The 69994-nt window shown below is 40.1% G+C and overlaps 7 protein-coding genes, 1 long non-coding RNA gene, 1 other non-coding gene and 1 pseudogene across 12 annotated transcripts; 2 read left to right on the top strand and 8 right to left on the bottom strand.

Moving 5' to 3' along the window:
• Positions 1 to 4204: 4204 nt before the first annotated feature.
• On the bottom strand, positions 4205 to 5690 carry LOC122032071. 2 transcript variants are annotated; one of them, XM_042591323.1, is made up of 2 exons: positions 5106 to 5690; positions 4205 to 4366 (listed from the first exon to the last, which is right to left on the bottom strand). In XM_042591323.1, exons 1-2 carry the CDS (start codon positions 5651 to 5653, stop codon positions 4315 to 4317), a joined length of 600 nt encoding a protein of 199 aa, XP_042447257.1. In that variant the 5' UTR covers positions 5654 to 5690; the 3' UTR covers positions 4205 to 4314. The 2 variants fall into 2 exon arrangements, with proteins under 2 accessions (XP_042447257.1, XP_042447258.1); XM_042591324.1 differs by having other exon boundaries at positions 5167 to 5690.
• A 25049-nt stretch (positions 5691 to 30739) lies between these two features.
• Positions 30740 to 33934, bottom strand: LOC122031584 (G-type lectin S-receptor-like serine/threonine-protein kinase At4g27290). The gene is made up of 9 exons (XM_042590682.1): positions 32848 to 33934; positions 32658 to 32768; positions 32497 to 32577; positions 32330 to 32434; positions 32130 to 32248; positions 31834 to 32044; positions 31486 to 31726; positions 31268 to 31418; positions 30740 to 31177 (listed from the first exon to the last, which is right to left on the bottom strand). Exons 1-9 carry the CDS (start codon positions 33932 to 33934, stop codon positions 30902 to 30904), a joined length of 2382 nt encoding a protein of 793 aa, XP_042446616.1. The 3' UTR covers positions 30740 to 30901.
• On the top strand, positions 33876 to 34594 carry LOC122031760. Its single transcript, XR_006125853.1, has 2 exons — positions 33876 to 33942; positions 34316 to 34594. It is a non-coding gene; the product is annotated as an uncharacterized LOC122031760 (long non-coding RNA).
• A 5728-nt stretch (positions 34595 to 40322) lies between these two features.
• LOC122031758 (G-type lectin S-receptor-like serine/threonine-protein kinase At4g27290) lies at positions 40323 to 47831 on the bottom strand. 3 transcript variants are annotated; one of them, XM_042590889.1, is made up of 11 exons: positions 47645 to 47831; positions 43780 to 43994; positions 42474 to 43637; positions 42270 to 42386; positions 42108 to 42188; positions 41913 to 42017; positions 41712 to 41830; positions 41431 to 41641; positions 41077 to 41317; positions 40859 to 41009; positions 40323 to 40774 (listed from the first exon to the last, which is right to left on the bottom strand). In XM_042590889.1, the coding sequence occupies exons 3-11, from the start codon at positions 42796 to 42798 to the stop codon at positions 40499 to 40501; spliced, it is 1626 nt and encodes a 541-aa protein (XP_042446823.1). In that variant the 5' UTR covers positions 42799 to 43637; positions 43780 to 43994; positions 47645 to 47831; the 3' UTR covers positions 40323 to 40498. The 3 variants fall into 3 exon arrangements, with proteins under 3 accessions (XP_042446823.1, XP_042446822.1, XP_042446824.1); XM_042590888.1 differs by having other exon boundaries at positions 43780 to 47831; XM_042590890.1 differs by having other exon boundaries at positions 40653 to 40774; positions 40859 to 40956; positions 43780 to 47831.
• Positions 42865 to 43855, bottom strand: LOC122031583 (putative inactive G-type lectin S-receptor-like serine/threonine-protein kinase SRK). Its single transcript, XM_042590681.1, has 2 exons — positions 43780 to 43855; positions 42865 to 43637 (listed from the first exon to the last, which is right to left on the bottom strand). The coding sequence occupies exons 1-2, from the start codon at positions 43853 to 43855 to the stop codon at positions 42865 to 42867; spliced, it is 849 nt and encodes a 282-aa protein (XP_042446615.1).
• Positions 47832 to 50001: 2170 nt separating the features above from the next.
• LOC122031759 lies at positions 50002 to 51058 on the bottom strand (annotated as a pseudogene).
• A 1418-nt stretch (positions 51059 to 52476) lies between these two features.
• Positions 52477 to 52558, top strand: TRNAS-AGA. The gene has a single exon. It is a non-coding gene; the product is annotated as a tRNA-Ser (tRNA).
• Positions 52559 to 53218: 660 nt separating this feature from the next.
• Positions 53219 to 54445, bottom strand: LOC122032755. Its single transcript, XM_042592069.1, has 2 exons — positions 53798 to 54445; positions 53219 to 53707 (listed from the first exon to the last, which is right to left on the bottom strand). The coding sequence occupies exons 1-2, from the start codon at positions 54359 to 54361 to the stop codon at positions 53477 to 53479; spliced, it is 795 nt and encodes a 264-aa protein (XP_042448003.1). The 5' UTR covers positions 54362 to 54445; the 3' UTR covers positions 53219 to 53476.
• A 3174-nt stretch (positions 54446 to 57619) lies between these two features.
• Positions 57620 to 60324, bottom strand: LOC122031582 (zinc finger MYM-type protein 1-like). The gene is made up of 2 exons (XM_042590679.1): positions 57974 to 60324; positions 57620 to 57716 (listed from the first exon to the last, which is right to left on the bottom strand). Exons 1-2 carry the CDS (start codon positions 60322 to 60324, stop codon positions 57620 to 57622), a joined length of 2448 nt encoding a protein of 815 aa, XP_042446613.1.
• Positions 60325 to 62194: 1870 nt separating this feature from the next.
• LOC122031581 (cyclin-D6-1-like) lies at positions 62195 to 64211 on the bottom strand. Its single transcript, XM_042590678.1, has 6 exons — positions 63299 to 64211; positions 63117 to 63203; positions 62925 to 63020; positions 62625 to 62826; positions 62422 to 62552; positions 62195 to 62329 (listed from the first exon to the last, which is right to left on the bottom strand). The coding sequence occupies exons 1-6, from the start codon at positions 63458 to 63460 to the stop codon at positions 62195 to 62197; spliced, it is 813 nt and encodes a 270-aa protein (XP_042446612.1). The 5' UTR covers positions 63461 to 64211.
• Between the last annotated feature and the right edge of the window lie 5783 nt (positions 64212 to 69994).

The following is a 69994-nucleotide window of genomic DNA, read 5'->3' as shown; positions in this document are numbered from 1 at the left end:
TCTTTTGTAGACCAGGCGAAGACGTCCCGATTACGAATCAAGCATTGAATTAGCTCTTCCTTGAGAGGAGAAGGAAGGTCGCTTGCCAAGCGGGTCACACTCTCAGGACGTTCAACATACAGTTGCACCTCTTCCCAAGGGATGAGCTCTTCAGCTATAGGCAGTGGCTCTTCTTGAACAACATGGACACCTCCATCTTGCATCCTTTGATTTTTCTGAGCTTCCACTCGGACCATGTCAATATAGCACCGGCGAGAAACCCTCTATTCCCCTTTAACTTCCCCGACCTGCTCGCCCACGGGGAATTTGATTTTCTGATGGAAGGTCAAAATAGCAGCCCTAAATTCATGCAGGGCGAGCCTTCCCAAAATGACATTATAGGAAGAAGGGGAATCTACTACTATGAAAGTGCTCCTCCGTGTGCGCACCAATGGCTCGGTGCCCAGAGATATGGCCAGCTTAATCTGGCCCATCGGTTTCACTTCATTGCCTGTAAATCCATATAGAGATGTGGCCACCGGCTGGAGTTCAGTAGCATCAATCTGCATCTCCTCGAATGCAGTCCTGAACAGAATATTGACCGAGCTTCCGGTGTCTACGAAAACCCGAGCCACTCGACTATTGGCGATGATCGCCTTGATGATGAGGGCATCATCATGAGGTAACTCCAGGCCTTCCAGATCTGCTGGCCTGAAGCTAATAACAGGCCCGGCAGCTTGCTCTTGACTGCATCCAAAGACATGAACCTCCAAGCGATGCACATGAGACTTGCGTGCCCTCCCTGAATCTCCGTCAGTTGGCCCTTCAGAGATCATACCGATCTCTCGGACGACAGCATTGCCTCTATTCTCGGCCTCCCATGATCCCTCTGGCTCTTTCCCTTGGCCAAGTTGATGAGTGTTGGGTCCTGCTAGGTTGGGGCGGGGTTGCCCGGCCTGCCCAGCTGCGGTTCGTTGCTCCTCCATCCTTTTGAGCACGTGAGGGGCTAGTTCAGGCGGTGGTAAGCCTAGCTCGGCAGCCCGCTTGGAATCTCGAGCGAACTGGAAACAATGATTAGTATCGTGAGTACGAGACCGATGATAAGTGCAATACCGATTGTTCCACGGTCCTGGGCGGGGAGCATGCACAGCTGCGACTCGAGGAGCGAGTCTGATTTCCGGCCCGGGATGGAAAGCAGGTCTGGCTTCCCGGGTGCGCGGCAGAGGTTGAGGAGGTGGTTGAGGTATTCTTCTTTCCTGCTTGTTGGTAGAGGGGGGTGGTCTTTCAGCTTTCCTCCTAGCTGCTTGCGCTTCTTCCACTTTGATGTAGGAGGCAGCTTTTTCCACCATCTCATCAAAATTCCGAGCGGGATTCTTGATGAGATCCCTGAAGAATTCTCCTTCTCCTAGTCCATGAGAGAAGACACTCATTAGAATCTCTGAAGTGGCGGTGGGAACATCCTGTGCCACTTGATTAAAGCGGTTGATGTAACTTCTTAAGGGCTCGGTCGACCCTTGCTTTAGAGCGAAAAGACAGTGATCTGTCTTTTGATATTTTTTTGCTACTAGGAAAATGACGCAGGAAGGTCGTCTTGAAGTCCAGAAAACAGGTGATGGACCCTTGAGGTAGCCCATCAAACCACTTCAACGCCGAGCCAACTAGAGTATTGAGGAAAACTCTACATTTGACAGCATCATTGTATTGATGCAGCAGGGCTGCATTTTTAAATTTTCGTAGGTGCTCTTCCGGGTCTTTGCTCCCATCATACTCTCCGATCGACGGAGCTCTATAGCCTTTAGGCAATCTTTCATTCAAGATCCTGGTCGAGAAAGGTACTTTCTCGTCCGGATCTTCTGGGAATACCTCTGGTACGATAAGGGTCTTCCCCTTCTTTGAGTCTCGTGAAAGGAACACTCAGCCATGGAGGCCTGAGGTTGTTCCTTCTTGAGGCTTTGACCCTGGGGCTCTGGCTGGTAATACCCCACGCCAGGCTCACGATAAGGAACCTGAGGAAATACCTCAGGCTGTTTTCTCTTAGAACCCCGATCCGAAACAGGAAGGGGCTCCTTAGAAGCTTCTGCAGGAACTTGGCGTGGTCGAGAGACAGTCGCTTGCTTCTCGGAGGCTGCTCGCCTCTTGGCCTCCTTAAAGAGCTCGTACTCTCCAGCAGTCATGGTGACATTGATGCGACCAGACTCCTCCATCGTCACGTTCCGGAACAGGTTGTTGTGTTCCCACAGACGATGCCAAATTTGATCTCGTCCGGAAGCTGAGTCGGATGAAGGTGGGCCTTGGTGTACTGGAAGTTGACGGAAAGTCGCTGCTACGTTTGATCTACCTGGTATCCCCCTGAAAAGGTTTGCACAAGCGGCTGACAAAGAAAGATGATCAGGACGGTGACGTTGTTGCTCTGCACACACTCAGACGAGCCCACGAGTCGTTAGAGACCAGAAACTAGGGGAAAAGTCCCCGGGTTAGGCCCTCCGACGCTCAAGTCAAGTACTTTTTCCCCAGAAATCACAGAGAAAGCACGAAAAGTAAAGACTAGTGAGAAATGACGAGTGAGCGTACCTGCATAAGGGATAAGACATCCCTTTTTATACTGTAACCGAAGTTTCTGGGTCTGACGGGTGTCAGGGAATGTCGGCTGTCAGGCTGTCTGCGGTAATCAACACGTGACTCTTCTTAATAGGCTGGCGGCAAAACCAAAGGCGTATTGAGCCCCGAGTGTTAGCATATTCCTAGACACCTTGATTATTCTCTGACAAGTGGTTACGATTCCTTGGCCTGTTTGTCCTGTAGTGTCTGAACGACGAGTCTACATTCCGAGATCTGTACCCGCTCTGCTTTTATGAACTATTATCCTTGACTTGTATGTCCCGATCTGTGTGTTAAGCTTGTATTCCGACCCGCCTTTGTCATCTGCGATCCACGGTCTGTACATCCCGATCAGCCAGCTAGATCTATGTTCCGACCTGTTTACTGTTTATTGCTATCCATGGCTTGTACGTCCCGACCTGCACGCTGGGTCTGTGTCCAGACCTGTTTACTGTTTACTACTATCCATGGCTTGTACGTCCCGACCTGCACGCTAGGTTTGTATCCAGACCTGTTTACTGTTCGCTGTTATCCATGACTTGTACTTTATGACCTGCACGCTGGGTCTGTGTCCAGACTTGTTTACTGTTTACTGTTTACTACTATCCATGACTTGTACGTCCCGACCTGCATGCTAGGTCTGTATCCAGACTCGTTTACTGTTCACTGCTATCCATCGCTTGTACGTCCCGACCTGCACGCTGGGTCTGTGTCCAGACCTGTTTACTATTTACTACTATCCATGACTTGTACGTTCCGACCTACAAGCTAGGTCTGTATCAGACCCGTTTACTGTTCACTGCTATCCATGGCTTGTACGTCCCGACCTGCACGCTGGGTCTGTGTCCAGACCTGTTTACTGTTTACTACTATCCATGGCTGGCACTTTCCGACCTGCACGCTGGGTCTGTGTCCAGACCTGTTCAATGTTTACTATTATCCATGGCTTGTACGTCCCGACCTGCACGCTAGTTCTGTATCCAAACCTGTTTACTGTTCACTGCTATCCATGGCTGGCACTTCCCGACCTGCACGCTGGGTCTGTGTCCAGACCTGTTTACTGTTTACTACTATCCCTGGCTTGTACGCCCCGACCTGCACGCTAGGTCTATATCCAGACCCGTTTACTGTTTACTGCTATCCATGGCTGGCACTTCCCGACCTGCACGCTGGGTTTGTTCGTTGGGTTTATTTTACGCTATGAGCCTTCTTTCCTTTACCTCTAATTGACTTGTAGGCTCAGTCCTCAGTTATGTCTGGCCCGCTGGCCCGGTTATTGTCTACTATCAGGGCTGGTCCTTGTCCTGCTTATAATCCCCTCCTTTAACCGTCCCGTCAGCTGAGACTTTGACTATGACCACGTAAGCTCGACTTCTGACCTCCCTGATCTCCATGTCAGCTTGACTCTTGACCGGCCACGGAGATTTGACTTCTGACCTTCCTGATCTCCATGTCAGCTTGACTCTTGACCGACCACGGAGACTTGACTTCTAACCTTTCTAACCTCCAGGTCAACTTGAATTCTGACCCTCTTGTGATCTTGACTCATAACTATATCATCTTACCGACCCCACAAAATATGCACCGTATCACTATCCATTATCAAACAGTAAAGCAGACAGTCCAATTGCATTAAAGAGTATTTATTTCCACTTTCCATGAGTTACATTACAGGATGATATGATTAAGAAGATATGATTAAGGAAGACGAGGAGATTTTGGAGCTTTCTCTTCTATTTACCACTTAATTATTATCTCTCCTGCCAAAAGCCTTTCCTGCCAAGCAACTCTGAAAAAATAAAAAAAAAAAAAGTTAGAACGTGCAGAGTAAGTTACATCATGAAGATGAAATGTGGATACTGTAACTGCACGGAAATAGGACAACTTGTTAGAATGTGAAGCTTGAGTTACTTAATGAATGAAATGCGCAGGTAGTGATTGATAGACATGAGACAAAAAGAATGCTATCAGTCACCAGCATACCACGAGAAAGGACCCATACTGAGAAAAGGGGAACACCAGTGCAGAAAAGAAGGAAACAAGATGAAAAGCTAAGTGGTATGCAAGATTCATAGATTAAAAAAAAAAAGAAGATAAAGAATGAAAAGGTCACAGAGCCAATGAGATGAAATTGAATGTAATCATGCAAACGGCATGCCATTGTCATCATCAAATATATAAGCTATTTAGTTCAGTTGCATGAATTTCTTCCTCAACATAAAATTAGTTTTATTATATTTATTACTGATGTCTCCAATTTTCGCTCCCACAATTCAACTCCTGAAACAGCAATTTTAGCAAATATTTTGAGTGGCATAAGATCAAAATGAGAAGAAAAAAATAATGATTTTATTGATTTGCCTAGACTTCTGAGAGGTGAAATCGGGATTTGATCAAAAACCCCGTGAACAGCAAACGAAAAGCAAGTTTTTTTAAACGGAAAATGGAGGTCTGACTTCGATCAAGCAACGGGAACTTTCTAATCGAGAGGCAAAAAGAACGAAGAAGGAATCAATCAAATTCGAAACCTCCCCATCCAGAAGCGAAACGTCCACCAAGATCTCATCTTTTTTAGGCTAATCCACTCACCTCGCCCGCCCGCCGCTTCTTCCAGTCCGGGGAGGCAGTCCGGCGGGTCCTCGAACGCGGCGACAGGAAGCCGCTTGCGGGCGAGGCCAATGTCTATCACGATGACGCCGGAGGACGGATCCTTCACCACGATCCCCTTGACGGGGAGCCACAGGAAGAGCTCCTCCTGCGAGAACCCGACCACCCCCCGGAGCGCGCCGTAGCTGAGATTGCCGCGCACCTCGCGGTCGAAGAACGCCAGCCCGTCCTCGTACCGGGCGTAGCAAGTTCCGTCGATCCGGACCTCGAGGAGGCCGGAGACGGAGTCGTAGGCGAAGGACTCGACGGCCTTGGGAAGGAGCCCGCCGGGGAGGCCGTGGTCCCGGAGTAGGTCGCCGATCGAGGCGGAGACGCCGGCGGCAGAGGAGGAAGAGGAGAAGAAGGGGAAAAGAAGGATGAAGAAGGGAAAACAAGGCACGAGGGAGGAGAAAGGTGAGAGCTTCGCCATGGATTTGGGTTCATGGTAGGGGTTTAATTTGAGACGAAGATAGATATACGAAGAAAGGAAGGGAAAACAGGGAGGAGATGAGCTGGCATTGTATCATTGACAAAAACTACGGTGGAGCCCACTCACTGTGCGGTGAAGCAAACGCAAACTAATCGTTATGATGATAGAACGGGAAGAAAGAACCACAAATTATATAAATATTTTTTAAATATATTTGTCTATTAATCAATTATATGATTTTTTTTTAATTTAGCTAATTTAGTGCAAATGATATAACATTATAAATAACCTTGAAACTCTAACCTTAACTCGAAATTAAGAACATTGAGTTTATTTATTACATTTTCCACCTTCAAAAGAAAATTGGATACCGACAGGAATTACTGCTATAGTAATAAAATCAAACCTAATTTGAGGTTTACAAAGTAAAGGAATAAAAGACAAGTACCAATTGGCATTTGGTATCATTTAGCATGAATCTATTAGTAATTTACGTACAAGGTTTGTACTTATGAAAAAAAATAAAAGAAATGCTAAATGGTTATATGAAACATTATATGATTTATATAATGAAATACAAGAGGAAAGAAAACGAACGCCACTTCAGAGTGGCAATCACAAAGGAAGAAGAAAACAAATGCAGGTAATGCTATGGTACGTTGCTTGTTGCTTCCTTATTGAGATTTGCATTTAATGGTACAAAAAAGGCGGAATCCGCCGCCCCGACGGCCCCCTATGCCTGCCCCATGGTGATGTAGGAGGAGGGTTAATCAGGGTGCATGCTGGGTTGACAAGTGGCTGGGGGTTCGAGGCTTTAAGCCGACAGACGGAGATATTATCCCACATTGCAACCGTCGACACTCGAACCTGCTACTTCATGGTACAACTTCCCAGCCACTTACCAACAGATCCAGCCCCTGGGGGCAAGAGAGATTTGCATTTAAGATCATACTTCAGGAAGATTTTCTTTTATTTTTTTATTTTTATTTTCAAATCAATTCAAGTGTACCTCATTGGCTTTAATTAATTGATTTGTTGTTTGAGTAATGTTCTCTCTCTCAACACTTTTAATATGAATAATCCTATCTGAAAATGATGAAGATGACTAACTAAATATGTGACTCCTCGATTGACTGTGTGAAAACTCCGTTCCCCTTTGCAACATAAAGAACGTCGGTGTTGGGACAAGGAAAGGGTCTACGACGTTGGCCCTCTGACGTTCAAGTCAATTACCGGAATAGTAGAAAAGACGGCAAAGAACTATAGCAACAACAAAAGCTCGAGCACAGATAACACATACTTCTCCCGGTACATGGACCCTCCTATTATATAGTGCTCTGGTAGCAGACGTGCATGCTTCTCAAGACATGTGCAAAATTTTCCAACTGACCTATGAAAAGACATGTCAGGAAAGTGTCTCTAACATCATTCTTTAACAAGGCTCGCAAATCCCTGATATGACAATAGAAGCTTCCGTCGTATAATTTTGCCATTGACCCCGCTCTGTTGTCAACGGCACTAACTCCCAGAGGGATATGATGAGCTACTCCACTGTTGGGCCAAGTGGGGGAGCTGCTCGGCCAGTATTCCCCATCTTGTTGCTCAAGGATGTTCTTCTCTATGGTCGCTCAGGCTTAGTACATCGTTCCTCGCTTGGCTAGACAGGCGATCCGATCAGACTAGCCTTTGTTTAGTCACTGTTATGAGCATTTGATGTCCTCTATATGGTCGTCCTGGCTGGATGAGCGATTTGCTCAGATAAGCCTTTGTGCCAATCAAGATCCTTCATGCCTGGTTGGCACGTTGCCACTCGCTCGGCTGAATTTGCTCAGCCAGCTCTTTCCTTCTTTTGGCCGCCTTGACTTTGACATTCACGTCGGCTGCTGTCTTTGCCTTTGACCCACGCTTGGTGGGTTCCCTTTATCGCCGCATTACAAGTCTTCCCCTCAAATCTAGTTGAAGAAGACTGTAAGTCCGATTGACTAGATGAGCAGTGTCTTTGGTGACCTTCACAACCGATCATACATTCTAGGTTTTAGAGACGCCGCTCGGCTATCACTTGCTGACATGGATTTAGAGTCGTCGCTCGACTATGGTGCCTATGAAGTTGCATTCTGGGTTTAGAGTCGCCGCTCGACTATGGTGAATGTTGAAATTACTTTCTGCTATGGGTTTAAAGCTGTCGCTCGGTTGTCACTTACTGACCTGTGTTTAGAGTCGTCGCTTGGCTATGAGACAGAATGATTATTCTCCGTGAGTCATTTTATGACAATGTTTCCACTCGGTCACTTCTTAGTTAGAGATTTTTGCCGATTGGGATGCTTGACGATGACACTTAGCGATTTTTCAACTTCCCGCCGCTTCCTTTGCCAAGTGAGTGCTTCATAATGGTCGTTGACATCATCCTAATTTCTTGAAGACTATGCAAATCTCTTGCTATTAATGCCGAGCACACTATCCATATCCTTTAATTAAGTCTCATTAATGCTTCCCTGTCGTCACCCGTCATGTGTCCTGCTTTCTGTCACCACACGTTTGATGTGACAAGCGGATATCCGCGGTTGATGTGACAGATACCATTTCAAATTCAACGGTTAGATCTCGACCTTGTTTTACGTAGCCCTCTATTGGAAGGCTCTGAATAGCCATCCTCTGGGTTTATATACCCTTATTCGCTGTCTTTCTTTTACGTTAATGTGTCTTCTTCCTCGCGCACACTCTTCTCCATCGCTCTTCACCGATTTTCTTCTCCGTCGCTCTTTGCCGGCTAAACTTCTTCGTAAGCTTTCTCCCCCTCTGTTCATCCGCTCCTTGATTTTCGTCGACCTTCCCGCTTCTACTTTTTATTGTTTCTCCATGGTCACCTTTTCTCCCCCTACGCCTCCTATCGTCGGCTTATGGTATACATAAACCAAGTCGATTTTAACGGCGACAAGATAACGCAGATGTAAATGTCCTACAACATTCCCAGTGACCACCAAATAATTATTCCCACCACATATGCTACCGGATGACTGCCTCACTTTTTTTAAAGACTAATTTTTGGCTTGTCTATGCTTCCTGATCCACCCCTTCTTTTCTGCTGTCTATAGATACTTTCATATGTTGAACCGCTAATGGCCGGCAAGAGGGCGTGAATTGCCTATCAACAAAAAATAACACCCTTCCCATTCTTTCAACTCTAATTAAAAGCAACAATAATAGTAAATTAAATTAACAACTAAAAAGATAAGACACAAGATTTACTTGGTTATAACATAGGTGGTTGTTAATCCAAGGACAATGAAAAAACTTTAAAAGATCTCCTTCGGTGAAGGCGGAGAAACCTCTTACACTCGTTAATTGCTCAGACAGTTGCTAGGAAATGGATACTGGAGTTGATGTTTATTTACTAGGTCCAGGGGTCTTTTTAAGGCCCCTGAAAAATCTTATCCGGAGCTGGAAGGCGCCTCCAATAGGCTGGAAGGCGCCTCAGGTGACGACAAAGGATAAAGCTTTATCCTTTGGCAACGACAATATTTACCTGGTCGGAGGCGCCTCCATGGTCGGTTGAAGGTGCCTTCCTACTAAAAGACGCAAAGGCACCTTTAACTCCTTTAAGAGCACCTCCAGCAGCTTCGCAGCTCCCTTTTGGCTCTCTTGCTGCTCTGATCGCTTGGTGTTAGTATTAGCCCTAGTACCAATTATGAGATGATTGTAAAGGACACATTTTGTATCATATATCACTATTAATAAAAGGCAAAGGTTTTGGTTATTATGTTTATTTCAGTTCAGTGTCAATTGAATAAGTATAATAATGTCCTTGGGTAGTAGGTTCTTATCTACAGTATATCAATTGGTTGAATTGATAGTGAGATATTGTAGAGAACACTACTCTTAGCTATTCCTAGTCAAGCATTAATATACAAGGACAATATTAATGCGTTGAGACTAGCATGTAGGTCAGCAGATGACTTGATCTCACAAGTCATGGATATGAGATATCAGGTTGACACATGGGTATATATTAGAGAATATATACTAAATGACCCGCCATGAGAATATTTCATGGATCATCTTATGAGTGTCATAAATATTCTCATATGACTATTGGTATGAATAGTCCTTAGACTTGAAGTCACTACGATTTCCTACATAAGGAGTTGTATACTTTGGTATCGTCAAACGTCACCCGTAACAGGATAGACTATAAAGTCGATCACTGTGTATGCAATGAATTATGCGGAAGGATGTGAGTGATGTAGATGAGATATATCCCTTCCATATGACGGAAGCGATATCTATGGGCCTCTTGATTAGTAGGATACAAGAAAGCATGACCATGCGTAAATAAATCAATATGAGATATTGAGTTCATTTGTTTAAGTGTGTCTACTTGGAGATCAAGAAACACAAAGATTGATAAGAGGATGACACAGTCTATGTCTCATTGATCAATTTAGATATCAAGGATAGAGAGACCAAGTCATATATGATGATAGCCACGAACAGGTTAGGTCGGATCTCGACTTTCTCATCACTTGGGTAGCAATGATGTCTTGTTAGATGTCACTCATTGTTTATGTATCGTAAATGTTGATTTGGGTACATTGCCAACGTTATGAGAGCTTATAGGGTCACACACAAAGAACAAGTTGATATGGAGATGAGTTCATGTGATGAATCAATGGATTAAGTGTAATCCAAATTTGACTCATTGAGTTAGACTCAAAGGGATCCAATTGTTGGATTAAATCGAGTTGCTTGAGAATCAATGGGTTGGACTCATTGGGTGAACTTGAGTTCACCAAGGAAGTTGAATGGTCAAAATTGAACCATTGGATTGAATGATTGATTTTGAGCCATTAGATTAGAAGATGAAAGGGTGGAGACTCTTGGTATACCATGGGATAGTTATAAATATCATTTGGATGATAATTTTGAGTAGATGAACAAGTGGTGAGACCCTTGGCATTCTTCTTCTTCCTCCTTCCCCTCTTGGCCGAAATCACTATTGTGGTTGCTAGCACAACCTTGTGATTTCTTCTCCATCTTGCTTTGTTTGTGAGACAAGCAAAGTCAAGGCTTGTTCGTGTGGATACCATAGAGGCGTGGACGCTTGAACGCGCTGAGATATGGATCCAGAGAAAAAGTTTGCTGTCGGGATTGCGAAGGGCACACAACAAACGTATAATCCTATCATGTAGCTTAGTATAGTTTTCAGAAAAATGTTTCTTCCCTTCGCATGGATCTGCTGGATAAGAGGATCTAGTAATTTTTCCACTGCGTTTCCGCGTCTTTGGCGCGCTAGATCCCAACACTTGGGTGATTTTGGCCAACCGAAATAGGGCTCACTCGAACCCATTTTCAGGCCTTCTCCTCGAGCAGACTTCCTCCCCAGCTTATCGTCCCTCGGGCCGCCGCACGTGTCCTTCTCGTCCGCCGATGTACTCTTCCGAAGCACCTCGTCCCTCGAATGCACTGAGCCCGTCGACTCTCTTCCCGTGCCATCCTTCTTGCTAGCTACATCTTCTGCTCGACTTCCTATGCTCCTAAGCTTCTGCACACTTAGACACAGAAATCAAATACTAACAGGACCTAACCTGACTTGGTTGATTGCATCAAAACTACCACGGGGTTCCAATAATCTCCCTCTTTTTGATGTGATCAACCCCAAGTTAAGTTAGGGTAAACTACAAAAAGAAATAGTTTTAATTTTTGTAAAAAAAAATCTAAGTAAAATAATTTTTCTACGTAAAAGATTTTTTTTTAAAAGTTTTGCATGTACCCTTCCCCTAGACTTGTGTTGGTTGGTCCTAGGAAGATCGTACCGGTTCCACTGTACAAAAATTTTGTACAAGTGTCGAACCTTTCCTAACAACGTATTGTGTTCTTTAGAAATTAAATTCAGAATCACAAACGGAACTTAACATTATTGATTCCAAATTTAACTTATCTGTTCTTAATGGTTTAGACTTAGATCGCAAGCGGAATTTAACACTATTGATCCAAGTCCGACCTATGTTACAAAGTTGATTAAATATTTATTTCTAAAATCAGCTCACAGGTCAAACATGGCGAGGCACTAGGCCTTCTTGGGTATAGGATCATCCACCACTATCTCGACAAAGCCTTTTATAGAAATTCAATATTTAATTTCCTAAAATAACATTAGGTTTAACCAAAAAGAACAATCGAATCACAAATTCGAAAAACAAAAAAAATACAAACTCGAATCACAAATTCAAAAATCTAGAATCATATGCCTCTTGTGTTTGGAATTCATACAAAGAAAAACTAGTATTATGAGGAAAACAATTACTAGTTATACATTTCTTTGTAAGCAAATAACCTCTTGATCTTCTACCGCATTACTCTTCTAATCTCAAACGTTGTGTGGGCAACGATCTTCTGAGACGAGAATCACCAAGCTCCTTCTTCTCCAAGCTAGATTCGGCCACCACCAATTCTCCAAGAGATGTAGAGGTCCGACCACCACCACCAAGCTCCAAGGGATGCTAAAAACAAAGTCTCCTTTCTCTTCTTCTTCTCCTAGCTAGAACCGGCCACCAAGGACTCCTCTTGTGTTGATGCCACCGGCCACAAAGGAGGATGAGAAAAAGAGAAGAGCTAGAAGCAATAGGGTAGGCCACCACCAAGGAAGAGAGAGAGGGAAATAGAATAGAGTTGTTAGCCATGAAGACACCCCTACCCTCTCTTTTATAATCCTTGGTCTTGGCAAATAAGGAAATTTAAATAAAAACTTCCTTAATTCCTTTTTCCATGAAAAGGAAATTTTAATTGATTAAAAATCAATTTCCTTTTCTTTATCTACATGGCCGGCCACCTACAAGCTCTAAACAAGGAAAGTTTTAATACAAAAATTAAAACTTCCTAATTTGTTTCCGAAAATTTTTAATAAAAATTTCTCTAATAATTTATCCCTTCATGGTTGGTTATAAAAGGAAATTTCTTTAAATTAAAATCACTCTTTTAAAACATGTGGATGATTTCCAAAAAAGAAAGTTATCTCTAAAATTAAGATCTCCTTTCAATCTACAAATAAGGAAAGATATCTAATCTTTTCTTAATCTTTTGTAAAACTTATAAAAGGAAATATTTAATTTTAAAACTCTCTTTTTAAATCATGAACATGGTTACAAAAAAGGAAAGTTTTATCAAAATTAAAATATTCCTATCAATCTATAAATAAGGAAAGATATCGAATCTTTTCTTAATCTTTTGTAGAAAGCTATAAAAGGAAAAATTTAAATTTTAAACTTTCTTTTAAAACCATGGAATCCACATAAGAAAAATTTTAAAATAAAAATCCTTTCATTTTGTTTAGGGTCGGCCACACCATGCTTGGGCTCCAAGCATTGGCCGGCCCCTCTATTTGGCTCATCATTTTTTCTTTGGCCGGCCCAAGCTTGGGTTCCAAGCTTGTTTGGCCGGCCCCATTAGGATGGGTAAGAAGGTGGATAAGGATGGGTATAATACTTTATAAATAAGAGGCTACGATAGAGACCAAGAGGAGGAATTAGTTTTGGTCTCCCGATGAAATTAAGCTTCCCGTGTTCGCCCCGAACACTCAACTTAATTTCATCAATAATAATTCATACCACTAAAGAATTATTATTGAATTACCGCACTGGTGTTAGCCTTTTTGCATGTCACGTGGCACCCCAAATTGATTAAAATTGAAACTCATTAAAATAAAAATAAATGTTGTAGTAACGAGCCCCAAGTTGTATTTTTCCAAGGGCAACTAGTAAGTAAATGTGTGTTGATTCTATAATTCGATTCAAATTATGCTATTACATCATCAAGGAGAATTCAATATCAATTTAACTTCAATTAAATTCAAATTCAATGCATCAGTGAAGCAAGGTAAACAATCAACAAAATCTTCAATGAACAACTAGAATCCAACTTGACAATTAAACTCAAAAACTCAAACAAAACAAGCATTCAACATTCAAGCACGATCTCAGCCACAACTCATCCAATGACTAGATCAAAGGTTTACTAATTTCTTGAATTGAAACAAATACTAACTTACATGAACCGAAATAAAGATTTCAAAACAAACACTAGATTGCAAACTAATTAGTTAGCTACAATTAGTTAGCTACATAAGATTCATATTACAAACTAAGTTAGTAGCTTAGTGTGGTTGATATTGCAGAAATCTAAAGAAAATCAGAATTGCAAGTCAGAAATCAGATCTGGGTTTTGTAGCAAAGGAATTCATAGAAGGAACTACAGTAAACTAAAACAAGAAGAAATGATAAAGGAAATTAATCAGATCTGATGATCTGAGCTAGTTTGAGTACAATTCAGAGACAAAAACAAGAAAAGTAAAACCCTAGCATTCCACAATCCCAAACTGAGCTCCAACTCCTCCTCTCTGCCGAAATACAGATCTGCCTCAGGGAACACCCTTGTGGCAATCACCAGCAACCCACTAAATCCCCAGCACATTCAGGAGAATTCAAAAGCCATAGAGAACGCCCTAGTTAGCTCAGATTCACCTGAAACCACTAGCCGCCGAAGAAACAGAGCACATCTTGCCATTCCGGAGACGCGAAGTGAAAATAAAGATGGATCACCCTCTGAAGAACCAGGGAACACCCTCAAATCCTCCAGTGAGTATGACAGCAGCTCAGATCGGGGAACGCCCACAAATCCTAGCCGGAATGAAGCTCGCGGACAACAAGACTACGATCGGGGAACGCCCACTGCATCGCGCTCTGGCCCTGGAATTGCTGGTGGTCGGATCGTAGCTTCGTCGCCGGCGACGAAGGAGATTGAATTCTGGATCTGGAAGTCTGGAATGGGAGGCTGCGGCGTCGCGGAGAAGAAGGATGAACAGTGGCACAGAATCGCGAGATCGCCGAGCTCCCCACACTGTAGCTTCTCACGAAGCTTTTAAATCCTCCTCAGATTAAATCGGACGGTCCAAATTAACTCAGGCTTGATCAACGGTTGTGATGTCTTCAAATCTGGATCAAAAGTTTCGGATCTTGATAAATGGCTCAGATCTGCTCCTCATTAGGTCGGATGGACTAGATGCTTGACAGATGGCTCAGATCTCTCTAATCTTCAATGGACGGTCCAAATCGATCTAAAGCTTGATTGTCTCGTTTATCCCTAGATTTGAGCCCAAATGTGGCCTGATCTGATCGGATCCATGACCCTTTTGATGCCTATAAAATAATAAACAAATATTTGCATCAAATACCATGAAAATAGGCTAATTTGTAATTAAGTCCAAGATCACATATAATTATGAAATACAATGTAAAATGTGAGATTAGGCTATGAAAAGACCATTAAAGATATGCATTAGGAATCAAAATAATGTAGCAAAATCATGATTATCACGCACCAATCTCAAATTACGTTTTGGGCTCCTTCTTATTATAAGTGTGTTAATCTCCCTGTGTTTAAGATGTCGAATGTCCACTAATTAAATGAGTTACTGACAACTCACTTTAATTAATTTCTTAGTCCAAGAGTAGTACCACTCAACCTTATCGTCGTGTCGGACTAAGTCCACCTACAGGGTTTAATATGACAATCCTTATGAGCTCCTCTTAGGGACATTATCAACCAAGATTACTAGGACACAGTTTCCTTCTATAATCAACAACACACACTATAAGTAATATCATTTCCTAACTTATCGGGCATATTGATTTATTGAGCTAAATCTCACCCTTTGATAAGTTAAAAAATAAATACTAAATATATGTGTTTGTTATTATATTAGGATTAAGAGCATACACTTCCATAATAACTAAAGTCTTGTTCTTTTATTAAGTCAATATAAAAAGAACTTACCTTAAATGATCCTGCTCAATACACTCAGAGTGTACTAGTGTAATTTATCAGTCAAGATAAACTAATACCTAATTACACTATGACTATTCCAATGGTTTGTTCCTTTCCATCTCAGTCATGAGCTACTATTTATAATTTATAAGGAATTGATAACATGATCTTCTGTGTATGACACCACATACCATGTTATCTACAATATAAATTAATTGAACAACTACACTTAGTTTATAAATGTAGATATTGACCAATGTGATTCTTATTTCTAAATAAATGTTTATACAAAAATCTAGGCTTTTAGTATACATTCCAACAGGTAATCCTATTTGGCAGAATGCTATGGACAAGGAATTAATTGCTCTGTATCATACTCATACTTGGGATTTGGTTCCTCTGTCACTAGGAAAACACGTCATTGGTTCTCATTGGGTTTATAAGATCAAAACTAAATCTAATGGTTCTGCCGACCGATACAAAACTTGTCTTGTTGTCAAAGGTTACTCTCAGGAGTATGACATGAATTATGAGTAGACTTTTGCCCCTATTGCTAAAATGACCACTGTTCATTTGTTAATTGTCATTGCCTCTGTTCGCAAATGGAAAATATCTCAAATAGATGTCAAAAATATTTTCTTGAATGGTGATCTTCAAGAAGAAGTGTATATGGTGCCTCCTCCTGGAGTTGTTCACCAATCTAATGAAGTTTGCATGCTTCGCAAAGCTCTCTATAGATTCAAACAAGCACCATGTGCTTGGTTTGGGAAGTTCTCCATGGTGATTACCTCGCTTGACTTTCGTCCCAGTAATCATGATTAAGCCTTATTTGTCAAGAGTACGCGTGCAGGCCATATACTTTTGTCTTTATATGTGGATGACATGATAATTACTAGCAATGATTTTGATGGAATTAAGTCTTTAAAGTTTGAATTAGCTCGTTGTTTGGCTATGAAATACATGGATTTACTTCACTATTTTCTGGGGATCGAAATCGCCTCTTCACCTAAAGGTTATCTTTTATCTCAATCGAAGTACATAGTTGATCTATTTGAGCGTGCACGTCTCACTGACAACAGGGTAGTTGATACTCCCCTTGAGACTAATGATAGGTACTCTCCATTAGATGACTCTCCTTTGCCAAATCCTAACCTCTACCGTACAGTTGTGGGAAACTTGGTTTATCTCACTGTGACTCATCCTGATATTGCATATGTTGTACATGTGGTTAGTCAGTTTGTCACTGCACCGACCACAGTTCATTGGGCTGCTGTTCTTCGTATTCTTCGGTATCTTCGGACTTCGGGGAACTCAATTTCAGAGTCTCTTATTCCCTTCTACTTCCTCGTTAGAACTCTGTGCATACTCTGATAATAATTGAGTGGATGACCTTACAGATCGTAAGTCGACCACTGGAGAATTATTATTGAACTACCGCACCAATCCCAAATTACATTTTGGGCTCCTTCTTATTATGATTGTGTTAGTCTCCCTGTGTTTAAGATGTCGGATGCCCACTAATTAATTGAGTTACTGACAACTCATTTTAATTAATATCTCAGTCCAAGAGTAGTACCACTCAACCTTATCGTCATGTCGGACTAAGTCCACCTGCAAGGTTTAACATGACAATCCTTATGAGCTCCTCTTAGGGACATTATCAACCTAGATTACTAGGACACAATTTTCTTCTATAATCAACAACACACACTATAAGTAATATCATTTCCCAACTTATAGGGCCTTTTTATTTATCGAGCTAAATCTCACCCTTTGACAAGTCAAAGAAATAAATATTAAATATATGTGCTTGTTATTATATTAGGATTAAGAGCACACACTTCCATAATAACTAAGGTCTTGTTCTTTTATTAAGTCAGTATAAAAAGAACTTACCTTAAATGGTTCTACTCAATACACTTAGAGTGTACTAGTGTAATTTATTAGTCAAGATAAACTAATACCTAATTACACTACAACTATTCCAACGGTTTGCTCCTTTCCATCTTAGTCGTGAGCAACTGTTTATAATTTATAAAGAACTAATAACATGATCTTCTGTGAGTGACACCACTCACCATATTATCTACAATATAAATTAATTGAATAACTACACTTAGCAAATAAATGTAGACATATAACCAATATGATTCTTTTATTTCAAAATAGATGTTTACAAAAAGCTAGGCTTTTAGTATACACTCTAACAACTTGTTCTTCACTTCTCCCCCTTTTGATCACATTAAAAAAAAAAAGATTAGTAAAAAGTATAAGGAAAAAATTTCATAAAAAATACTAAGGTGTAAGCCCAAAACTTTGAGTCAAACCAAAACACTTTGAAAAAATTTTCTAACTATTAAAATATAAGTGATGGAATAAAAAAATTCTAAATAATTTCTATAGAATTTTTGACAAACATTGAAAGCATTAGTTAATTTAAATGCTTAACAATTATTCAATTAAATATTAATTTTATTAATTATCTTCCAGGCTATAGCGAAGTACTAGGTCTTCTTGGTTATTGGAGCAACAACCGCTTTCTAGACAAAGTCTCTTAAAGAAATTAAACATTTAATTTTTTCTCTGAAAGCTCAAAAAAATAATTCAATCCAAATACGATTTTGGAACCCAATATAGGTTCCTTCCTACTGGGTTAATTAAAAATTTGGGGGGTATATAACTTCTGAGAATTTTTCTAAGTTGACCCCTATGAAATCATAAATACCGATTTAACCTACTGATAGGTCTAACATTTGAATGATTATAGGTATTTGTGCATGCAAAATTATGTTTGAATAATTCTACTTTTTCTTTTAATTTTTTATTTTCTAACTTTAAACTATCAAATAATTCTAATGGGCGTGCCTTGGCTAATTGTCTTTTCAAATCAGTATTTTCATTTTCTAATTTGCATAAATTTTTAGAAAGTATTTTGATAAATTAGAAAGATTGTTCGGGTGAAAGAGCATGTACCTCACTTATCTCATGAACTGATGCTCCCCCTTCATCGGAGCTTTTCCCTGATGATCCTCCCCTTTCATTGATGCTGATTTCTGAGCTACTTTCGTCTTCTTCTTGGTGGTTGACCAATAAGGCTAATTCAGAGAAAGCTTCGATCTCGAACTCAGAGGATGATGATTCATCCCATGTGACCTTCAAATTCTTGTGCTTGGATCTTGTTGGTCTATGCCCCTTATCCTTGTCCTTTTTTCTTTAGTTCTGGGCAGTCATTTTTAATGTGTCCTCTCCCTTGGCAGTTGTAGCTTCAGACCTTTCTCTTGCTCCGAAAGTGCTTCTTTGCCCATGACTTATTAAATTTATTAGATTTAATGAATTTACTAAATTTTCTTACCATTAGAGCCATTTCGTCTTCCTTAAATGACGCTTCGAAGTTTGGAGCATCCATTCTTATCTTCAGGGTAATGTTCTGACTAGGCTCCCTTTTCGTCTCTGCACATCTAGATTCGTGAAGTTCAAATGTGGGAAAATTTTTTTCTAATGAACTGACTTCGAGGTCTTTAGATATATAAAATGAGTCAACTATAGAGGTCCACTTAGGTGTCTTAGGAAATACGTTTAAAACATACCTTAATGAATCTTGGTTCGTTACCTTTTTTTTCCGAGATTCGTGACTCTAGTGATGAGTTCTTTGATCTTCAAGTGCATATGTGCAACTGTTTCACTTTCTTCCATCCGGAGGTTCGTCAGTTGGTTCCGGAGTGGGTCCTGTCTTGCGAGCTTTTCTTCAGAAGTTCCTTCGTGCAGCTCCAAAAATTTCTCCCAAAGTTCCTTTGCTGATTCGTAATCTCCGATCTGATTTACTTCCTGGGGTGGAAGTACGCTGAGTAGATAGAACTCGACTCATCCATTTGCTACGAAATCTGCTTGCTTCTTCTTGATCCATTGGTGCTCTTCTTTTTCATTTCCTTGGGGGTCTTTGGGAGCTACAAAATCATATTTAATTATTAATAAAATTTTAAAATCAGTTTTGAAAAATATCTCCATGCATTTCTTCCATGACGCAAATTCTCCCTCAAACTTCGGTTAGAAGATTGTCGGTCCGACCATCGTTTCGATGTTTCAGTCGACGGTTAGTTCTTCTGAGGCGGTTGGACTCTGATATCACTTGTTGGACTGCTGGTGACCAGCAAGAGGGGGTGAATTGCCTATCAACAAAAAATAACACCCTTCCCGTTCTTTCAACTCTAATTAAAAGCAACAATAATAGTCAATTAAATTAACAACTAAAAAGACAAGGTACAAGATTTACTTGGTTACAACGTAGGTGATTGTTAATTTAAGGACAATGAAAAATCTCTAAAAGATCTCCTTCGATAAAGGTGGAGAAGCCTCTTACACTTATTAATTGCTCAGATAGTTGCTAGGAAATGAATACTAGAGTTGATGTTTATTTCCTAGGTCCAGGGGTCTTTTTATAGCCCCTGTAAAATCTTATTCGGGGCTGGAAGGTACCTCCATCGAGATGCCAAAGGATAAAACCTAGTCGAAGGTGCCTTTAAGTTGTTGAAAGCGCCTTCCATGGTGGGTTGAAGGCGTCTTTCCACTAAAAGGCGCGGAGGCACCTTTAACTCCTTTGAGGGTGCCTCTAGCAGCTCCGCAGCTCCCTTTTGGCTTTTTTGTTGCTCCGATCGCTCGGGTGATTTCGGCCAACCGAAATAGGGCTCACCCAAACCCATTTTCTAGCCTTCTCCTTGAGCAGACGTCCTCCCTGGCATCTTGTCCCTCGGACCACCGCGTGCGTCCTTCTTGTCCGCCGGTGTACTCTTCCGCATCACCTCGTCCCTCGGATGCACCGAGCCCATCGACTCTCTTCCCGTACCATCCTTCTCGCTAGCTATGTCTTCCTCTCAACTTCCTGTGCTTCTAAGCTCCTGCACACTTAGACACAGAGATCAAATACTAATAGAACCTAACCTGACTAGTGAAGGATTCTTTTTAGGTAATGAGAATCTAATATGTCTAGGTCTATCATGCATAGGTACCTTAGGGTTATTTCTAACATTTACCCTACTCCTATCATGATATCTAAAACCAAAATTATGCATGGGAAAATGATGATACTCATTATTTCTAATATGCATGGGAGAATAAGAATTTGAATTGTAATTCAAGTTAGGATATATCACCCTTACCCTTGAAGCTCCCCCTCGACTTGAGCTCTTCTTCTTTTCCCATTTCTTTAAATGCTCCAACTTCTTGAGCTCTCTTTTCTTTGGACATTTTGTGTGGTATTGCCCTATTTCACCACACGTGAAGTATTTAATTGTTAGAGTAGGTACCTATAAAGCCAACTGTGGGCTAAGACTTTATTGACTCTTGTAATTAATAACTTTTATTTTAATATAATTTAATTCAGTTTGATATTTACTTTATCTTTATACCCATGTTATATGCATAGATAAAGTCCTTGAATATACTATAGTGAGATGTGGTGGTACATATAATGATCATCATGAAATACATCAATATTCACTGTATATTCTAAATTTATTCCTATTTAATTGAGTTGCCTAATAAATAAGGATAAAAGATTGCTTAAGCTAGAGACTGGCATATGTGATATAGTGTATCATATTTCATTGGTAAGGACATAGAGATGTTCAAACATACAGATAGATGATTATATGATGAGTTCATCGAACATCCCTCACACAAACTTTCCAAGTGGTTATTATTTATCGAGTGGATAAGTCTTTGATTGTGGTTGTACACTAATAGTCTTTATGACCCGGGACAACACTGAGACTCTATATATTGGGGTTGCACTTTGACTCATTTATCAACTCTATTAGGGTCACCAGGTGGTGAGATTGGGTGTAGTAACGAAACATAAAAGAGTCAGTGTATTATAGTCGGGGATTCACCACACATCCACAGGTGTGGATATTGTTGGTTAGTCCTAGGAAGATCGTACCGGTTCCACTGTACAAAAAATTTGTACAAGTGTCGAACCTTTCCTAAATAACCTATTGTGTTCTTTAGAAGTTAAATTAGGAATCGAAAATGGAACTTAACATTATTGATTCCAAATTTAATTTATCTGTTCTTAATGGTTTAGACTTAGATCGCAAGTAGAACTTAACATTATTGATCCAAGTCCAACCTATGTTACAAAGTTAATTAAATATTTATTTCTAAAATCGGCTCCCAGGTCAAACATGGCGAGGCACTAGGCCTTCTTGGGTATGGGATCATCCACCACTGCCTCAACAAAGTCTTTAATAGAAATTCAATATTTAATTTCCTAAAATAATATTAGGTTTAACCAAAAAGAACAATCGAATCACAAATTCGAAAAATAAAACAAAAAACATAAATTCAAAACAAATTCGAAACTCTAGAATCATATGCCTCTTGTATTTGGTATTTCCAAAAATAACTATACAAAGAAAACTAGTATGATGCGGAAAATAATTACTAGTTATACCTTTCTTTGTAAGCAAAAACAATCTCTTGATCTTCTACCGTATTCCTCTTCTAATCTCGGACGTTGTGTGGGCAACGATCTTCCGAGATGAGAATCCACCTAAGCCACCTTCTTCTCCATGTAAGATTCGGCCACCACAATTCTCCAAGAGAAGTAGAGGTCCGACCACCACCACCAAGCTCCAATGGATGCTAGAAATAAAACCTCCTTTCTCTCCTTCTTCTCCTTGCTAGAACCGGTCATCAACAAGAGCTCCAAGAGAAGATGAAACTGGCCACTAAAGAAGAAGAGAAGAGGAGAGGGAAAACCTCTAAGACCGGCCACACCAAGGAGAAAAAGAGGGAGGGAAAAATAGAATAGAGTTAGCACCCATGAAGGCACCTCTACCCCCCTCTTTTATAATCCTTGGTCTTGGCAAATAAGGAAAATTTAAATAAAAACTTCCTTATTACTTTGTCATGAAAAGGAAAATTTAATTAATTAAAATTAAAATCCTTTTCACAATTGTAATGGCCGGCCACCTCTAATTCTCCATCAAGGAAAGTTTTTATTCACAAGAATTAAAACTTCCTATTTGTTTTCGGAAATTTATAAAAAATTTCTCCAATAATTTTTCCCTTCATGGTGGATTATAAAAAGGAAATTTTATAAATTAAAATCTTTCTTTTAAACATGTGGATGATTTCCAAAAAGGAAAGTTATCTCTAAAAATTAAACTCTCCTTTAAATCTACAAATAAGGAAAGATATCAAATCTTTTCTTAATCTTTTATAGAAACTTATAAAAGGGAATATTTAATTTTTAAACTCTCTTTTAAATCATGAACATGGTTTAAAAAAGGAAAGTTTTCTTAAAATTAAAATCCACCTTTCAATCTACAAATAAGGAAAGATTTCAAATTTTTTCTTAATCTTTTGTAGAAAGCTATAAAGGAAAGATTTAAATTTTAAACTCTCTCTTAAAACCATGATATCCACATAAGAAATAATTTTAATAAAAATCTCTTTTTATTTTCTATGTGGACGGCCACACCTAGCTTGGACTCCAAGCTAGGGTCGACCACTAATCTTGGCTCTATCCTTAAGTCTTGGGCGGCCCTAGCTTGGGTTCCAAGCTAGCTTGGCCGGCCCTAGCTTGGGTTCCAAGCTAGCTTGGCCGGCCCTAGCTTGGGTTCCAAGCTAGCTTGGCCGGCCCCCTTGGGTTGGGTAAGAAGTGGGTACGTGGTGGGTATAAATCTCTATATACAAAATGCTACGATAGGGACCGAGAGGAGGAATTGGTTTTGGTCTCCCGATGAAATTAAGCTTCCCGTGTTCGCCCCGAATACACAACTTAACTTCATCAATAATAATTCATACCACAAAAGAATTATTATTGAACTACCGCACCAATCCCAAATTACATTTTGAGCTTCTTCTTATTATGAGTGTGTTAATCTCCCTGTGTTTAAGATGTTGAATGTCCACTAATTAAATGAGTTACTGACAACTCACTTAATTAATATCTTAGTCCAAGAGTAGTACCACTCAACCTCATCGTAATGTCGGACTAAGTCCACCTGTAGGGTTTAACATGACAATCCATATGAGCTCCTCTTGGGAACATTCTCAACTTAGATTAGTAGGACACAGTTTCCTTCTATAATCAACAACACACACTATAAGTAATATCATTTCCCAACTTATCGAGCTTATTGATTTATCGAGCTAAATCTCACCCATTGATAAGTTAAAGAAATAAATACTAAATATATATGTTTGTTATTATATTAGGATTAAGAGCACACACTTCCATAATAACTAAGGTCTAGTTCTTTTATCAAGTCAGTATAAAAAGAACTTACCTAAAATGGTCCTACTCAATACACTTAGAGTGTACTAGTGTAATTTATTAGTCAAGATAAACTAATACCTAATTACACTACGACTATTCCAATGATTTGTTCTTTTCCATCTTAGTCGTGAGCAACTATTTATAATTTATAAAGAACTGATAACATGATATTCTATGTGTGACACCACACACCTTGTTATCTCCAATATAAATTAATTGAACAACTACACTTAACAAATAAATATAGGTATTTGACTATTGTGATTCTTTATTTCTAAATAAATGTTTATACAAAAGTTAGGTTTTTAGTATACACTCTAACAGATATCCTATGTAATATATTATTTTATAATGAATAAAGTCTCTGATAAGAGCTGTAAGATATACTTCAAGAAAGGAGTTTCTTAATTACACATGCGATATCACTATAATATATATCACATGGTTGTCGAATCAATATACAATCCTTGATGTACCAATGGCTGTAGATTTAACCAAGATATATGAGATCAAGGGATCGGACTGTATATTAACCATAATCGACTGGTTTTGCAGGCACTATTTAGTGATACCTAGGGAATTATGAGGAGGTGCAGCTAGACACTGTTACCATGATTTGTTGGGTGTTAATCAGAATTAGTTCTGACGTCCTACAATTAAGGAGTTAATCATAGGATGAAGCTATTAAAGGTATGCCCAAATAAAGGATAAGTATAATACTGACTCACAAAGAGTTGTGAATCCATGGCTAGTTGTATCCCTGAACCATAGAGGGTCACACAAGTATTGGTTTCCTTATTTCCCGTTGAGAAAGTCAAATTCAAGTTGAATTTGTTGAATAAAGTTTGATATGATCAAATGTTAGATTGATTTCCAATCAATAGAAATAAGGAGAGTGGAAGAGTTCCACACAAAGTCTATAAATTAAATTTATATTATTGTAATAGCAAGCAAATATGTTTGCCGTATTAATGATATTGGATCGTTGATATGATTACAATGGACTCGTATTATTGGATTCTAGAAAAAATTTAAAAACCCAATAGATAGAGATGGTAGAAATATTGGACTTTAAAAGTTTAAGCTTAAAATGAAATGCAATTATAATTAAATTGCATCATGGAGAAAATAAATTTAAAAAAAATCAACGTAACATGAAATGGAAAAGAGAAATTAATTTTTTTTTTCTTAACCTGCACATTTTGGAAATAATGGAGCACATTTTCTCCACTAATCCACTTTCCCCACTCACTCCACTTTTTTTTTTTCTTTTCTTCTTGCTCTTTGAAACAATTAGAGGAGAAAGCTCTCTTCTGAAGCTCTTGATGAAAACTACAGCTTCATTTTTGGAGAAAGGATATTTTGACAACAACATTTTGAGAGCTTCCTAAATTTCAGACAGCAAGCTTCTTCTTCCTTTATTTTTAGTTTTAGCAGCCATATCCTCTAATCTATTTGTAGAATTGTGGCAGCACCTTCTAAAGAAAGAAGATAGAGAACCTCTCCCTCTCTTCCATCAAAAAGTCCTATCTCCTTGTTGTTACTTCTCCTCTTCGAGAAGTATTATTGCCGCCCACCTTCTTGCAGAATTTTGGAAGCGTAGCCCCTTGTTGAGGGCTATTAGACAAGCCCTTGTGAAGGGGTAATTGGGCAGCCCCTTCCTTATCTTTGAGGAAGGCGTTTCGACCGTCTTGACGAAAAATGACACTTGATCTCTAATGCGGTCAAGTGTTGGAAAGAGGACTCCGATCATGGACCGGATTAGACAAAGGAAGTACGAACTCGTGACAACAACGAGGAGCTATATATTTTGCTACAACCAGAATAGTTGGAGTCATCCCCAAACACAGATTGTTTGGAAGGTATGTTTATGTTTATACTTTGATTCATATGTTTATTAATGCATGTGTTAATAGTTTTATTTAGGTTATGCTTAAATGATCTAATATGTTTATTTTATATAGTTTAGTATGTCTAAATAAAATGATTAAATGAGCATTAGATGAATCAATCACATGATAATTTATCTTTGTTATGCTTTTAGGATTTTACTTATACGGTTAGATTGTAATGCATGTTTAGATAAAGATCATGCTTATGTTTGTTTTAAAAATCAAATGAGCACTCCTTTGATTTAATTGTTAAATCATAAATAAAATTTTAAATTTCTGTTGTGTATAGGAGTGTAGAAACACGATCACCAAATTTCGAATTCGGTTCCAACACTAATCTGCTTCTTCTCCTTGGCTCCTTTCCTACAACTCAAATTAGATTATAAAGGAATTGAATTGAGTTTAGAAGTTACCTTCTTCTTACCCAACGGACACCTACTCTTATAGTATCACTTCTCATTGCACCCGAAGTAAGTGATGTGATCCTTTGACTTGACTTCGGTTGAGATGCTCACTAGATTGACTTCCAAGACTTCTTTTTCTTCTTCACTTGTCTTGGACTCTTCTTCAACCTTTAAGGATGTCTCCTCATCCACACTTGTGGATGACATTTCCTCATCCTCCTCGAAAGTTGAACACACGTCACCTCTCGGTTGCTCCTCCTCTACTTGAGTCACTTCATCCTTTTCTTCAAAATTTTCTTCCTCTTGTGTAGGCAAAGGTTCTTCCCATGGAACCTTCTTTATCTTGCTCCACAAATCGTGGGCATTCTCATATTCACCTACATGATTCATCACGTCATTAGGCAAAATATCAATTAAAGTCAAAATTACCTTTGAATTTGCCTTTGACCGTGAGACTTGCTCCTCCGTCCAATAACGTGGTCGGAGTCTCTTCCCTTTCTTGTCTCTTGAGACTTCGAACGGCTCCTTGACCACCATCATGGTGGCCCAATCCATATCGAAGAAGACCTCCATCTTCATCATCCAATAGATGATGTACCATAAGCCTCCTCATTCAAACTTCGGAGTTGCTATCAAGTTGACCATCTTCTTGAAAGTTGCTCTTCTCGGCGGTTAGTCCGACGAAGTGTGACCTTGCTCTGATACCACTTGTTGGCGATTAATGGCAGCTAGAAGGTGGTTGAATAGACGGTGCCCCCAAATTGTTCGTTTCCTACAATGTTAGCTTGCGCAGCAGAAATACAAAATACAATAAGCTAAACTACGAAGATTACAAGAACAAGAAAGCAAACCGCTAACACGTTTCCTTTAATGTGGTTTGGAGATTAGGGCTCCTACTCCACAGCTGTCCATAAGGTGGATGATCCCTCAATCCTTCGGTGGATTAGCTCCCAGAAAACCTTCGGTTAACTCAAGTCTCCTTGTGGGTGGAGAAACCTCACCACAGCTCTTACCAAGACCTCTTGGAACACAAAGAACACTTGAGAACTTGTTGATTACTAATTAGAGTTAACCACCACTAATTTCGTCTTCCTTAATCAAGCCTTCAAGACTTGGTTATATAGGCCCCGAGTTAGAAAACCCCACCTACCAGTAGACTGGTGAAAATACTATTCGACTTTCCTCTATGGAATTTCGACCGTTACAACTCAACGACTTGATACGAGTCGACTAGTAAAAGTACCAATTGACTACTCCACACTAGCCAAGCGAACAAAAATATTATGTTCACTCTCAGCCAATTGCCCAATTGAATGTACCGATTAATTGATGAAAATATCAGTCGACTGGTACCCCGAGTAAAGTCTCTCAGCACTCGGACTCTCACCCTTATGACTCACTTGACTCTTCTTTGCAGCTTTGACTTCTTGCCTTCAAGCTTACTTCCTCTGGCTCTCGTCCCTTGGATGCATCCAAGCCTGCGACTCGTCCCAATGCCATCATTTGCGTATGCCTTGAAGTCGCTTCACTCGGTCCTTGTTCTTGCTGCATTGTCCACGACCCCTCAGATACTCCATCCTTCACTAGACCCGAAGCCATCAAGCTGAATCATATGTGTATCCTGTAAACTTACACACTCACATATACAAATCAAATACAAGGGTGAACGTAAATTAAACCCTTTGCCCAAACATCAAAACATATGGTTGCACGAACCATTGGGATTGCTCCAACAGTATCAGCATGTCCAACTACTACTTCGTTAGTGTCATAGTCGTGAGTCGTCCAGCATCCTCCATCTCCACATCTCGGATTCAAGTTAAGTTCTCACAGACGGCGTCAATATGATCTTGTCCAAAAATGGTGAAGACAGTTAGCTGGGGATGTGACTCCTTGGTTGACTGTATGAAGACTCTGCTCTGCAACACAAAGAATGTCAGTCTCAGACCAGGGAAGGGGTCCTCGGCGGTGACCCTTCGGTGCTCAAGTCAGTCATCGGAATAGTTGAAAAGACGACAAAGAACTGTAGCAACAGCAAAAGCTCTAGCACAAATAACGCATACCTCTCCCGGTGTATGAAACCCCCTTTATATAGTACTCTGGTGGCAAATATGCACGCTTCTCAAGGCATATGCATGTTTTCCTAACCGTTCTATGAAAAAGCACGTCAAGAAAGTCAAAAATATCTCTGACATCATTCTTTAACAAGACATGCAAATTCCTGACATGATAGTAGAAGCTTTCGTCGTACGATTTTACCTGTTGACCACGCCTTATTATCAGCGGTACTAACTCCCAGAGGGATATGATGAGCTGTCCCAGTATTGGGCCGAGCGGGAGAGCCGCTTGGCCAGTATTCCTCATTCTATTGCTCAAGGTTGTTCTTCTCCATGGTTGCTCGTGCTCAGTAGGTCATTCCTCACCATGCCAGATAGGCTATCCGGTTGAACTAGCCTTCATTTAGTCACAGTTATGAGCATCTGATGTCTTCTATATGGTCGTCCCGGCCGGATGAGCGATCTACTTAGATGAGCCTCCGTACCGATTGGGATCCTTCATGCCCGGTTGGCATGTTGCCATCCGCTCGACCGACTTTGCTTAGCCAGCTCTTTTCTTCCTTTGGCTATCTTAATTTTGACCTCCACGTCAACTATTGTCCTCGCCTTTGACCTATGCATGATGAGCTCCTTTTATCACCGCATCAATGGACATCACAATACTAAATAATTCTTAATGAGGCAGCAAAAAATAGTCTGCACATGATTTGTAAGCCCAAAAATAGCTAAGCGTGCTCTCGATTTAAACCTCTTTAATAATTGCACTATTGCTTAAAGAATTGCATTGATTATAATTAAGAACCAACCAGATGACCCCAATGGACCGGGAAAAAGAAAATTAAATTTGTTTTAAACAAACAAAAAAATTACTGGTGATGCTTAGAATAGATATGAATGATTTGATAGGCACAATCCATGTTTTAAAGAGAAAAAAAAAACATTCTAATTTGTGTTCCAAAGAAGCTAAAAGTTAATTAATTAGTTGAGTTGGAAAGACAGAGACTAGATGAGCCTTTTGGACCTTTAGAGTAAAATGGGGTGTAATGGAGAAAGGCTAGATAAATTCAATTATAAAAAGATTAGGATAATGTGGTGCAAACAAGATATGGCATGCAGGATGGCAACGTAAATGCAAATCTTATCCTTAATCATTGCTTTTCTTTTTGCAGTTTTGAGAGTAAGATCTCGACCGTGAAGGATTAGTAAAGGATAAGAATTTGGTGATCAAGTGGGCTCATGATCAGGAATGAACCATGGAGACTCTCCGTAGAAAGGATATGAAGTGGGTTTGAGGTCTGATCGGATAATTATATGGTGTCCTATCAAAAATGATTCAAAGTAAAAAAGATCGATTGACATGGAAAATAAAGTTAAGTAGGGTATTCTAATCCGTCGAGCGGACTATGCAGTGCTAAATGGATTGGGTATGGCCGAACGGATTGGTTACGGTTGAGCAGATGGTGATGGCTTCGTGGGCAAGTAAGCCGGGCTTTGTCCTAGCCGAGTAAAGTGACCCTCCGATAACAAAGAGAAATAAACAGCAGTTGGTCTCACCAACTCGGCTTTGCGTCCAGTCAAAGTGGGATAGCCGTGGACAATTAGGAAGTCAGAAAAGAGACAAGTTGGCAGGCCCTGAGGACACTGCCGCGCTGAGGCGCCTAGCTGAGTGGACCCCGATTGGCTGTGCATGATCCCATCAAGTATCTTGTCATATCCTTTTGGGAGTTTGTGCCGCTGACAGCAAGGCATGTCCAGCAGGCAATCGTACATTAGAAGCTTTCAGCCTGTCACATTAGAAGATTACATGACTGGTTAAGGAATCATATCAGAGACATTTTTTTACATGTCTCTTATTAGAACACTTAGGAAGATGTGTCTACGTCTTCAGATGGGTGCATGAGCACCATGTTGACACTATAAAAGGGAGTTCCTAACTACAAGGAAAGATATCTACAATTTCGCTTTTTACATCTATTTCCTACAGTTCTCCATTTCTTTAGATCATCGGACATTGATTTAAACGTTGGAGGGTCAACGCCGGGAACCCCTTCTCGACCAGGCACTGACGTGTTTGTCTTGCAAAGTTACGTGCAGTCTTTGTCGCATCAATTACATAACCACATTTTTAACTTGCCATCTTCACGGATTTTGGACACGATCAAGGTCAAGGTTTGATTGAGTACACAAATTATGATAAAGTGTGGTCAAGTTTTTTTTGTCACAATAAGTTTTGAAAATTCTTTAAAAATATAGATGTTTTTTAAATACGCAGTAAATTTATATTTATCACAATATTAGACTAAAAGATTATTGTATGATTGGTAATTAGGTAAATATGTAGTAAAAAGGCGATTCGTTCGCTCCCAGAGCCCCCATCAACCCGTCCCTTGGCCAACACGGAGGAGGTAAATCACGGGTGACTACTAGTCATTAGTGTAAATGGCCAAGACATGGAGGAGGTTATGCTCAGTCACGCCGAGTTTCGATGGTAATTAGGTAAACATGCTCAAAATATATATATATATATATATATATATATATATATATATATATATATATATATATATATATATATAAAAGTTCCAGTAATATTTATCGAATACGTTGTCAAGAACCATTCAAACAATATAATTACATTTCATGCTAATAATTCAACTCTGATTTACTGTAAGATGGCCAACAAACATACAGAATATAAATTCTAGCATATCATGTTCAGATAATTTATAAACATCTTCCAACTAATGATGTCTAAATAATTAACTATTTTAAATGCGATTACTAAGTCATAACACATTTCATCGACCTGTCAATGTGCTACTCATTTCTTTAGTTGCTAAGCCACTTTCACAGGCGATTGATTTTATTAATGGCTGCTTAAGCGGAGTAAGAAGTTGGTCCTCACTAGCCAACATCATTACAACTTCAGTCATTGTGGGTCTGTCTTCGCTATTTTCTTGCACACACAAAAGAGCCATCCGGATGCAACGTAGGATTTCAATGATAGGATACGAGCAATCTAGTGCATCATCAAGAAGCTCAAGGGATCTACCTTCCTTCCATAGTGTATATGCCTTTGACATAGGAATCAAACATTTAGACTAATGAACATTGCTTAATATAATCTAAGGAAGAAAAAAATTATGTTTTGAAGTTATGCTTACCTGTACTAAAAGGTTTGAGCTCATATCTGTTTGATTGAACACCATGTTCCTCTTGCCACTCAAGATTTCTAATACTAAGACACCAAAGCTGAATACGTCTGATTTAAATGAAAAAAGTCCATGTGCTAGGTACTCTGGCGCCATATATCCACTGTGTTTATGAACTTGAAAATTAGTGATTCTTGTTAGATTATGACATGAATAAATTGTAAACTTACAATGTTCCAACTGGTCTTGTGGTTGCATTCATAGGAGCTCCATCACCTTCGAATATTCTTGCAGTACCAAAATCAGAAATCTTTGGAGTCATATCTTTGTCTAGGAGAATATTGCTCGGCTTGAGATCTCTATGAATGATTCTTAAGATAGAGTCTTGATGTAGGTATAAAAGTCCCCGGGCAATGCCATTTATAATCTCAAGCCGCATTTGCCAACTTAGCAATGCGCCTTTAGTTTTATCTGCATGTGCAAGTGTCATGAATAATTTGCTATATGATCAGAATAATAAATTCCTAGCAATTATGAAGCCAACAAAGTTAACTGATGTTGTTGGATAATAAACTCACCATAAATGAAACTATCTAAGCTCTTATTCTCCATGTATTCTAAGATGATAAGTCTCTCATCTCCTTGAATGCAGGAGCCGAGGACACGAAGAAGATTTCTGTGTTGTAACTTGGCTATAAGCGAGAGCTCATTCTGGAACTCACTTGGGCCCTGCAAAGAATGTCTGGATAATTTCTTCACGGCAATCTTTTGTCCATCTTGCAATTGACCCTGACAAAACATATTGCGCAGGTAGAAAATCTGTACTAATTAGGAAGCTAAATATCACTTGTGAAGCGAACAAATATGTACGTACCATGTAAACCACACCAAATCCTCCTTCACCGAGTTTGTTGTCGATAGAGAAATCATTTGTTGCAGCCTTTATCGTAGACAGATCATAGGAAGGCAGTGCCCCCAAGATGTCGAGCCGACCTGGCACAAACCAGAACGTGCCGATAACTTAAAGAAATTTGTTCACAATCTCAGAATTGAGCAATGAGAAGATCAACAGACCTGCTCCTTCATTGCATGGACCATAAGTCTCAGAGTCGATCGACCTCGACCTCGACCTCGAATCTGACGCATCAAAAGCCATTGGCGAGAGGCTACGACAGTCGCCTGTTAGAAGAAGAAAAATATTATTCCAAGTACGTAGAACGGGTGGTGCCAAAAGTCATTACGCTTTCCCCCCTTGGACGGGCACATCAGCAAGCTGGTATCGTCCTTGACGGAGGAGGATTCTGGACCAGTCTCACTGCAGTCTGAACACCATCAAAACTCCTAATCAAGAACATTACGTTTTCACTGAAATCTAATCTCTTAAAATTTCAAGTCTCAGCACCTTGTTTCCCTGCTCTGTTTCCCCACCAAAAGAACACAATACAGAGTAGCAGAGATGCCAGGAACACAGGAACGGCTATCTTCCAAACAAACTGACTGCGCATCGAAGACCCTATAGAAATAGTTTATTCTTGATTAATTGCAATATTAGAAATCTAATCCATTCATAGATTTAAGGAATAATTAATCACCTGCAAGGCGGATATATAAATCATCCCCTCCTTCGGTAAAATTCCTCAGATCCACTAAATCGCCTTCCCAGGTCACGCACCCGTTTTCCCCGACCATTGCGTACGCCACGCAGGAGCAGTCGTTGGTGCACACGTCGTTGCACGCACCCAGACTCATCTGGCCTCGTATCGTGGCGTTCTCTGTGTCGGGCAGCTTCGCGTTGGCTACCTTCAGGATTCTGTTCGACGCGCAACTCAACGGCTTCTTCCTGTTGCATCCGAGGCTTCCGTTCTTCGGCGCGAAGCCTTCCAAGCAATCGCAAGCGAAGGAGATGTAGTCCCAGTTGCAGATGCTGTTGCGCCCGCAGCGCGCGTACACGTCGCAGTCATCCACGGGCACGCTCCAGACGGGCGACCACCCGCCTCTCGTCCAGCCCCACCGCTCGTATTTGCCGGAGGCGTTGATCACTGCCCGAGTCAGCACCGACGACCCGAACTTGTATTGAGTCGAGTAGTACACCATAGAACTGTTGGACACGAAATTGAACTCTAATTGGCTCGAAATGTCTTTGTTCTTCATCCTTGGGTTGCCGCTGAATGACCCCTTATCGTTCCACGGACCCGTTCGGTAGATTTTAGAGGAGCCATTCCAGAGGAAGATCTCTGGAACTCCTCGAGTCTCCATCTTGAAGGCGTAGTTGCCCGGAGAGGGGTTGGTGACGCTCTTCCACGACACGAGCTGCCACGAGGTGTTGTTTCGGTAGTCAACTCCGAGCCTCATGCCGGGTAGGAAAGTGTCGCTCGGATGGTCGAAGCTCTGCCACAGAGTCTTCTTCGAGCCACCGTTGCCGTCGCCGGCAACGGTCAGGACGAGATTGCCTGAGTCCAAAAGCTGCACTTGTGCTGAATTTTGAGCTGTGGATGTCCCGGTCGACCATGAAACATCAGTTCCGTTGTCGAAAAGGATTAGATTGCCATCGGAGGTGAAGTTGAGTGTCGCGGTGGAGGTGTTGACGGACTGGTTCCTATTGGCAATCCATACTACTGTGCAGGGGCGGATCCAGGATTTGAACATTGGGGGGGCCAAAACTTGTGCCGCTACATTCATTGTCGATGGTGCGGGAGAATTTAGAATTCATTATATATTTAGAAAAACTCGTGACCTAAGTTTTCTATTGGTAGTTTGATATCAATATCTCGAAGTAATATTGTGACATTGAAATAAGCTGTCGGCCCTTGTTTCACATCGGAGCTACATGCGAACTTGTATGGTCTAAAGACCAGTTATATGATAACGTTAGGGTAGAATTCAATTTGCCATCCTTTTGATCATTCACATCTATTCAGCATCTATTACTTTGCATTTCATTATTGCTATTCATAATATGGGTTTATTAATTGGTTAGGTACTCTAATTACTACATCAAGCTGAAGCGTCTGAGTATTCGAATTGCTTTCCTCTCACATTCGTGACATTCTTCACATGCAGGTACTCCTTATCTACAACTCTATTTGCCATCAAACAAAAATATATATAGCTTTCACCTGCTCAACTTCACCTATAGAGCCCAGTAAATTCTTCACTGTTGACCAACATAACTCGATGTTTTTCAGGGGGTCTATTTGTTGATCGCAAAATGCCTCTATTTGGCATCCTATTATCAATATATACACTATTTCCATTCCCTGAATTTTGTAATAGCAGATCTGGAGTTTGTCAATGTTTTTCTTTGGCTTAGTTTATCCTTTGTTGAATGTTCATTGTATCTTATTCTTTGGAACACTCCAGTCTAGTAGATATGGAGTCTGTCAAGTCTGCAACTGAAGAGTAGAGACCTCCTCCACACTGACAGCACCCTACTTTTATCTTTCTCGTTGTTAGCGACCTCAACGCCACTGGCTACGCAATATGCTTCAGTGTTGGGATAAACCTTCACCATGATCCACCAACTTTTGGTTTCTCCGGACGACAATTTTGAAAAGAGATCTCTGCTTGAGTGTCTTCAAATTTTGCTCATGAGAAGAGAGCTAAAAGCAGGACTGATCCAGGATTTACACATGGACTGGGGTGGGGGGGCCATGGCCCCCCCAAGTCACTATGTAAATCCGCCTCTGCTACTGTGCGTTCCGTGATAGAGGAATTGTTGTACCATATCGCTATGTATCCCTGTACCGAGCCACTGATGGGAGTGAAGAAGCCGAGTTGGAATATACCTCCGGAAGAAGTCAAGTTCTGATCATTTCTGAGCGAGCTATTTGGAGTCAAGGAATCGCCTGCACAAAAGTCTCAGAGATTATCATCTGAATAACGATGAAGAATTTGTAAGCCTGAAAATAATTGGAGAATCAAAACCCCCATTAAAAGAATTTTTGCAGTATTAAAATTGATTAAGTATCAGAAAAAAAAAAATGATACATACTTGTCTGACAATGAACAATGGATATGGCTGCTAGTATGTTTAGGAACGGGAAAAGAAAGCGCTGCATCCTGGCCATGGAAATCTTATAAAGTTCATAGCTTTCTTGGTGTTCCTACACTTTTACTTGTTGCTAAATCGGTTCACAAATCTTTGCTAACGCTGTGCTACTGCAACTCTCATCTTCTTATCACTTCCATAGAAGGAAGAAGCTATCATTAAATGGATGCAGATTTTTTGAACTACTCAGCAAACAAGAAAGAGAAATGTGAACAAAGGCAGTCCGCATTTTGTTCAGTGATGAAGGGGCATATAGCATTGATACGGTGCATGATGATGGAGTTTGATAAAGACGGAACGGTCAGAAGTCAAGGGGACATGACAATCAGAAGTTAAGGGGACGTGATAGTCAAAAGTCAAGGAGACGAGACAGTAAAAAGTCAAGGAGACGAGGCAGTAAAAAGTCAAGGAGACGAGACAGTCAACAGGTCGGGAACGATGCCGATAACCTGATCGCGACCGAGTTCCTACAGGCCGAGATACCAAGCCTGAAACACCTGGGTAGACAGTTGGATGACACCTGACCATGATGTAACGGGTTAGGCCCGCATGGTCTGGCGATACGTAAACCCGATGCTCCCAATAAACTAAAGTTCTCAGCCAGCCCACTCCTGGTCAATGCCGAGACGATCTCTCGACAGCCTCGGCATCACAAAGTCTAGATTAGGGGTTATACCTGATTGATCATCCCGAGCTGTCCTACTCCTTCCGGGTCGGGACGAAGAGCGCTACAGGATAACAAGATCAGAGAATCGTAACCGCTTGTCAGAGAATAACTGTTAAGTGTCAGGAAATATTCCAATGATCTGCAGTCACCTATGAGTGGAACTTTCCTTCAAGCTACAGAAGGATGTCACATGTCTTCCACCACCCGACAAGGCCTGACACCTGACATTCTCTGATATCAGTCAGGCTCTAGAAGATATGTGCTGTCATATAAAAAGGGAGGTCCTCTCCCTCACGCAGGTACGTTCTGTCATACATTCGCACTTATCTTCTACTTTCTTTCCACTTCGTACACTATTTTTCTGAAGAAAAAGTACCTGATTTAAGCGTCGGAGGACCTGCTCCGAGAACTTTTTCCTTAGTTTTTGGCCTCTAATGTTAGTGGACTCATCTGAGTGTACGCATAGCTCAGGTATTGTCATCGCCTGCCTCATCGTCCGTTAGTACCACGCAAGAGCCCCTTTTACAGAAGAAGATACGAGAAAGGTATTTCAATCATCCCTCTGTCAATGCCCGTACCAACTCATCCGATCTCCATCTGATTCAGATTCCGAACGAGATCAAGCATGTTATACATTACCTTGATTAGCTTCCTTAAGATACTGGCAGTCTGGTCAACAGAGAACTAAAAAAGTTAGGTCAAGTGAATTAGGCATGAAAAGAGGAGAGAAAAAAATGGGACAGAGAGAAAACTGCAAGATGTGGTATTTGTCAGCAATGGTGGACGACCACAGAAAAGTCTTATTTAGGAAAAAATAATAATAAATTCAACTTGTCGTCGGTGACTAGTCCGATCTGTCCTGAAGAATTTTTTCATTGGTTAACAAATAAATTAGAAAATGCTCACGATAGGTGATCCAGAAGTTCAGTATACTTAAGTTACGCGTATCATTTAAAGAAATTTTTTTTATATAAATTTATCATAGCTGGGATCAAACCGTAGATGTCTAGGTGACAACTTGGATGCTCTGTGACTGCACCATAGTCCAGGTGCATGATTAATCAATCTAAGTAACGTTGTGTCTGGAGTAACCAGTTCAATTCTGCCCAACGTCGAAACCTGTCGTGGCATTAGTTAGGGATCAAATCATTGACGGTGGGGGTGGTAAATTAATCAAATATTTATGAACAAATTTGATATTGAATTTAGAAAGAGTTTAATTATAATATAAAATTAATTAAATGAATACTTTTAAATAGTTCTGGAAATTAAATAAATAAATCTAAACACATGTATTACATTTGTTAACGTTGATAATAAGAATTATAAATTATTTGGGAGCAATATTTATAAATTCACGAATAATATTTATAAAATTATATTAATTAATAAATTTTTTATAAATAATTAAAGAGACTTTTCAAATGAACAAATAAATTATATTATTAAATTTAATAACTAATCAAATAAATTTAAAATTATAAAATTTTTAAATACTCCACTAAAGTTAAATTGAGAATTTAATAATACCTAAATAAATTAAATTCAAATCAAGCTAAGACTAAGCTCAAGCTAAATTAAGTTAAATTCGAACAACTATTTTAATAACTTAATTCATTTTAATTTAGCTTGGCTTGACTTTTTTATTTAATCAAATAAATTTACATACTCTAAAATTGGACTTGTGGTGATCAATATTACTAAGTTTACTTGGATTAATTCGATCTGTTTGTAAAGATAATATCCTCATCTCTCACATTTGAATAATGAAGTCCACACTTAGACCATCCCAATATGAAAGATAGGGACGTTACCTATACGATATGGTGAAACTTTCCATCTATTGAGGAAATTATTGCCAGTCCATTTCAATAATTGTGACTGGAAAACGAAGGGACAGTGGCTCTTAGTTAGTCATGGGACAGAGAAAAGTCCAACTGCATTCAAGACTGATGCCCAGTTTTTGCAAGGATTTAAAAGATGCACACACATTTCATCGATCTGGGAAATTGTGAGATTCATTTCCTTTGATTGTGGCATCTTAAGTGGAGTAAGAAGTTTATCATCTCTAGCCAACATCATCACCACCTCTACCAGTGGCCTATGTTCAGTATGTTCTTATACGGACAAAAGACCACAATCTCCAACATCTTCCTTCCATTGCCAATACGCCTACAATTGGAGTCTAATTTTGGATTAGGAGCATCCTGAGAAAAGATAAAGGGCCGATGTTTCAACATCATACTCAGCTGTCCTAGAAGGTTTAAGCTCCTATCGAAAACGCTGTTCCTTTTGTCACTTAAGATTTCTAATACCATCAAAATTGAAAACATCAGGAACCTTCTATATTGGCACAAATGAAAAACTAAAATAAAAGTCAGAAACCTTCTAGATATTCCTTCAAATGTAAGGCCGCAAACTATTTGGAGATGCAATCTCTCAATCGCATCAGCAAAATAAGATTGAGATACCATTTGCCTCCAAGGAACATCTACAAAATTGTGCAAGGTTGTATTATTTGAAGCTAATGACTCCCAGCCCTTCCGTCTCACTAGGCCGGCTGACCAAACTCCAAGAGGAGAGCACACAAGCTCAAGAATGTGCTCGATTGTGATGCCACGTAAAACTTCAACATAGAGAATCCAACTTAATTCTAACCCATGCCGGAATCAAGCATATGGCACAAGGATTACACAGCAGTATTACAAGGAGCACCTTTTGAAAGTTTCTATTACCAATTTCAAATGACCAAACTTCAATCGAAAGATGGCTTCAGCTTTCTACAAAATAGGATATAAAAAATTAGATGGGCAAGCACACAATTTTTTGCTAACAAGCATATTGCAACAGAACAATCATTGCTACAAATCATTAACCCTGATACAGTATTGTGATAACAATCAAATACACTACAACTGAAATCATTCTGTATTCTAGAAAAAACTAAGAAAAAAAGTAAGTCATTTTTTTGAGAAGTGTGCGTAAAACAGAGATGCCAGTGGAAGAAATATGAACAATACATGCTATAGTTCGACGTCCAGATCAGCATGCTATACCAATTAGCATTGGGTATTATTTTGCATGAATCTATTGATAATTTACGTGCAAGGTTTGTACTTATACGGGCAACCTACAAACATCTGTCGAGACCTGTAAAGTTGAATTTTCTCCTATTTTTTGTTTCCTCTTTTCTTTATTTAATGAAAAAAATCGAGTTGAGTAACTATACTCGTATATTTAAAACATTATATGTTGATATTATGAAAAACAACATGAGAGGAAAGAAAACAAACGCCACTTCATAGAAGTTCAGAGTGACAAAAAAAAAACAAAAAAAATATTGTAATCTGTTGCTACCTTATTGAAATTTGTATTTTAAAAAATTGATAATCTTAGTTAATTTTATTAATTATTTCTAATGATCGATCTGATTTTATAAAAAAATTTTATCGGTCATTAGCGTAAATCATAAAACACATGCGACGATCAACCTAGAAATTCAGTATCTTTTAATTGTGTATCTTATTTGGAAGAAAAATTATTACATATATATTATAATTAGAGATCAAACTATAAATACCTAAATGCCTCAATGAAATTTGCATTTAAGATCATTCTTCAAGGAGATTTTCTTTTTCATCGAATCAATTCAAGTTCACTGCTCCAATTGTTATTTCATTGGCTTTAGTCAATTGATTTATTTCTTGGGTAATGTCATCTCTCTCTACTTTTAATTATCTTGTTCTTCTTATCGTGAGGATACCTTCAATCTCCTGATTTAAATATGGGACAGTTGTAGAAGAACCGACGGGACGATGAATTTCACCTTTACAGAATTACTGAGGCAGCAACAAAATAGCTTGCACAAGGTTTGTAAGCCTAAAAATAATTAAGCGTGCTCTTGATTTAGACCCCTTTAATTATGGCACTATTGCTTAGAGAATTGTCTTGATTATAATTAAGAACCACCAAGATGACCCCAATGGATCGGGAAAAGAAAATTGAATTTTCTTTAAACAAACAAAAAAAATTACTGGTATATATATATATGATTGAATCGATAGCCACAATCCATGTGTCAAATAGAAGAAAAAAGACTACTCTAATGTGTTCCAAATTAAAGAAGCAAAAAGTCAATTGATTAGTTGAATTGGAAGACAACTATACGAAATAATGATAAATTATTATCCAAGTTTTTGTCACAATAAAATTTTGAAAATCCTTTAAAAATAGTGATGTTTTTTAAATACGCAGTAAATTTGTATTTATCACAATGTTAGACTAAAACATTATTGTGTGATTGTAGTAAACATGCTAATAATTACATTCAAACAATATAATTACATTTCATATTGAAAATTCAATTCCCACTTATTTTAAGATGATCAACAAACATACAAAATATAAATTCTAATGTATTACATCTAAGAGCCATGTATTACTCATGGTCAGATAATTTATAACTGCATCACATCTAATTAAGATGTGTAATTAAACAATTGACTATTTTAAAGGCGATTAACACATTTCATCTACCTGTCATTGTAATGCTCATTTCTTGAGTTGTGAAGCCTCTTTCACAGGCGATTGATCTTATTAATGGCTGCTTAAGTGGAGTAACAAGCTGGTCCTCACTTGCCAACATCATTACGACTTCAGCCATTGTGGGCCGGTCTTCAGGATTTTCTTGCACACATAAAAGAGCCATCCGGATGCAACGTAGGATTTCAATGGTAGGATACGAGCAATCTAGTGCATCATCAAGAAGCTCAAGTGATCTACCATCCTTCCATAGTATATATGCCTTTGACATAGGAATCAAATATTTAGACTAACGAACATTGCTGAATCCATAAAGAACATTGCAAGTTTTAAAGTTAATACTTACTTGTACTAAAAGGTTTGAGCTCATATCTGTTTGATTGAACACTTTGTTCCTCCTGCCACTTAATATTTCTAATACTAAGACACCAAAGCTGAATACATCTGATTTAAATGAAAAAAATCCATCTGCTAAGTACTCTGGTGCCATATATCCACTGTGTTTAAGAGCTTAAAAATTAGTAATTCTTGTTAGATTATGACATGAATAAACTATAAACTTACAGTGTTCCAACAGGTCTTGTGGTTGCATTCATAGGAGCTCCATCACCTTCGAATATTCTTGAAATACCAAAATCAGAAATCTTTGGAGTCATATTTTTGTCTAGGAGAATATTGCTTGGCTTGAGATCTCTATGAATGACTCTCAAGATAGAGTCTTGATGCAGGTATAGAAGTCCCCGAGCAATGCCATTTATAATGTCAAGGCGCTTTTGCCAACTTAGCAATGCGCCTTTCGTTTTATCTGCACATGCAAGTGTTTGAATAATTTACTATATGACCAGAGTAACACACTTTAAATTCCTAGCAATTATGAAGCCAACAAAATCAACTATTGTTGTTGGATAATAAACTCACCGTAAATGAAACCATCTAAGCTCTTGTTCTCCATGTATTCTAAGATGATAAGTCTCTCATCTCCTTGAATGCAGGAGCCGAGGACACGGAGAAGATTTCTGTGTTGTAACTTGGATATTAGCGAGAGCTCATTCTGGAACTCGCTCGGGCCCTGCGAAGAATGTCTAGATAATTTCTTCACGGCAATCTTTTGTCCATCTTGCAATTGACCCTGACAAAACATAACGTGCATTCAGAAAATCTGTACTAATTAGGAAGCTGAAAATTACTTATATACATACCATGTAAACCACACCAAATCCTCCTTCACCAAGTTTGTTGTTGATAGAGAAATCATTTGTTGCAGCCTTTATTGTAGACAGATCATAGGAAGGCAGTGCCCCCAAGATGTCGAGCCGACCTGACACAAAATCAGAACGTGCCAATAACCTAAAGAAAGTGGTTCACAATCTCAGAATTGAGCAATGAGAAAATCAACAGACCTGCACCTGCTCCCTCAAAACACGGACCATATGTCTCAGAGTTGATCGACCTCGACCTCAGCTCTGATGCATCGAAAGCCACTGTCGAGAGGCTACCAAAGTCGCCTGTTAGAAGAACACCAAGATATTATTTTACTCTTGAGAAAAAAAGGTTTATTCCAAGTACGTAGAACACGTGGTGCCAAAAGTCATTACCTTTGTCCATCTTGGACAAGCACATCAGCAAGCTGGTATCGTCCTTGACCGAGGAGGATTCGGAGCCAGTCTCACGGCAGTCTGAACACCATCAAAACTCCTAATCAGGAATTTGAAATTTCAAACTGAAAGCTAATCTCTTAAAATTTTAAGTAGCAACACCTTGTTTCCCTACTCTCTTTCTCCTCCACATGAACACACTTAGACTACACAGCAGCAGAAATGCCAGGAACACAGGAACGGCTATCGCCCAAACAAGCACACTGCGTTTAGAAGACCCTATAGAATAATAGAAACAGTTTATTCTTGATTAATTACCATATTAGAATTCTAATCCATTCATAAATTTAAGGAATAATTAATCACCTGCAAGGCGGATATATAAATCATCCCCTCCTTCGGTAAAATTCCTGAGATCCACTAAATCGCCTTCCCAAGTGACGCACCCGTTTTCCCCAACCAGTGCGTACGCCACGCAGGAGCAGTCGTTGGTGCACACGTCGTTGCACGCACCCAGGCTCATCTGGCCTCGTATCGTGGCGTTCTCTGTGTCGGGCAGCTTTGCGTTGGCTACCTTCAAGACTCTGTTCGACGCGCAACTCAACGGCTTCTTCCTGTCGCATCCGAGACTTCCGTTCGGCGCCGGCGCGAAGCCTTCCAAGCAATCGCAGAAGGAGGAGTAGTAGCCCATGGTGCAGATGCGGTTGCGCCCGCAGCGCCCGTACCCGTCGCAGTCGTCCTCGGGCACGTTCCAGAATTACAGCCACCGGCCGCTCTCCCAGTTCCACCGCTCGTATCGGCCGGCGGCGCTCATCACTGCTCGCGACAGTGCTGACGACTCGACCTTGTATTGAGTCGAGTAGTAGACCATGTCACTGTTGGACACGAAATTGAAGTCTAATTGGCTCGAAATGTCGCTTTTCTCCATCCTCGGGTTGCCGCTGAATCCCTGAGAGTTCCAAGGACCCGTTCGGTAGATTTTAGAGGAGCCATTCCAGAGGAAGATCTCTGGAACTCCTCGAGTCTCCATCTTGAAGGCGTAGCTGCCCGGAAAGGGGTTGGTAACGCTCTTCCACGACACGAGCTGCCTCGAGGTGTTGGTTCGGTAGTCAACTCCGAGCCTCATGCCGGGTAGGAGAGTGTCGCTCGGATGGTCGAAGCTCTGCCACAGAGTCTCATTCGAGCCACCACCGCCGTCACCGGTCACGATGAGATTGCCCGAGTCCAAAAGTTGCACTTGTGCTGAATTTTGAGCTGCGGATGTCCCGGTCGACCATGAACCGTTGTCGAGGAGGATTAGATTGCCATCGGAGGTGAAGTTGAGTGTTGCGGTGGAGGTGTTGATGGATTGGTTCCTATTGGCAATCCATACTACCATGCGTTCCGTGAGAGAGGAATTGCTGTACCATATCGCTATATATCCATTTACTGAGCCACTGATGGGAGTGAAGAAGCCGAGCTGGAATATACCTCCGGGAGAAGTCAAGTTCTGGCCATTACTGAGCGAGCTATTTGGAGTCAAGGAATCGCCTGCACAAAAGTCTCAGAGATTATCATCTGAATCACGATTAAGGATTTGTAAGCCTGAAAATAATTGGAGAATCAAAAGCCATGAAAAGAATTTTTGCAGTATTAAAATCGATAAAGTACCAGGAAAAAAAATGATACGTACCTGACTGACAATGAACGATGGATATGACTGCTAGTATGTTTAGGAACTGGAAAAGAAAGCGCTGCATCCTGGCCATGGAAATCTTACTGCATCTTATAAAGTTCATAACTTTCTTGGTGTTCCAATGCTGCTTTCCCCTACACTATTACTTGCTGCTGAATCGGTACACAAATCGTTGCTAACGTTGTGCTACTGCAACTCTCATCTTCTTATCACTTTTCAGAGAAAGGAAGAAGCTATCATTAATTGGATGCAGAATTCTATGGTGGCAATGAAGTCAGCAAACAAGCTTATCGAGATCTAGACAGAGAAATGTGAACAAAGGAAGTCTGCATTTTGACGAAAGGGCATATAACATGTGGCAAAAAGGCGAAATCGCTCGCCTCCGCCCCCGCCGCACCCGACCCAAGGCCATCACGATGGAGAAGAAGGGGCATATAACATGGTCATACATTAACTTGATTAGTTTCCTTTAAGTTGTGGTATTTGTCAGCAATGGCGGACGACGACAAACAGGCCGTGTTAGGGAACAAGGCGATGGAGTCAATTGCGGTCAGGCGGTGGGGGTGATCAATATTGCAAAGTCTACTTGAGGAAATTTTTGCCAGTCCATTTCAACAACTATGACTGCAAAAGGAAGGCCTCGTCTCTCTTAATTAGCAATGGGACAAAGAAAAGTCCAAAAATTTCTTTAATGCTACACAATCGAAATTATGGTCTGTACCCAGGCTGTAACTGATTGACTACATTCTATACTAATGCCCATCCCAATTTTTTATCAGAGTTAAAAGATGCACACATATTTCATCGATCTGGGAAATTGTGAGAATCATTCCAGTATTAAAGTGATTATAGACGTCTTTTATAGTACATTCCCATATTATAATATTAAAGATGATAAATCATAGGCTCAACTATAGCTGAAGAATTTTTTCTCCGAGAATATAAACTCATCGAACATTGATCTTTACCTCATTATAAAAAATCTACCACCTTTTAATCAATTGGATCCCGTGGGGACGATTCATTTCTTTTGATTTTGGGTTGCTTAAGTGGAGTAAGAAGTTTATCATCTCTAGTCAACATCATCACCACCTACCATTGGCCTATGTTCAGGGTTTTCTTATACGGGCAATAGACACATCTCTACTACCCTATATCGTCCACAATCGCCAAGGATCCAATAGGCCCACAATAGGGGTCAAATTTTGAATTAGGAGCACCCTAAGAAAAGATAAAGGACCGATGTTTCAAAAACATACTTACCTGTCACTTGAGATCTAATGCCATCAAAATTGAAAACATCAGAAACCTTCTACTTTGGCACAAATGAAAATCTAAAATAAAAATCAGAAACCTTCTAGATATTCCTTCAAATGTAAGGCCGCGAACTATTTGGAGATGCAATCTCTCAATCACATCAGCAAAATAAGATTGAGACACCATTTGCCTCCAAGGAGCATCTACAAAATTGTGCAAGGTTGTATTATTTAAAGCTAATGATTCCCAGCCCTTCCATCTCACTAGGCCGGCTGACCAAACTCCAAGAGGAGAGCACACAAGCTGAAAAATGTGCTCGATTGTGATGCCACATAAAGCTTCAACATAGAGAATCCAACATAATTCTAACCCAAGCCAGAATCAAGTATATATGGCACAAGGATAATCAACTTGAGAAGTCAACATACTATTTATTAATCAACATCAAACGCTCGCCCAAGCTAACGAGTTACGATGATTGTTGCCTGTCTAAAGTAGTTGAAGCATGTAGTAGCTTGTGAGTGACGAGTTCATTAAACACATTCCATGTATAGATATTGCGTTTCAAGTTTTGACATAGTGTAAAACCAGCTTGCTGCAATTATCGAACTCATTTGGTTTGGCACATTTGAAGCCTGAGCAATTGCAGAAATGTCTAGAACATCCATTCAAAGTCAACTTAATATAACACCAAAAGACTTAAAGACGACGCTTAACCGTTTAGAAGAGCATCCCAGCTATAGAATTCAAACATCAAGGCAGCCGTAATCTTATAACTGGATGTCAGTAAAATAAGTACAGATATCCTGAGAATACTAAAATGTCTCGACTGCAGGGTTTGTTTCTTTCTCACAATATCAACTGGGCATGAAATTCTATATTAGTTGAAGGGAACAAGGATACTTAAGTTACAATCTAAAAGGCAGTGACATGTAAATTACACGGCAGTAGTACAAGGAGCACCTTTTATTCAGATGTTGAAAGTTTCTATTACTAGTTCCAAACGACCAAACCTCAATCAAAAGGTGGCTTCAACGTCTACAATATAGGATATAAAAATGAGATGGACAAGCAAACAATTTTTTGCATATCAAGCTTGTTGCAACAGAAGAATCACTCATTAACCCTGATACAGTATTGTGATAACAATCAAATACACTAAGACTGACATCATTCTGTATTCTAGAGAAAATTAAGAGAAAAAATAATGGTCATTTTTTTTAGAAGTGTACGTAAAACAGTGTTGCCAGTGGAAGAAATATGAACAATACATGCTATAATTCGATATCCAGATCAGCATGAAACTTATAATTCACAAGTACTTCAGCAAATAGAGCACCCAAAAAAAAGGGGCCAGTTTTCATGTATCTGCTAGTCGAACTTGTAATTAATTCCCTGACTTAATTATGACGGTTGACCAGATAAGGTTAGCTAACGAGTTAGCAAGATGTCAAGCTGTCTAGATTTTTTATTTCAGAAGGAATCAAATTGTCAGTGCGTAGGCTCTAATTCTATTGAAGGCAATTTGTTACAATAATTCAGAAAACAGTAATTGGACTATCCAAAGGAAAGAATAAATAAATAACCAAAACATAGTCACATATGTATCCGAATGCTCAAAACTAACTAAAATGGTCTGCTAACTATTCAACAGAAAGATACGACTTGTGAACCTCATACGATTAGCTGTGTTATCAAAGGTAAGGAATCAGTTTTTGATGCAGCACGTTTTGCTCCCATAGAATTGCATAAGAATCATAGAGGAAAAATTCATATTTTCCAAGGATGTGAAAATTTCTTATCAGGTAATTTGATGCCACAGTTTGTTTAATTTGAACTATTTGTTATTACATAACCCAGCTATTTGTTCTCAGTTAAACTAATTGAAGTAATACAGATCATGCTCAAAAACTACAACAATGACTTTGATCTTTAAAACTTAGTTAAATGCTACAGAGGCAAAATGCACAATGAGAAAGTTAGCTCCTTCAGATACGTGATTTTGTTGAACCTAGAACATTTGATTTGACAGTTTAGAAAAGAAATTCTGCTAGTTAAATAAATGAATTACAATATCCAACGAGTTTTCAACTAATTCAAGACATGCAGGATATAACGTAGTTAGATGAAAATTCGATTCAGCACTTGATAAGAAGAGGAGAATGTTCCCTGTATTTGTAGAATCGTAGTTCATTTACTACAGCTAAGTAGAGAGACATGAATGTCATTCAGTTGACGCAGTAATGTAAGAAGTACACTCTTTCATTTGAACGCAGTTCTATAGTTACGCAGTTGTGATATGTTGTGAGATCCAACGAAGGTATTGGGAAAAAGAAAGTCCTCATTGTTTTCCTTGCATATCATCTTCTGGTTGCATCGGATTCGTATGTACAAACATCACACATAGTTTTATGTCTAATTTTCTGTTATTAAAATGAAAAATTGGGTTCATCAAAAGCATAGAATCGTCAAAATTCATCATCATTTCTTCCAGGAACATACAACGATGATCATATTGATGAGAGAATAAAGAATAAGTTGATCATATTGATAGGAGAATTAAAAAATAAGTTGTAAGTTGTTCTTTCAAGGGCAAGAGATTGACCTTTGAGCTATACGGTGGCATCGTGGTACTCTTCTTCTTCCAGGACAGGATGCAGCTCAGCGTCATGTTGGAATGTATACTGAAAGCCTAAGCTTTTGTAAACATTTATTTTGAATAAAGAATCACATTTGGGCAAATTGTCTACATTTGTTTGTAGTTATTCAATTAATTTATGTTGTAGATAACATAGTATGTGGTGTCACATACAGAAGATGATGTTATCAGTACCTTATAAATTATAAACAGCAGCTCACGACCAAAATGCAAAAGGAACAAACCATTGGAAGGTCGTAGTGTAATTAGGAATTAGTTTATCTTAACTACATAATTACACTAGTACACTTAGAGTGTATTGAGTAGGAACCATTTGAGGTTGTTTCTCTTATACTGACTTTATAAAGAAACAAATACCTCAGTTATTATGGAAGCGTGTGCTCTTAATCCTAATATAATAACAAGCACATATATTTGATATTTATTTCTTTAATTTATCAATGGGTGAGATTTAGTTCGATAAATCAATAAGCACGATAAGTTAGGAAATGATATCACTTATAGTGTGTGTTGTTGATTATAGAAGGAAACTGTGTCCTAGAGATACTAGGTTGATAATGTCCCCAAGAGGAGCTCATAAGGATTGTCATGTTAAACCCTGCAGGTGGACTTAGTCCGACATGATGATAAGGTTGAGTGGTACTACTCTTGGACTAAGATATTAATTAAATGAGTTGTCAGTAACTCACTTAATTAGTGGGCATTCGATATCTTAAACACAGGGAGACTAACACACTCATAATAAGAAGGAGCCCAAAAATGTAATTTGGGATTGGTGCGGTAGTTCAATAATAGTTCTTTAGTAGAATGAATTATTATTGATAAAATTAGTTGTGTGTTCGGGGCGAACACGAGATGCTTAATTTTATCGGGAGACCAATACCAATTCCTCCTCTCGGTCCCTATCGTAGCCTCTTATTTATAAAGTACTATACCCACCTATACCCACCTTCTATACCCACCTAAAGGGGGCCGGCCAAGCTAGCTTGGGAATCAAGCTAGGGTTTATGGGTGGCCGGCCCTAGCTTGAACCCAAGCTAGAGGGGGCCGACCATAATAAAATTAAAAAGAATTTTAATTTTAATTTTTATTATGTGGAAGATATAATTAAAGAGAATTAAAATTAAAATATTTCTCTTAAAAGGATCTACAAAAGATTAAAGAAAGAGATTAGATCTCTTTCCTTATTTGTAGATTGGAAAGATATTTTATTTTTTCTCTTTGAAAATTATTCACATGTTGAAAAATTAAAATTATAGAAATTTCTTTTTATCAACCATGAAGGGATTATAAAGGGAAATTTTATTTTTTAAAAATTTCCAAAGACAAATAAGGAAGTTTTAATTGTTGATTGAAACTCTCCTAATTTTTCTATTTGAGGTGGCCGGCAATGATTAATTGATTAAGAAATTTTATTAAATTTTTCTTAATTAATTGTTGTCAAGGAAAGTTAAGGAAATTTTATTATAAATAAATTTCCTTATTTGCCAAAGCCAAGGAATATAAAAGAAGGGGTAGGGGTGCCTTCATGGGTGACAACTTCTATTGTTCTCTCCCTCTTTTCCTTGGTGTTGTGGCCGGCCATCCTCTCTTTCTTTCTTCCTCTTTGTGGTGACCGAATTCTTCATCTCCCTTGGAGCTCTTGTGGTGGCCGGATACTACTTGGAGAAGAAGAAGAAGAAGAAGGAGAGAAAGCTTGCATCCTTTGGAGCTTGGTTGGTGTTTTTTTTTTTCTTCCTTGGTGAAGCTTTCTTGTTTTGGCCGAACCTAGCTAGGAGGAGAAGAAGGTGTTTGGTGGTTTCTTATCTTGGAAAATCGTTGCCCACACAACGTCCGAGGTTAGAAGAGGAATACGGTAGAAGATCAAAAGGTTTTTCTAAAAGGTATAACTAGTAATTTTTCTTTCCGCATCATACTAGTTATTTTTGGAAATAATACCAAATAAAAGAGGCTTACGATTCTAGTATTTCGAATATATTTTTCGATGTTGTGTTCTTTTAATTTATTTTTCCTTATGATTTGATTGTTCCTTTCGGTTAACCTAAAGTTATTTTAGGAAATTAAATATTAGCTTTCCATAAAAGGTTTTGTCTAGTCGGTGGTGGTTGCTCCCATATCCAAGAAGGTCATGTGACTCGCCACGTCAGTACTGGGAACCAATTATGGAAATTAATATTTAATGGAATTAATAACTTAAGGTGATTTGGATCGAACGTGTTAAGTTCCGCAGGAGATCCAAGTCTAAACCTAAAAGAACAAATAGATTAAGTTTTGGATCAAACGTGTTAAGTTACACAGACGATCCAAAATGTAATTTAAAAGAACACATGGTAGATAGGAAAAAGGTTCAGACCTTTGTACAAAATTTTTGTACAGTGGAACCTCTAGGTTTTCCGAGTAGCAACCAACACGTCATTCTCCGCCGACCCCCCTGGAACTGTCGAACTGCCGCCGTCAGCCGTGGCCCCAGGATAGAGCACCACCACGACGGGGCAAACACAATGGTGGACGCAATAGCCGCTGACGCTGCCGAGCCTCCCCTTGCTTGTCCTCCTCGAGGCCCCGAAACCCCTGCTGCCCATGATCACGGCGCTGAGGCTGAGGCGCTCCACCTCAAGGCAGAGCCGCTCCTTCATGTCGTGGTCCTTCACGATGTGGATCTTGAATGGAATCTGAGCCTCGTGATGGCCTTGGGTCGGGTACGGTGGGGACGTTGGGGGCGAGCGTTTCGCCTTTTTGCCACAATTGAATGGAATCTGAGCCTCCACGAGCGGCTCCGCGAGGTCCTGCGCCTTGGTTGTGGTGAAGGCGTCGAAGTCGTCTTCCAGCTTCCGCTGCGACTCCTCGGAGCCAGCGTCGTCCTCGGAGACAGAGAGGCCTACGGCGCCCCAGTCGGCACCGTAGAGGACGCAAGTAGGCAGGACATGGAGGAGGATGAGGCGTCTCCCGGGGGAGGTAGTTCTGGACGGCCCACTTGACGGCGTAGGCACTCTCGTCGCTGAGGTCGACCGCAATTGCGATCCGGTGATGCATTCCAGCGGAGGGATTCGCCGAGGCGACGGAAGAGAGGAAGGAGCTAGGGGAGGACGGGTGGACCGCTTCCTGCGCGGCCGAAGCCGGCAAAGGGGGATCGGAGTGGGGCGAAGTCCGCCGAGGGTTCATTCCGGCGAAAAGCTAGGGTTTCATGGAAATTGCGGCTTCTCTGTCTTTGCGAAAAGGATGGAAGATTTGGCAAAAAGGGCGGTGGAATCGATTCGGTAACCGTGGCTTCTGGGGAAGGAGAGAAGGCGACGACGAACCGTGCGCTCGTTGTATATACTTGTATTTCTGTTATTGTGTATATGTCGACGTGAACCATTTCGCACAAATATCCTTTCATGTTCCATTATTATCAAACTACTTCCTCACGGTAATAATTTGATCAAAGAAAAGTTGTTAAACACCGGTTCACACTTCACATCTAATAATTTTATTAAGAATATGACTTTAATAATTAATTTTCATGAAGTCTAAAATAAAATTATATTACTATTTTTTTCATTTAACATTAAAAATAATTTTAAAATTTATTAATAATCTTTTTTGATTATTTTATATAAAAAATATGAACTGTATTACGTTAATATTTTTTTAATTGCTAAAAAGTAATTTTAACACTTAGTAATTATTTTATAAAAAATATATATTATATAATTTTTTTTAAATTTCATATTTTAAAATTAATAATATCATGAGTAGAGAAAGTTTTATAAATACTAGTGTGATCGTACACACGCGTTGCGTGTATAATATAATAATATATAAATTATTTGGATTTTTGAAAATCCGAATTGTTTTGATTTTCTAGTGTCATGTTAAAAAATACCAGCAATAAACTATTGTAATGAGTTTCCCTATGAAAAAAATTATTTTAATTTAATATTATACTTATCTTAGTAAAAAAAACTAAAAAAAGTATATTTTTTAACATCGTCGGCCTAAAATATTTATAAAACTTTTTTATCATAGTGTTGTCAATTCTAAGATGAGGGACTAAAGAGAACTATATTCTTTATATAAAACAACCAAAGAAAATTACTAATAAATATTTAAATTATTTTTAGTGTGAATAGAAAAAAGGACAGTAACGTAAATTCATTTTAGGTTTCACCAAAATTAGTTAGTAAAGGAGGGAGATTTTTAATAAAATAGTAAGATTTTAAACTATTTATTTTTAAAAAGACATACGGAATGAACAACAGTGTACGGCGACACCGAGTTTAAATAAGCATCACGTAAAAACCTTAACCATCTCAAATCCATTATTATTCCACTCTTCTAAAGATAATTTTTTAGATTTAAATAATTTTTAAATTTTTATTTAAAATTTTAAAATCCAACTCAAACCGATTTATATATAGTTATATATTGTATATATTATTAAATATAATTATATATTTAAATAAATTGATAATTTTATTAATTTAAAAGAAATTGCATTATCATGATTTATGATTTTTTTGAATTTCTGTTTTATCTTTTACTGCTTTATAATTTAATAAGATTGATCTTATTTGTTTTATCTTATCATTACCGATTACAGCAGCAACATAAATCTATTTGGCATATTCTTATATAAACTAGTAATAATATTATATTTTAATTTAGCGATTATGATATTTAACATTTAATATAAATTATGCATTCATTGTCATAGTCAATTTCTAATATTTGATGTAAAATTGCGTAATCAAAAGTTAAATCATTATTTTAATATAATGAAAATCCTAGAATGTAAAGTGGACGTGCCGGAGTGGTTATCGGGCATGACTAGAAATCATGTGGGCTTTGCCCGCGCAGGTTCGAATCCTGCCGTCCACGTTTTTAACACAATGCAATTTTATTTTATTTTAATATTTCATTTCATTCTACTGCTATCGTGCAAGGTTTTCAAATTATGAGAACATTTAAGAAAAAAAATTAAATTTCATCTACTTGACACTTTAAGATCGAAACACATGCGCAGTTTTCTTTACTCTATCAGAACAAACATGCAGCTAATTAACTTAAACAATCAACAAATCATCAAAACAAATGGCAATTTAAGATGATAAAATTCAACACAAATTTAATCCTCTCGCAATCCTTGAATATTTATTTGAATGTGTAATCAAATACATTCCCAGTTTGGGAAGCATGTATTCAATGCTTATCCAGTTCCAACTACCATATACGTTACTAAAATGCGCCAAATAAAAGATGGTACTAAAATGCGCCAAATAAAAGATGGTAAGATCTGGGCAGTTTCACTGCTCCTTTTTCTGAGCTCCACGAGATCTCTTTCCTTTTTCTGAGCTCCAAGATAATCAACTACAAATTTTCTATCAAACAAAAACAACAACCTCTTTGATTTTTCTTTTTCTATCTTTGATTTTGAAGCAACAAGCTCACACCAAATAAATCTTTAAAAATTTGATACTGATGGAGCATATATGCCCAATTCATAATCATTTTTGCAAATTGAGCAAACAGCAGATCAAAATTTAAGTTCGAGACTGAAGATTAAGCTGATGGAGAAGTAGATTGGAGATACGTAACTAATATCGATCGTCGATGAACATACTAGTGATGAGGAGATAATTAATTACAAGGATAGCTTAAGCGAGAGATCGAGGGGAGTAGCAGCTGAGAAGGAAGAAGATGAATCACCAGGCGCCGTTGGGTTAGCAAACTCAGATGAAGCGCCATTGATGGATTCGCTCAGGCCGCTCGACGACGGGAAGAAATCAAACTCCTTGATTACCACCCTATCCTTCTTCTCTGATGGCTTCTGCATGCAGTCCACGGAGAAGAAATCAAAAGAACGATATAGAAGGTGACAGAATTCGAAAGGATTAGATTGAGAGAGCAATATTGGCGTGGGATACTGATTACCAGATTGACAGCCATGGCGGCGGCGAGATTCATCTCGAAGTAATCAGCACCGTTGGACAGGTTAGAAGATTGATTGTTGCCGAAGAGACGTTTCTTCTGAGGTAAGTTTGATCGGAAAGAAGCGTGTGAGATACGAAAAATGCACTTCAAAGAGAGAGAAAGATAGATAAGAGTTGTATAACTCACTCTGGCACAGAACTCGCACTGACCGGAGAGGCAATGGGTAATTTGGCTTGAAGGGGGCTCTAGAAATTGACCTCCGATCCGGAATCTGTCGTCCGCCACCGCTCTTTGGTGGCCATCCAGCGCTAACGGATCCCCGAGCACAGATCGGGCGGCGGAGCCAGCAGAGTCTCCATCGAAGGTCGTCACAGACGGCGGTGCCGTAGGGCGTAAGGGATAGGGGTAACAGTGCATTTGATGGCCTATGGTATAGGAGACGGGCCTGCCGTAGATGGCTGAGGGGCCGGCGGCGACGGGGCTGAGCTGTAGGAAGTTGAGGGGCGGAAGGTCGTTGTGGGAGGAGCCGAGCTCCTGGAGGCGGATCTGCTCTAGCTGGGCAACGCCGAGGCCGCGCTGCGGTGGGCGCTTTGGCCCGGCCGCCTTAGTCCCTCCGCCTTTTCGAATCTTCGCCTTCGCCACCGTAGCAGCCACGGCGTAGCCATTGGCTGTGCCGCCGCCGCCGCCTCCTCCGCCGGCGTCTTCTGTCTTGCTCTGGGGAGAGGGCCACAGGAAGAAGGACGTCGCCATGGTCGAAGCTTAAAGAATCGGCTGAAGACGCATCGTCGAGTCGGTCGGGTATATATTGCGGAACGAGGGGCGACACATAGATCAAATTATGCGCACTGCCATTGCCATTGCAAAGGGTAACGGAATGGGAAGCGGGGGGCCGTGGTCCAGACAACGAACGGACGCGTGTCATAATCCCTGTGGCGAATACGAGTACGGTCTGGTCGTGATAGTGAAGCGGGTCCCACATTCTTTCCCTGCAGTTCTGTTTTTTTGTCTTTTCTTCGCAATTTCCATGCAGTGCCGGTGGACTCGTTCGAGCCGCCCGATGAAGACTCATGAGGAATTTCGACCGTTCGCTTTCTCGGCCTAAGAATGGGGCATGGGCAGCCGCGGTACAACTGTATAAGTAGTAGGCCGTAGGGTCATGGATTAGGAGGGCCATGGTGGATTTGATGATGGTATTTTCCTAACCGGGAAGATTGATTCTTTGGAAAGAAAGGTAATGATGGACGTGTTTGGTCCAAATTGATAAATTCAACCGGAGTTAAAGTAATAAATTACGTGAAAAAAAGGTAAATTATTGATATCGCGCGTCCTCCGTGAATTAATCTCTGATCCTCACATTTTAGCCAACTGAGCACCCGGCCGGACCAAATTGATAAATCCAAGTTTAATCCAGGGGCTGGTGGTCCCGATCTAGGCATCATCTCTGTGATGGAGCCTGGCAAGATTGGAAGAGAGCAGAGGACGAACACTTGGTGGACGCTAGTGATTAAGAATAAGGACGATGAGACATAGACACACATGGGCGAGTGTTGATGTTGTCTATTACTGCGTTTTGCCGCAAAGGGACAGACCATTTGGATACTGGCGAGACAGGCGACTCAGATCAGACCCAGAGAGAACGAGGGAGAGCGAGGAAGCAGACAAACCATAGAGCAGCAGTCGATGCATGCAGCTTAGTGGCTCAGGGACCAGTCCGGGCAGCCTTTCGGTTCGCCATTGCCGAAGCTCTGCAAGCGCAGGTACCCACACTGCTCTACGTATTAGCTTGTCGCCTAACTCCCGCCTGGTGAATTTCCAGATAGTTTCTTTTATGTTCCCACAAAATCCAAATCCCTACCATCCGTCGCGGAAATCCGTCTAGAGGAAGGATAAGATTGGGAATGGGAGGCGGGATTCAACCAGATGGCAGGTTGTGAACCGCGAGATATCATTTGTAATCTCTCACCTGTTCGATAAAAGTCCCCAGAGAGAGGGGAAAAAAATACAGTAGGAAGGGACCATCTCCGCGTCGTTCGACTGGATGATAGATAGAAGGAGAAAGGATTTGGAGAAGGCATGCAATTGTAAAAGCGATGTAATAAAGGAAGAGAAGCAGGCCGCGCTAGTATAGCAATGCTCAAAAAGGTTGCGGGGACCGTAGGCTTTCGAGAGTTCAGCAAAAACAGCAACGCGGACAGGGAAAGAGAAACAGAAGATTGACTGTATCTGAACTGAGATCCGCCACCAGATATTGTGTTATTGTTCGAGGAATATGGCGGGGCAACAGAACAAGGGCTTGATTTTTCCTCACCTACTCCAATAATGCAGTGTAGCAGTTCAATTCTCTTGGCTGTGGAACTGGAGAGTTCACATTGCATGAGGGTCTCCACTCAAGTATGTGCACCGATCATTTATTATTGAACAAAAGAAAAAAATTGCACCTCTCCAACTGTGACATAATGCCCATCAATGGGGGCAATGAATGTTGCTTGCTTCAAACATTAATTGAGGCCATTATTGTCCTGTAATGTATACTTCGATCATTTGGATTCAATTTGTCATGCTTTCTAGATGTAATACTTGTTGTACTTGCCTCATTGGCAGCAACTTGATACTTGAAATGCTTTATGTTTTCAGCAAGCCATCTGGCAGTGACAATAATAGGATGCAAATGCTCATCTTTTTGGATCTTTGAAGACGTGTGTATGGAGAGAGGAATGTTTAAGACTAGAGGTAAGTAGCATAGACTTTGTCTGAATTCCTTTTTTTTTTTTTGTCGTTGTTCTCATTATTAGTTCAAATTGGTAAATTTTAGAGATTATTCAATAGAAAGCTTTTTCGTATTATATCATATTTTAGAGAGCTACATTCTCTACCAAATCCGGCAACATATAGGTAGAAAATGTAGAAAATAATCTTTACAGTGTATTTTATTTAACAGAAAATATTTCCTGAAATATATTTTATATATACTTTTTAGGGTTTGATACAATAGAATATAAAAAAAAAAACATACTTAAGCCAACTTGGAAATTTACCTTTTTGTGCGATCTTCAACACACAAATGCATGCACTTGGTGTGTTTGAACAAGCAGTTAATGCGGGTCATGTCCTGATCTTGTCAGATTAATCTGTCTAGTGTCCTGCTCTTATCCTGCACTCTGACTGGCCAGTGAGCAGTATTATACTGGTGAGGTACTAAGGAATGGAAAGTACCAAGTAGTTTTGTCAAATGAGTAGGAGCTTTAGGGCGACAAGAAGATGTGGTGCAAACGCAATGGGAAAGGATAAAACATTTCTTTCAAAGTTTGTAGTAGAAAATCAGTCACATTTTACTTAATTGTAGCCTTTCATACTGTTAAGTAATTGTTTAATTTGAGTCAATTAATTAGCACACTAGCTAACAATTTCTTTGCATAAATTGTTTATGTGCATAGTTAGAATCAACTGACTGAAGAATTAATATGATAATGTATTTTAAAGACAATGCGAAACAGGGAACTAATCATTAGGAACTTATTGAATAACGCGGCTAAATATTTAGATAATGTATTTATTGTATAAAAAAATATTGAGTCAACTTAAATTTCTCTAAATTTTGACTCTGGAAGTGATAGACAATTGTGATGTGTAGAGTCGCCGCAGCTTGCCCAGGGCACGACTAGTGCATGCAGGGGCAGAGCTAGGATATTGGTTGAGTGTAGGCAATAATATAATATATTTAATAAAGCAAAATAAAATTAAAATTTTATAATTGTAAAATTATGCATGATATGGTATAAAATCAAAGATCAACAGAGACTAAGCAATATATATATTGAGTGTGTCTCATTGGAAAGAACTAGAGAAAAGAATAGTTAACCATGTTTCGTTATATAATAGAACAGAACATGATACATAGAAGCTGATATAATAATTAAACCTCAAATGACAAAATGAAAACTAACCCGATGAGCTTGTCCAACCGGATTAGCCTCCCTAATATAAAAAAAGCTATCTATTCCACCATCTTCAAATAGATTCTTGGCTATGAGATGCACTCAAAACTTCTTCATAATTTTCAAATATCAAGACAGCATCATCCACATTGAAATCTGCATAGAAATAGCTGCAAATGAATCAGACAAATTAACACTTGCTATCAAAATTCAAAATGGAAAGCTAAAACTTATAGTGATAACTTAACATATTCAGCATTAGTAGAACTACATGATTTTTTAAAGAATATATTTACTAACTACATGATTTTTTAAATAATATATTAATTTCAAAGGAGGGTTGTAAAGATTTTAAGTCAAGAAATTAATTCTTTTTGTTAACAAAGCATGCACTATGAAATCAAATATGACAACATAATTACCTTACAATTGTTCTTTTCGAGTCTTCATATTTTGAAACTTTTGTATAATAGCTTCATTATCAACCTTTAGAAATATATCTTTCTCTACATAGACAATAAGACTATCATTCATCCAATCATCACTCATTCGATTGCGCAACCTGTCTTTCACAATTCTCATGGCAGAAAACACTCTCTCTACCGTCGCAGTCGCAACCGGTAAAATTAATGCTAATGTCAAAAGCTTAAAAACCAATGGATACACCATATTTTTCTTTGACATAACTAACTTCTCTGAAAGATCACCGAGACCTTTCAATCCTTGAAATGTTTTGTTAGAACGCATATCACATATATATGTTTCAAGTTGATCATCAAGTACGAGAAGATCAAATCTTGAGAAATCTTGTGGATAAAACTCAGCCAATTGCAACAATTTTTTCTTGTCAAAAGCCAAAAAAGAGTTTTGTGGACACAAACAAGCTACACAAAGAAGTAACTCTGTACTTGCCTCGGAGAAACGATCATTTAATTCTTGAAGTTGCATATCAATAACACCATAGAATAAATCAACTCGATAGTGATGTAAATTTGTTACTTCTGGTGGATTACGATGGGGACGACCACGTGGTGCCCAACGTGTGAACATATCATCCATTTTGAGACAATCAATGTAATGTTGTTGACAAAAATAGTGAACCTTTTCTAAAAATGAATCCCAACCATCTTCTCTCATATTTTGGAGTCGGTGTTTGCATACTTGTACCAAATCCATTGCATTTACAATATCCTGATATTTCTTTTGTAATGCTGTCGACAATTCACTCGAAATCCCTAAGACATGTTTCATCAAGTGTAGATTAAATGCAAAATCAAATGAAAGTATCGATTCCAATAAATTAAATGCCTCAGTTTTTTGATCAGGAGAACTAGAATCATCTTCTGAAATCACTTCAAGCACATCAATGACAGCAGAGAACATAGAAATCAAACTGATCAAAGAATTGTAATGTGACCCCCAACGTGTATCCCCAGCACGTTGAAGGGTAGTTTCTTGATTAAGTCCTCGACCACTTGAAATTTCACCACTCTCCAATGCCTCAACAATAAAATCTGAATGTTTCTCCTTAAGAAGATCAGAACGTTTGCAGGATGATCCAACAACATTTACCACATCACCAACAATACGAAAGAAATTAGAAATCAGAAGATTTTTCTTGGCCACAGCTATAAGAGCTAGTTGAAGCTGATGGGCAAAACAATGTATATAAAATGCACATGGGTTCTCCTTTAAAATGAGTGCTTTTAGACCATTAAATTTACCTTGCATATTACTTGCTCCATCAAAACCTTGTCCTCTCACATTAGCTATACTCAAATTATATTTAGAGAACATCTTATCAATGGCAGCTTTAAGTGAGAGTGCTGTAGTACTAGTAACATGTTCAATTCCAATAAAACGCTCATTTACATGCCCACTACTATCCACATAGCGCAAAACAACTGACATTTGCTCCTTCATTGACACATCACGAGATTCATCAACTAAAATAGAGAATAATGAATTACCAATATCTTTGATAATAACATTAATTGTTTCAATTGCACAAGCCCTTACTATATCCTTCTGAATATCCGATGATGTTAACTTGCAATTTTTTGGAGCATTTTTCAATATCACATCATTAATCTCTTTATTATGAGCACCTAAAAACTCCAGTAGAATAAGAAAGTTACCTGGATTAAGAGAACCTTCAGTCTCATCATGACCTCGAAATGAATTCCCTTGTCGCAACAAAACTCTGATACAATCAATCGAAGCATTGAGACGGATACGATAATCATTTCGCATTTGCTTTGACTGTTTGTGCAAAATTGATTGAATGTGCTCATCTTGATTAATCAAAGCTTCACAATTCATTCGAGCTTTATGATGTTCACTATCATGTTGGCCAACATGAATATATAATCTATCTTTACCCTTCCAATTTGTGAATCCTTCGCTAACAAAAGTCTCTCCTCCTGCTTGTTTTCCTTTAGTTGTCTTGAAGAGATAACAATACAAACAATACGCCGCATCTTTTTCTATACTATATTCCAACCAATCACCAAATTCCTTAAACCATGAAGGATTAAACCGTCTAAATTGGCTTACTCCAAATTTCCGTTTTGGGAATTCATAACCTGAAGGTTGACATGGGCCCTTTTGCAAATATCTCCTTCGAACTTGATCCCTAATGTTAGCATTATAAGAACAAATTGGAATCCTTAGTCCAGGATCTGCCGGTAATTGTGAAAAATCAAATTCTCCAACTGTAACATCTCCAATATTTTGTTCTTCTGGTTCTGGAGTTTTTCTTTTAAAAAATCTATGCATTGTAGACATAGTGATTTCCTAATATAAAAAAATTAAAAAATGAATTAACAATCCAAACTATAACATTAGTAGCTCTTAATTTTGTAAGCATATGGTAGAAAATAAAACAATATACAAATAACTAATATTAGTTGTGGAAACAGACTTAGAACTTAGTTTTCTATTAGTATGACAACTCCAGCAGAAAAGCTAAGATTTAAGCACATTGACATGGAATGGATTCAGATAAATTAACATCAAACGCGTACAAAGAGCGCAGAGCACAGCCTTGATGTTTCCAAGTCCAATAAACATGAAAAATAAAACAAAAAATGCATAGAAACATTGAACAAATATATCCATATATTAGCTAGCAGATTAGCACATCGTCAATTAAGAAATTTATCAACTCATTTCATTCTTGATTCAAGTTTAAGTTACACTGCCGTCTGAAGTAGTAATGAAGACAACCTCTTGGGAGAAGGGAAGTGTCTCTGGCTATCTCCATAAAACCAGAACTATTGTTAGAAACCTGCAACTGATGGTAATCCTAAGTTCCTAACTATCCTATGAACAAGGCAAATCGAGCTCAAGGAAAATGGTAGCAAATACAATTGTCTAAGTAGTGTTTCTACTCTTTGAAACTGACTTGAGTGTTTTAGTGACAAGCTCAAATCTTGTATAGTTGAGCATAGATATCATCTTGTTACCAGAAAGAAACTTGACAATTAGTCATCTAACTCATCTCTATAAAATTCAAGCTGAGGCCTAATATTCTTTAAGGAACAATGTTAATGGGTAATGGCCAAAAAACGTTGTCAAAATACAAGCTAAGTTAAGCACTTTAATGGGTAATGACCTTGACCTCAATAAAGCATCATTTCTCTTGAAGGTATACATGACTAACACTGTTTTGGAATGTATACTGGACACCAGTTCTTTGTTATCATGAGCATGAAAATGCAATTCTATAATTTTGATATAACAAGAATAGAGTAAGAGCGCCTTTAAACTCAAAATTGAACATTATTTATTTTCCAATATTCTTGCCAAGAGTGTGGTTCAATGTACTGCAATGTGAGTTGCGTATAAACTGATAACTTATTCACTTGAATTGGAATATCCAAGCTTGAATTATCACTTATTGTTGTCTGCCTCATGTTAGAGGTGATTCGTCATTCAAGTTAACTGTGATTGTGTAAGATAAGCTGACTACACTTTTTTTTTTCTCATCAAGAATGTTCTTGGAAACTGGAGTTCCAAGCTATTTGCAGACTTACAGTAGCCTTACTGGCATCTGGTCAGAGTTCTACTATAACAGGAACATATGCTGGATAATATGTCATGCAGGTGAGAATTTAGAATTTAGAACTTAGAAGTGCATCGCTGATTTTTTTGTTCAGAATAGCCAAACAGGAAAAAAAACATTTAGGGTTAAGGATTACCTTAAGTTTCTTAGTTTGCCATGGAGTGCGACGCCAAGGGACTAAGGGAGGAAGATGAAGTCGAAGAGGAGGCGGTGGCCGGTGAGGAAGGACTGACTACTGATGGGGATTTCGGCTGTTCGGCGTGACCGCGTGAGAAGAGGGAAAGAGAGCGATTAGTTTAGTTAGGGGTTGATTTAGGGAAAAAAAATCTTAATAATATATATATATATTTTTTTTTTGTTCGGGCCCAGTGTGGGCAACTGCCCACACTGGGCCCATGTAAGCTCCGCCCATGAGTGCATGAGGCATGCAATAGTACGCGTACGTACACGCTTTCCCGCGGCCTCCCGTATCAACATTTTCCTCTGATTTATTTCACAACAATAGAGCCATGGAGAATCTTCAGATTGCATTCCACTATATTATAAAAATGAATTCTTTTTTCTTATTCGCTTTCCCTAAAATTATTCTTGGGTCGCATACTCAGGGTGCTCGATAGGCTGTCGTTGCTGAGACGGTTGTGCTGTCATGGGCATCTCCGGGCTCGATGTCAACGTCGCGGTAACTGCCATGGCGTTGCTACAGTCCCTCAGGTTTTCCTTTTTTCACCCATTATGTTAGAACCAGGATAAAGAAGAATGGAGCAAAATCTAAGTTTTTTTTTCTTTAACTAAAAATTGGACCAAATTACTTTATCCACAAAATTGCTGGAGGCAAGAGCTGCTTGGAATGACAGGGATTGAACGGGGAAGAACTGGAAAGCAGCAGAGGCCAGCGCTGACGCAGCCACCACCGATGGTTTGAACTCCAGTATTTTAATATCTGCTCATACTTTGGGCAACCAGCATGAAGATAGAGGTTCATATATCGGCAAAGATAAGTTCAATTGTGTACCGTTTAGGGCTTTGAGAAGGATATCTGTGGCATGGCTTTGGAGAGCCTGGAGGAGAGAGGGTTGGAGCTGCGAGAAGAAAGAGAGGAACAGTGGAAGGAAGGAGAATGGGGTGATCGATTGCATCCTCCAATAGAGCGCTCCGAGCACCAGAAGCTCCATTCTTTGGATGGTGCGTAAATCAAACACAAATTCTTCATTTCTCTACCAAATGAAAAAGTTCAAGTGAAGCAGTGATATCAATCAGTCTTGCCACTTCCTAAACCCTCAAAAGAAGGATTTCCCCTCTTTAAGAGCATTACCTGAAGATCTTCGATGGCGATGATAGTCATCTGCATCTTCGACGCTAGGAAGAGGCAGGAAATAGCGAGGAGACGAACGATCCACGGCTTGTCTCTCTGCAACCGTAGATCGTTCATGGCGTAAGCTAAAATAATCTAAAATGATCCAGCTGCTATGTCTCTTTCAACTACTGATCAATAATATATACGTACCGGGATTGTGCGCTTGGAGAGGTACCGATCTATGTAGCTTACTGCAAGGCAAGCGACGGAGGGTTTCAGATCGCAATGAGACTGCACCTGGTCACGGGGATATCGGCGTGATGGTAATTAAAAAGGACTAGTTTCTTTTCTTTTATCTTCATTTCTATTGACTATATCATTTCTATCGTTACCTTTAGTACTAGTGTAACAGCCTCTCGCCGGGCGCAAAGATCGATAGCTCCGATCATGACAGATGTTATGTGGTCGGCCTCGGCAACTAAGAGGTTCGATATAGAGGACGAGCACTGCAGCTCTTCTGAGTTCATGAGCTGGTTATCGATATCAGACTCCATTCTTTCTCAAGCAATAGCAATAGCAATAGCAATTGAAGGTAAAAGTTGGATTTTTTTGGATGAGAACAGAAGGGGAGCAGAGCTTTATAGGCAAAACTCGTTCGCCTTCTTCAATCATGAATAATTCCTTCTCTGCTTGATGCGAATGTAATGGCGACTGATATATTTTCCTAAAAAGTTTCTGGACAATTAAAGGCGCATAGAGAAAGAGTGGCAGAGGATCACTAGTGATATGTGTCGGAGAAGGGTACAGGTGTCGCTGTCCTTAAAACTGGTTGCTGAGCGATCCTAATTAAATATACAATTATACGTTCAAGTCTGATGCAATCCGGTAAACAATGGAGAAGATACAATACAAGGTCTAGATGACTGCAAATCTAAATCATCATCCCAGTTTGTTTCTTATTGAGGCCTCGACTTTGGGGATCACAGAAATTTGATGAATTTTTTATTTTAATCTCTTCCTCCATTGCCAAAACTTGGCATAAAAACAAGGCCAGAGACCTCATCGCCTTGTTTCCTCATTGAAGCCAGCCTCTGCTCTGTTTCACTTGTCAGGCTGTAGTGTGCATGCTCCTCATCCCCGCTTCTCCATGTGGCTCATGAATGCAAAAGGAAATCTCCTCATTTCTTACGCTGCCACAAGTAGCAGTTGACAGCTACTCTGCATGGTCCTTTCGAGCGAGTGCAGGAGAAAAAGCTGTTTAGTCCTTTAATGGTCGCTCGACGCCAGATCCTTCACAGCAAAACAAAATCCTAAACATGTGTTTCTTTGCATTTTCTTTTAAGAAAATTTCATTTTTGCAAACCTCGCTCGTAGTTTGCTCTTTCATTTTGCCCCTTAGAATTGAAAACTTTTGCGTTGAGTTTCTCAAAAACTTTCCAAAATACCTGGTCTCTAACATCGTCAGGTCAAGCTCACAGTCTGGTGTACAGGGAGCAAAGCAAAATCGTCTCTTTTCTTTTGTTGCAGAGGTTACGCACTGAACACACTGTCCTCTGCAAGGATGAGTCCATGGGCTTCTCTCATTGAGAAATTGATTTACCACTACTGTTTCAACAATGGAAAACATCGAGCCCCCAGTTCTTGTATAAATCCTCTTTTGCTAGTACATTACTCGATCTCAAATCCTTATATATCTAGTTGATATGCTTCCCAGTTCTCGCTACGCGTCTATGTTCAACTTTACTGTAGTAGGGTCCCGTCAGATTCTTTTTATTATGGGAATGCTCCATGAGAATTAAAAAATATCCTAACCCTTCTCTTCCTTTTCCCTCTCAAAAGCCTAAATATTTCAAACCCTTCTTCAAACTCCCTTATTTCCCTCGGTGCTGTCTTGCCTCGCAGAGTTGTCGATCACCGTCTTCGTCGATCAACTCCCTCGGTGTCACGTCACCACGCCAAGTTTGCTCGCCTGCCGCCGTTCATCTACAATGTGTTCCCCCTTGTACATGCCTTAAATATTTTTCTTCTCCATCCAAATGCTATAGTTTTGTAATAGATATAACGTTGTATTAGGTATGGACAGTAAATGTTACAATGTTTTTGTTTATGATCCTATAATGTTATAATAACTACGATTTCGAAACTGCTATATTATTCTTAGACCGACACGTTGTAGAAGGTACGACCATAACTACTACAACTTGGTAAGACTATAAATGAGAACGTTATAGCAACTACAGCTTCGTAACTCCTACAACATTCTTAGACTAACACGTTATAGCAGCTACAGTACTGTGGTTGCTACAACGTTCTTAGACTAGAACTAACTGAAATATCATTATATTGTTCAAAACTAATATTGTAATGTATCACCAAGATATTAAGTATTTGTTTATAGAATTAAATGGCGTCTATTGCTTCAACCTCCCTTACAAGCTCTACTTCTTATGCATATTATAAAAAAAACAATGGAAAAGTACCCCCCCCCCCCCTGAGAAGACATGTCAGGAAAGCATCCTTGACACCATACCTCAATGACCCGAGCATATATCTGACATGACAGTGGAAGATTCCGTCGTACGATCCTCTACTGTCCATGGCGCCAACTATGTCGTCTGTCAATGGCGCGAGTTCCCACAAGGATATCGGTTGATACTCCTTTTGTCTGTTAGTGGGATGAGCGAGACGGTCGCTCGGCCAGACCTTAGCCATTTGGGTGGTCTAGCCCTTTGGCCGAGCGAAGTGGCCGCTCGACCAACATTCCACTGTCAAAGCTCCGTTGTCGTGCTATGATCCTTTTTCACCGGTTCCGAGGTTCAATGTAAGTCCGAGTGAGCTGGCCGCTCAAAGTATGTCTTGTTTTGAGCGTCGAAAGCTCGGTACCTGGCCGAGCTGTGGTGATATCTGATTGGTACTTCTTTGTCCCGGTCGGGAGAGTGAGTTGTCCGACCAGCCAGCGACACATAGACGTCGATCGCCTAGACTTTGACTTCCATCGTGGCCATGACCCTCTGAGGAGTGGGCCCTTATCACCGGATCACATGCCTTCCCCTCAAGTCTAGTCGAAGGAGGCTGCAAGTCCGACTGACTGGACAAAAAGAAGTATGGAGACTGATTGACTAATTGGCCATCATACTGGTAGAACTCCGATCGGTTCATCAAAGAGTGTCAGTCGGCCCTGAGACCGGCCTTGGGAGCCAATCAGCGCTCCGAGTATTTGCACTTGGGCTTTCTCCCTCAGTGTCCTTGGATGCGTGAGGTCAATGCTGACGTCACCCAAATCTCTTCGAAATTCGTGCAAATCATCTCTGTTAAGACCGAGCACGAGCCCATTAAATGCGCACCAGTGAGGGGAGCCACGTGTCGCCGCCGCAGTCATCGCATGCCTGAAGCCACAGGCGCTGACGCGACGTGGGGCGGTTTGAATTCCACGGCTGGATCTGCATCTTGGATTTTACGCCCTATATCCAACGGCTCTGCTCCGCTGAGCCGAGGGCTTATAACGTCGCAGCGCCCCCTTCTTTTCTTACCTTCGTGTTCTTCTCCAGTGCTCCAGTGATTCCTGTGCGACTAGTGCACCGTCGACTCCCGTGCGATCAGCACTCCGGCGGCTCCCCTTCCTCCTCCACTACAACCTTTTCCACTCTTTCTATAAGCTCCCCTCGATCCTTTGCCATTCTTTTGGATCCTTGCCTCTTTCCCGTGTCTGTTGTGCTTTCGGTCCGTTTTTACTTCTATCGAAATCCCGCTTTCCTGTTTTTCGGCGATGGCTAGCTCTTCTCGGTCATCTAACCCCGTTCCTAGTCTATGGTACAGTACCATGGAGACCAGATTTGATGCGGGTGATGCCGAGAACCTTAGAAATGTCTTTGAGATCCCTTTTGACCATGAGATAATCTTGGCATCCCCGTCCGATTGGCCAAATAACTCGTTGACCGGTACTATTTGTCTTTTCCGAGATCAATTTATGGCCGGTCTTCGCTTCCCTATCCACCCCTTCATCATCAAAGTTTGTAACTACTTTCGTGTTCCCCTTCCGTAGCTCGTGCCCAATTCTCTTTGTTTGTTGTGCAGCGTCGTAGTTTTGTTTAAGCTGCACGGCATTCCCCTGACCCCGCGCACCTTCCATTATTTTTACTATCCCAAACAATCTGAGCTAGGGACTTTCCTCTTCCAATCGCAGGTCGGGCTGATCTTTTTTGACAAGATGCCCACTTCCAACAAGCATTGGAAGGAGTATTTTTTTCTTTTTACGTCTCCCCGAGCGGCCCTGTTTCCAAATGCGCTGGCAGGTCAGCTTGCCCCCTCAGCCTGATCTGAAAAAGAACAAGAGCCAGCCGGACTATCTTCATGCAGTGACCATGTTGGCCAGTCAGAGATATAACATCCATAAGCTGCTGGTGGAAGGTGTCATGTACATCTTCGACCTGAGTCTGATCTGATCCCATCTCCCGCGCGACTTAGGTAAGAAATTTCTTGACTCTTTCCTTTGAGTCTAATTGATTTCCTTTTTCCTTTTGCAGCCCGAACCATGATGCGAGCACGGGCGGCCGGCTATAGCAAACTGAAAGATGTCGAACTCCGCCGTTGTCCGAGCTGCCACCGGAGGCCCTTGTTGCCCATCCAGTTGCCTCTTTGTCGCCGACCCGAACCCCACGGATACCACTGCTGTCCAGGATCGATCCTACGTATGTTGCCGCACCTTCCGGTCTGGTGGTCTCCTCCTCGTCGGACCTGAGTGGCCGGCGATCGGTGACAGCAACCCTCAACCTTCCAACAGAGGACTACATTGAGCAGTGCACCCGTCCGACCATCCCCGAGCATAAGATTCTGATCCGCGGGCCACTTACCGGTATTTGGGAGGAAGCGAGGGCCCGAGCGGCGATGATGTCGTCAGGAGCGCTTGGGAACAGTCACCTGCAGATGTCCACTGGGGTATGTATTTCATCAATTCATAATTTACCTTAGATCGACACTTAACATTTGCCTGTTTATCTGCAGTACTGGGTGGAGAGTGCGACCATGTGCCAGCGACTCGCTCTTGTGGAGGATGAGCTGAAGAGGCTCAAGATCTCGGGCAACGCCTCTTCCTCCCAGGGGTCATCGGTTGTCGTACTACAGACCGATCTGGAGAAGGCCCAGAGGCTCCTCGAGGCCGAACAGAAGAAGTCTGCCGACCAAGAAGTCCGATTGGGCTAGCTCGAGGCGCATGTTAAGACTTATGATAAAAAGACCGAGTTGGCCACGACAAGGAAGAAACGAGCCGTCGCCGATCTGGAGCTCAAGAATCAGGAGGCTTGGCGGCTCTCCCAGAAGCTATTAGAAGCTAAGGACTTCCTGATTGCAGAGAGGGCTTGCACTCGACCAAAGAAGCCTCTCTGAAGGGGAAGCTCAAGGAGGCGGAGGACGCCCTGGAGGCCTCCTGCTCGGCTCTAATGATCTACAAGGAGGCTGAGCCGGCTAGGTTTGAAGTGATGAAACAAGCGTAGCTCCGCTCGGACCAATTCACTGACAAGGTTGTCCAGCGGTTCTTCCGTGTCTTCGAGCTGGCGATCGACGAGACACTCCAGCAGCTTAAGGCGGACGACCACCTTCCTCCCAAGACAATGGACAACATTGTCAGTCATAGCAAACTGAACGACTCAATGCCTGACGATGTTTATGATTATATAGAATGAGGCCGAGCGTCTGTTTTGTAAAAGTCTTTTTGAAGTCTCCTTGTATTTCTGTCGATCGACGATCTTTCCTTTTGATTAATGAAGTAATCTGCCCGCTCGGGTTTTCTCTTAAAGATGTCTTTTGTTTGTTTGTATGTCTTCCCGTTCGGCTATAGTCATCGTCTATCTACGATTTATCTCCTCTTAGATTTAAGGTCGTCGCTCGACCGTCGATGGAGGCAGGGGTTTAACGTCACCGCTCGACGATTTGAAGACTTGGGTTTAAGGTCGCCGCTCGACAGTTGATGGAGATAGGGGTTTAACGTCGTCGCTAGACGATTTGACGAAGACTTGGGTTTAAGGTCGCCTTTCGACCGCCGATGGAGGCATGAGTTTAACGTCGTCGCTTGACGATTTGACGAATACTTGGGTTTAAGGTCGTTGCTCGATTGTTGATAGAGACATGGGTTTAACGTCGTCACTCGACGATTTGAGGAAGACTTGGGTTTAATGTCGTCGCTCGACCGCCGATGGAGACATGGGTTTAACGTCGCCGCTCGATGATTTAACGAAGACTTGGGTTTAATGTCGCCGCTCGACCGCCGATGGAGACATGGATTTAACGTCGCCGCTCGACGATTTGACGAAGACTTGGGCTTAAGGTCACCGCTCGACGATTTGACAAAAACTTGGGTTTAAGGTCGCCGCTCGACCGCCGATGGAGACATGGGTTTAACGTCGCCGCTCAACGATTTGACGAAGACTTGGGTTTAAGGTCGCCGCTCGACTATTGATGGAGACATGAGTTTAACGTCGTCGCTCGACAATTTGACGAAGACTTGGGTTTAAGGTTGCTGCTCGACCGTCGATGGAGACATGAGTTTAACATCCCCACTCGATGATTTGACGAAGACTTGGGTTTAAGGTCACCGCTCGACCACCGATGAAGACATGGGTTTAACGTCATCGCTCGATGATTTGACACAGACTTGGGTTTAAGGTCGTCGCTCGACCGTCGATGGAGACATGGGTTTAACGTCGTCGCTCGACGATTTGACGAAAACTTGGGTTTAAGGTTATCGTTCGATCGTTGATGGAGACATGAGTTTAACGTCACCGCTCGACAATTTGATGAATACTTGGGTTTAAGTTCGCCGCTCGACCACTGATGGAGACATGAGTTTAACGTCGCCGCTCGACGATTTGATGAAGACTTGGGTTTAAGGTTGCTGCTCGATCGCCAATAGAGACATGGGCTTAACTTCGCTGCTTGATGATTAGACAATGACTTGGGTTTAAGATTGCCGCTCGATCGCCGATGGAGACATGGGTTTAACCTCGTCGCTCGACGATTTGATGAAGACTTGGGTTTAAGGGAGCCGCTCGACCGCCGATGGAGACATGGGTTTAACGTTGTCGCTCGACGATTTG

The sequence above is a fragment of the Zingiber officinale genome, chromosome 11A, assembly GCF_018446385.1.
Source record: "Zingiber officinale cultivar Zhangliang chromosome 11A, Zo_v1.1, whole genome shotgun sequence".
In the NCBI taxonomy this organism is placed as follows: Eukaryota; Viridiplantae; Streptophyta; class Magnoliopsida; order Zingiberales; family Zingiberaceae; genus Zingiber; species Zingiber officinale.
Note: the sequence above shows the minus strand (reverse complement) of the source record. Positions and strands in the feature narration are given on the sequence as shown.

Excerpts from the sequence above, each read along its gene's own strand:
- LOC122032071 (XM_042591323.1), bottom strand. The coding sequence starts at position 5,653 with ATGGCGAAGCTCTCACCTTTCTCCTCCCTCGTGCCTTGTTTTCCCTTC. Across the intron at positions 4,367-5,105 it reads TTTCGCTTCTGGATGGGGAG|AGTTGCTTGGCAGGAAAGGC; the intron begins GTTTCGAATTTG and ends TTATTTTTTCAG.
- LOC122031584 (XM_042590682.1), bottom strand. The coding sequence starts at position 33,934 with ATGAATGTAGCGGCACAAGTTTTGGCCCCCCCAATGTTCAAATCCTGG. Across the intron at positions 31,727-31,833 it reads CTTAGATAGTTTCATTTATG|ATAAAACTAAAGGCGCATTG; the intron begins GTGAGTTTATTA and ends TTGCACATGCAG. Across the intron at positions 31,419-31,485 it reads ACAAGACCAGTTGGAACATT|TGGATATATGGCGCCAGAGT; the intron begins GTAAGTTTACAA and ends TCATAAACACAG.
- LOC122031758 (XM_042590888.1), bottom strand. The coding sequence starts at position 42,798 with ATGGGCTACTACTCCTCCTTCTGCGATTGCTTGGAAGGCTTCGCGCCG. Across the intron at positions 42,387-42,473 it reads TTTATATATCCGCCTTGCAG|GGTCTTCTAAACGCAGTGTG; the intron begins GTGATTAATTAT and ends ATTATTCTATAG. Across the intron at positions 42,018-42,107 it reads CTTGTCCAAGATGGACAAAG|GCGACTTTGGTAGCCTCTCG; the intron begins GTAATGACTTTT and ends TTCTTCTAACAG.
- LOC122031583 (XM_042590681.1), bottom strand. The coding sequence starts at position 43,855 with ATGGCCAGGATGCAGCGCTTTCTTTTCCAGTTCCTAAACATACTAGCA. Across the intron at positions 43,638-43,779 it reads CATCGTTCATTGTCAGTCAG|GCGATTCCTTGACTCCAAAT; the intron begins GTACGTATCATT and ends ACTTTTGTGCAG.
- LOC122032755 (XM_042592069.1), bottom strand. The coding sequence starts at position 54,361 with ATGGCGACGTCCTTCTTCCTGTGGCCCTCTCCCCAGAGCAAGACAGAA. Across the intron at positions 53,708-53,797 it reads AGTGCGAGTTCTGTGCCAGA|AAGAAACGTCTCTTCGGCAA; the intron begins GTGAGTTATACA and ends AACTTACCTCAG.
- LOC122031582 (XM_042590679.1), bottom strand. The coding sequence starts at position 60,324 with ATGCATAGATTTTTTAAAAGAAAAACTCCAGAACCAGAAGAACAAAAT. Across the intron at positions 57,717-57,973 it reads AAGACTCGAAAAGAACAATT|CTATTTCTATGCAGATTTCA; the intron begins GTAAGGTAATTA and ends ATTCATTTGCAG.
- LOC122031581 (XM_042590678.1), bottom strand. The coding sequence starts at position 63,460 with ATGGAGTCTGATATCGATAACCAGCTCATGAACTCAGAAGAGCTGCAG. Across the intron at positions 62,827-62,924 it reads TCGCCATCGAAGATCTTCAG|AGAAATGAAGAATTTGTGTT; the intron begins GTAATGCTCTTA and ends TTCATTTGGTAG. Across the intron at positions 62,330-62,421 it reads CCAGCAATTTTGTGGATAAA|GAAAACCTGAGGGACTGTAG; the intron begins GTAATTTGGTCC and ends GGGTGAAAAAAG.